This window comes from Pinus tabuliformis, chromosome 3_2, assembly GCF_031772625.1.
Source record: "Pinus tabuliformis cultivar Carrire ecotype Pingquan chromosome 3_2, CPIR1, whole genome shotgun sequence".
Lineage (NCBI taxonomy): Eukaryota > Viridiplantae > Streptophyta > Pinopsida > Pinales > Pinaceae > Pinus > Pinus tabuliformis.
The window spans coordinates 994119568-994191656 of record NC_142302.1 but is presented as its reverse complement, the minus strand read 5'-3'; the positions used below and the strand labels follow the sequence as shown (position 1 = coordinate 994191656).

The 72089-nt window shown below is 38.6% G+C and overlaps 1 protein-coding gene across 1 annotated transcript; it reads left to right on the top strand.

Moving 5' to 3' along the window:
* Positions 1 to 32445: 32445 nt before the first annotated feature.
* On the top strand, positions 32446 to 67901 carry LOC149183957 (uncharacterized). The gene is made up of 3 exons (XM_089415158.1): positions 32446 to 32606; positions 32887 to 33039; positions 67770 to 67901. The coding sequence occupies exons 1-3, from the start codon at positions 32517 to 32519 to the stop codon at positions 67899 to 67901; spliced, it is 375 nt and encodes a 124-aa protein (XP_089271284.1). The 5' UTR covers positions 32446 to 32516.
* Positions 67902 to 72089: the final 4188 nt, after the last annotated feature.

Below are 72089 nucleotides of genomic sequence, written 5' to 3'. Positions count from 1 at the left end.
CTCACACAACATTCAATGTGATGGAGTTGTAATCCTACATCATTACATCCCGCCACACCAATGTTGTGAATCCTCCTTAGAATTGGAAGGATCACTATGAATGAGCTTGCTCACCAATGCATTGTACCATGAATACCATTATGGCAATATCTATTGAAAATGTAGCAAGAAAATCTTAGTTTTAACTTGCCTTGGTCAAACAAAAGAAAATTTGAATTTCCACATCAGCAGAATCTTGGAGATAGTTAATTGAGGTGACATGGAACTTGTCACTCATTTCACTTAGTCAATTCGAGTTGGGGAAGCTTGAGTTTAGTTCGATGTGATTGATTGCTAATTTGCAACAATCTATTTCAGTTAATTTGAGTTATTATAAGTTAAACTAGTTCCAGCTGTTGGAGAAACTAGTGGAAAGTCAAGTTGTGCAGTGTAACTTCAATCACATTCAGTGGTCATCCAGTTAATTGATCAATCATCCCAAAATAACTTTTCATGCAGAGAATTTGAGTTACCCAGTTGAGATGGAGATTCCAAGGCAATGTACTATCAATTGTAGACTAGTCCCATGTGCACAGGTTGTGCATGCAGTCAGATAATGGGCCTACAGGAATTGCGCAATCTAATTAAGGAATTTCCCCAAAAAATATGGGCTAATTCCTCAAGGAACAATGCAAGGAAATAAGAGCTTGTATGGCTTGAAAATTGGCTAAGTGTTGGCCATGTTTAGTTAGTCAGGTAGAGGGATAGACAATACACTTGCAGGTTGTGCTCAAGCTTGAGAAAGCATTGTATTTCATCTCTATTCTTTGATTGATGCAATATAGATAGTAAGCAGTTTTGAGCAGATGCTTTCCCCTAGATAAATCTTTGTGCATGTGTGATGCTTCTTCTTGCATGTTGATATTATGTGTTCTCGATCATGAATTAACTTATGCAGATCAGTAGAGTAGCTTCGAGTTTATACATTAATTTCTACATGGTATCAGAGCAAGATTCACCGTAGAGAAGATATTTTGAAGTTGTCTTTGTAGGAGGATCGGATTTGCGGGATCAATTCTTTAGAGCTAGAAGGATGAATTTCTATGGACTAAGACTCAATTATTCCCTTGAGGGAATCTCAAATTATGTTGCTTGGAAGGTCTGAATGGAGGCAGTGTTGGAAGATAATGGATTGAAGGAATTCATTGATACTGATATTCTGAAACCAACAACAACTGATATTAAGAATCTAGCAGAATGGAAGAACTTTGTAGTCAAAGCGAGGAGAATCATATTGGAGGGAGTATGAGACCATATTGTCTCAAATATTCACAAGAAAGAGACTTTGCATGAAATGTGGCAAGCATTGACAGATCTGTTCCAGAATAGCAGCGACCACAGGAAATTGACGCTCAAGGATAAACTTCGAAGTATCAAGATGTAGAAGAATGACTCAATTCAGTAGAATCTGAGCATGTTCACACAATGTCATGATGAACTTGTAGGAATTGGTGTCATAGTCCCAGATGATGATTTGGTGAGCCTAGCCCTTCTAAGCCTTCCCAAGAGTTGGCACAACTACAAAGATTTAGTGAATGGGAGGGAGAAACTACCAAATTGGGAACACTTATGGTCTGATTTGGTACAGGAGGAAATAAGGTGGTGTACAAGAGACAAGAGTTAATCCAAGGAAGAGGATGAAGAAAATCGTGCCTTGGCTGGAAAGGAAAAGAATGGAAAAGGGAAAAAATTCCAATCCAAACCAAAATCCAGTCAAGGGGGCAAGAAGAAAGACTTGTACAAAATCAAGTGTTTTTGTTGTCATGAATTCCAACATTATGCCACGAAGTGTCCACACAAGAAGGCAAGAAAGAAGATCTCAGGATGAGTGGCAGGTGAAGCTTTGGCTTCATAGTTCGAGCTTGACTTCACCCTCATTATATGCATGGAAAACACAGTGATGGGGAGTGTGTGGTACCTGGATAACAGTGCCTCGTTCCACATGACGGGGAACAAATAATTTTTTAGTGACTTGGAGGAGAAATATTTCCATATGCGCATCGAGATGGGAGGTGATGGAAGGTATAGCACAATCGGTATTGGTATAGTCACCTTTCAGAGGGAGTCAGGATCCCCTCTGAGGCTCAAGGATGTGATGTTTGTTCCGGGTCTAAAGAAGAATCTTATCTTCATTGTAGTTTTGGAAGATAATGGTTATGATGTGATATTCAGCAAAGGAAAAGCATTCTTGAGACACATAGCCACGAGACAGGTGAAGCAGATCGGGGTTTGGGTACAAAACCTATACAAAATATATGTGGAGGATTGTGCTACATTAAGAACAAGGGCAGAGAAGGTGCAGAGTCGCTATGTCAGTGAGCTATGGCATAGAAGACTTGGCCATTTGCAACATGGAGCTTTGAAGATCATGCAACAGATAACCACAAGCCTACCCAGAGGAGCGCTAGAGTAGTAGGAGACATGCAAAGGGTGTACTCTAGGGAAGTACACAAAATCCACTTTCCATGATCAAGACAGCAAGGCGCATGCAGTCCTTGAAAGGATCCAGTCTGATGTCTATGGACCTTTCTCAATGGCCTCCACTGCCAAGCACAACTATTATTTTATCTTTGTATATGATTTCTCATGGAAGTGTTGGATCTGCTTCATGTAGAATAAATACCATACATTCTCCAAGCTTTTTGAATTCAAAGCACTTGTTGAGAAAAAAACTGACAAGAAGGTGAAGGCTCTTATGAGCGATAATGGAGATGAGTACATGTCGAATGAGTTTAAAAAAAAATTGTGCAAAGGAAGGCATTCAATGGGAATTGACAGCACCCCACAACCCACAACAAAATGGGGTGGCTGACAGGAAGAACAGAAGTATTGTGGGAGAAGCAAGGGCGATGTTTCATGGCCAAGGCCTGCCACTACACTTGTGGGACAAAGCATATAACATGTAGTCTATTTGCATAATCAAAGTCCTCATCAAATTTTGGGCATGATTACATCGAAGGAGGCTTTCTCGAGGAGCAAGTCGAATGTGTCACACTTTAGTATCTTTGGAGCCTGTATCTACTTCCATCTCTTCGAAGATGCCAGGAAGAAGCTAGAGACGACAACAAAGTTGGGGATATTTGTGGGGTACACAGAAACTCCCCACAACTACTGTGTGTACTTGCCATCCCTCATAATGACAATGGTGTGAAGGGATGTAAAATTTGATGAGGAGAAAGCGTTGTGATGCTCTCTTGAGAGGGAGCTTCAAATCCCATCAGATGAGGATCTTTTAGCTCCAAAGGAGGAACCTCAAGAATATGTGGAGCAACCACAAGTTGGGTATCAGAGAGTGACTCAAGAATAACCATCTAGAGAAGGCAAGAAAAGGACTAGAGAAGCTGAGAGACTTGTGCAGGATGCAAGGGAGAATGTGGGTGCTCCCTCAAATAAACGCAGACAGAGAAGGTCACCAGATCGGTACACTGGCTACATGGATTTGATGACTGAGCTTGTAGAGAATGAGTCATCCTTTCTTGAGGAAGTAGTAGAGTAACTTGTATGGGTTGATTATATGGTCGATGAATATGATTCCATTGTCAGAAACAATGTTTGGGAAGTGGTCCCACGACCAACAGATAAATCAATGGTAGGTTCAAGATGGATTTACAAGGTAAATCATGCAACATATGGAAGTATAGAGAAGCATAAGGCTAGATTTGTGGCCAAGGGGTACTCTCAGGTTGAAGGGATTGACTATGAGGAGACCTTTTCTCCTGTAGCAAGGTACTCATCCATCAGATCAATTCTTGCTCTGGCTGCACATATGGGATGGAAGATCCACTAGATGGATGTGAAAACAGCATTCCTCAATGGAGTTATTGGGGAGGAGGTGTATATCAAGCAACCAAAAGTCTTTGAGACTTTTGATCGAGAGTCTCATGTGTGCAGATTCAAGTGAGCGATTTATGGTCTCAAGCAAGCACCCCATGCTTGGTACACCAGGATAGATAGTTATCTCACAGGTTTTGGATTCACCAAAAGTGAAGCGGATGCGAACCTCTATCATATTTTGGTAGAAGGTAAATTGTTGATTATTGCCTTATATGTTGATGACTTTATTCTAACTGGTGATGAACAGTCAATCAAATCTTGCAAGGAGGACCTTGCAAGAGAGTTTGAAATGAAGGACATGGGTCTCATGCACTATTTCCTCAGATTAGAAGTATGGCAAGGATAAGGGAAATTGTTTGTCTCTCATGGAAAGTATGCCCATGAGATACTTCGGAAATTACACATGCAGAGTTGCAAACCCATGAAGACGCCTCTAGCGACCAACTGGAGGAAGGAGGATGCCACTTCAGGTGAGGAAGTGGATGCTACTGTTTACCGACAATTGGTGGGTTCACCCATGTATCTTGTGAACACACGTCCATACATGTGCTATGCAATCAACTAGTTGAGCCAAGTTATGGTTTGACTAACAAAATTATGTTTAAGGGAAGCTAAGCATGTTCTACGATACCTTAGAGACACTACTCAGTTTGGAATATGGTACAAACAGACAAAGGGAGTGAAGCTATGTGGCTTCACAAATGTAGATTGGGAGGGGAGTCCATCAGACCAAAAGACCACATCAAGAGGAATTTTTAGTGTTGGGTCCTAAATTGTTTCTTGGTATAGTAGGAAACAAATATATGTGGCACTCAGCTCAGCAGAAGCAGAATACATGGCTGCCAGTCAAGCAACATGTGAGGAAATCTAGATGAGAAAGATTGTTGTTGGATTATTTGGTTAGATGATGGATCCAACTATGATCTACTATGATAATCAAAGTTGCATCAAGCTCTCTAAAAATCCTATTTTTCACAACGATCCAAGCATATAGATATCATGTATCACCATTTATGAGATTGTGTGCAAAGGTGGATAATGTTGTTATAGTACATTCAAACAAAGGAACAAGATGCAAACATTTTGACAAAGACTTTGTCAAGAGGAAAATTCAAGTTCCATAGAGACAGGATCAGGGTGACAGAAAATCCCTTTCTTGCTGAGAGGGAGTGTTGAAAATGCAGCAAGAAATCTCAGTTTGACTTTGCCTTGGTCAAACTAGAGAAAATTCGACTTTCCACATCAACAGAATCTTGGAGGAAGTTAACTGAGGTGACATGGCACTTATCACTCAGTTAACTCATTTAATTCAAGTTGGGGAAGCTTGAGTTCAGTTCACTATGATTGATTGCTAATTTGTAGCAACATATTTCATTTAATTTGAGTTATTGTCAACTAAACTAGTTCCAATTGTTGGAGAAACTAGTGAAAGGTCAAGTTGTGCAATGTAACTTCAATCACACTCAATGGTCATCCATTTAACTGATCAATCAACCCAAAATAATTGTTGCATGGAGAGAATTTGAGTTACCCAGTTGAGATGAAGATTCCAAGGTAGTGTCCTATTAGTTGTATACTAGTCCCATGTGTACAGGTGGCGCATGAAGTTAGAGAATGGGCCTACAGGAATTGCGCAATCCAATTGAGGATTTTCGTTTAAAAATAGGGGTTGATTCCTCAAGGAACAATGCAAGGAAATAGGAGCTTGGAGGGATTGAAAATTGGGCAAGTGTTGGCCAGGTTCTGTCAGTCAGACATAGGGATAGACTATACACTTTCAAATTGTGCTCAGGCTTGAGCAAGCATTAGATTTCATCTATATTCTTTGATTAATGCAATATAGATAGTAAGGGGTTTTGAGCAGTTACTTTCCCATAGATAAATCTCTTTGCATGTGTGATGTTTCTTCTTGCATGTTGATGTTATGTGTTCTTGATCATGAATTAACTTTTGTAGATCAGTAGAGTAGCTTCGAGTCTTGTGATTTAGTAAATTTCATGAGTAGTTTCTAATCTACACATTAATTTCTACAATATCCTATACCTGGTGCTTGATCTAGTAGCTCCCATGAACTCTTGCACATATCTCAATTTCTGAAGCACCTCCCCTTTCCTTCTCTCATTGGTGGTGGTTCGAGCTTCCTACTCTTATGCCTATTATTGTTGCTCCACCTATTGTGAAATCTTCTCCACACTTGTATCTTCTCCTATACTTGTCATTTTACTCATACTAGTGCCCTCAGACTAATATTCCTGCTCATACCTTGTAGATTTTGCGGGCTCACTCTAATCAACAACTCTCAACTCATGAGATCTCTTGAAGCCTTTCTCCTTCTAGAACTTCACGTCCTGTCTCACAGTGATATTCCTACTACCTAGGATGTATATCATATATGCCTTGGATGTTTCATTGTAAACAATGAAATATACCTTCTCTGCAATTGAATCCAACTTGGTGCATTTGTCATCTGGCACATGACAATAAGTTATACTATCAAAAATCCTGAAGTGCTCGACCTTTCGCAACGTATTTCCTGTAAATGCATCCTTGGGTATAATATTCCCTTATGCCTTGTGAGGAACACTGATTTGAATATATATTAGCATACTACATGCCTCTTCCCATAGAATCTATGCATATCTTAGTCATATAGCATCGCCCATGCTACTCCAACTATCGTCCTATTTTTCCTCTCAATGACCCCAGTCTACTGTGGGTTGTATGGAGTCATCCATTCTCTCTTGATGCCCTCCTTCACACAGAACTCCCTGAAGGTTTTCTCCACATATTCGCCTCCATTATCAGTATGAAGCACCTTTATCTTCTTTCCTATCATGTTCTCCACAAGAGCCTTAAACTCTTGGAAGTGATTAAATACTTTGTCTCAAGTCTTCAATAATTATATCCAATTATTCTTAGAGTAGTCATCGATGAAAGTAACGAAATACACATATCCTTTAAGAGTTTTTGTAGGCAACAAGCTGCATATATCAAAATGTATCAACTCGAGCACACCCTTGGCTCTACTATCATTCCTAGTAAATGTTGCTTTTGAAAATTTCCCATGCATGCATCCCCTGCACACATCATCATGTTTTGTGCTAATTTTTGGAACTGTCATGGTTTACCTGAGAAATTTGGGTGCTCAATGATGGATGTGTCCCATCCCCCTATGCCACAATTCTCATGTCTCTACTAGTAATACTACTCACTAGTGCCTTTGGAGAATCCAACTGCAACCTATATAACTTGTTGCTCCTTACTCTAATCTATTTCACTGATTTCCAACTTCGGTGTTTGATGTACACCTTTGACCCTCAAAAGTAGACATCATATCCCCTATCTTGAAGAGTTGAAACTGAAATCAAGTTCATCCCTAAACCTAGAACATGCAATAATTTTGTAGTATTTGTATTCTTTCTTGACTCCCTCTAAAAGGTAACTGTCCCTCTCCCAACTGTAGTGCACTTGGACTTATTTCCCATATGAATCTAGAAGCCCACTTCCACTTCTTTGTAACTGGAAAAGTATTCTCTAACTTATGTCATGTGACATGATGCTCCACTATCAATATACTGGACACTTGTATATGTAAAGCTACAGAGGCAAGCTATGAGAGAAAATTTATCATCTAATCTCAAAGATAACTCATCAATGTTTGTTGAAGTTGTTGTTTGTTACTTCCCCTTCTTCTTCTTCTTGTCGCACCTATTCTAGTTTGAACATTGACTAACATAGTGACCATGTTGACCACAACCAAAGCACTTGATTTTACTCAGGTCCTTTTTCCTCCCTCCTCCCTTGGATCCTTTGCTCAAGTCCTTCTTGGCCTTGCCCTTTCCTGCTAGGGCCACATTCTCATCATCTTCACGCTTATGAGTTTTACTGCTACTATTTCCACTAAACGAACACATCCCACTGTTGTGAGAACCCATTCAAGGTTCTTCTCATGAGGTCATCAATATTTAACTGGTCTTTGATGGCTCCCAACTCGTCCTTGACAAGTCGAATTCTAGTGAGGTAACTAGCAATGTCTTCATCCTTGTTCATCCAGGCATTTCTAAGCTTCTCCCTAAGAATCAACTTCCCATTCATGGTATAATTCTAGTACAAATTTAGAATGGTGTCCCACATCTTCTTCATTGTATCTAAATATGTGATATGTGGAAAAAATTGATCCTTAACTTCGTCAAGGACTATTCTTCTTGTCTTGGCATCTTCCTTCTTGTATGCAACAATTTGTGTTAGATCTGTTGGTATAGCTACATCACTAGTCACATATTCTTTAAGACCATTTTCCTCTAGCAACAAAGAAATTTTAGCTTTACAGACACCAAAGATTGAAGCTCCATCCAACCTATCCTAAACTCTCAAACATGTTGAAGCCATTTATGGAAATCCTCGAAAATAGACAAAAGCCAAATAAATGCGAAGAAGTTGGAACTGGGTTTTATAAACCCTCGATTTCTCCTTGTGTCCTACGTTGAGCTTCTTCTACGCTCAAATTTGCGCTTCATTGAACTTGCTTTGGTACCATGTGAAAATTCTATTGCAATTATTGGTTGTTAATCTTCTATTTTTGCAGATTATTTATCTTCTGGAAAAAAAATTCAAAAAAAAAACACACACACACACAAAATTTGACATCGATATTTTTGGACAAATTATCCCCGAAAAACCCTAAAGGGAAAACCAATTCTACAAATAAGGGATTTTTATTATTCTTCAACAATTGAGAATTACATAAATACTTGTCATTTACTAGCAAAGCTCCAACAAATTTGTTTTTCACTTTTGCAACCTGACTCAAACTATTGGAACCAACTTGACCCCTCTAAATCAGTTTGGGCTCTCTTTGTGACCCTAAAACGATCCAACTGGTGTGTTTCGGCAAATAAATCGACTTCTCTAGAAACTCACACCTACTGGGAAAATAACTCGACCTCTCTAGAAACTCACTCCTACTAGGAAAATAACTCAACCTCCACTGAAATTTTGTCCTTCACTAAAAATCTCAATTTCTACTATGCAAATCGAACCTTATGGAAAATTCACACTTGTCCTGGCAGTTTGGTCTACCTGAAACAATTCACACTGGCTAGAAGAAATCAACCTCTATAGATAAATAAATCTCCCTCTATCGCTGAGAATCTGGAAATCACTATGAAGAATTCTTCTCCGCTAAATTGATACCAATCTCTAATGATCCCTATTATTGGTGTCTCCCACACTATCAAGAAGCCCTTTGCTATCACTGCAAATCTATTAACCTGAATTCTTCGAATGATCTCCAATGATCCAATCCCCTCTTATAATCTCTCATTGATGAATCAACGACCACGATCTAACCCCAATCGATGAGATCATATCGAATTCTAAAAATCATTGTCTCAATTAATTCTAATTAATTAACCCATTTCCCTAAGTTAGACTTACGAATATAATTAAATCTCGCAAATCAATTTTATTAAGACAATTTCACTTGGAAACTTTTTCTAGGTATAGGACATAATTAATCCTCCTATGTTCCTTAGTCTCGTAGACACCATTTGAGACTACAATACCTGTCTGAGCTACAAAAACTAACACAGATTAGTCAACAATGCACACTTGAAAAGCAGAGTCAAGGATAATTTTGTGGCACTTCAAGATCGAGAATTGTAGAAAGACTCATTACCATTATCATAAAGGTGAATTTTCAGTAAAGCATTGGCTAGTGACAAAATGGTAAGTCGTGAGAGGCACAACAAGACAAGGGGAGAGAAATCATCAAGGGAAGTTATATCGTCAGGGGGAGTTACCCTTTGCCATTGATGTCAAAGGGGGAGAGATATCGAGAGCGAAAGATCAGGAGCATGATCACAAGGGGAATGTAAGTGTTGCCATCAATGACAAAGGGGGAGATTATTGAATGGTGTTTTCATTGATGTCAAAGTCAGTAATTAGTGATTAGCATGAAGAGTGCATCCTTTGAGGAAGCAATGAAAAAAAGAAGGAAAGTCTTGTCATGAATGATTTCACTTGAATTCTTTTAGTATATGTCAATGGATTATAATAATTGGAAGTACCAATGGACAATAAGCCATGGAAGGAAGAAAATGAAGCTTATAGCAAAGCTTAGAAACCCCAACGGTGTGATTAAGATGCCCAACACTTGTTGAGGTAAATGAATGGGAAGGACAATGAATTTTCTGGGAAGAATATCACAGTCTGGTTTTACTTATAATGACAGTTCTTATAATAGGTGGCATGCCACATAGGTTTTCATGGTTGCAAAAATATCCATGCATGAAGTTTGCAAGTATAGATTTTCCCCAATGCATGAGCAAATTCAGTCAAAGCTAGTAGAATAATAAAGGCACAAAAGACATGATCCTTCCTTAAGCAATGTCTAAAACTAATACATGCCTCCCTAAGAAAATATACAATGCAAGCAAGTCAACTAGTTAAAGAAGGAATTTTTAAAATTGACCTCAAATTTTGGGGGTATTTTAAAATTAAAATTAAATTCAAAATAGGGCAAGTAGCCCCTCCACCCCCCCTTAGACCCTTTTGAAAAACTATAAATAGGGCATTGTGAGTCCTTGTGGATATCATCTTTTCATTGTCAATTATTGTGAAATTAGCTCCAACCAGAAGTCAAGTGTTGAAGACTCCCTAGATCAAGTTTCTAAAGGCCCTGATTTGAGGCCATGTCTAATGCAATCAAATAATTTGGGCATATTTTATTTCTCTATATTTTTCTTGTTCTAGCACATGTGGTCGCTTAAGATGATCTTGGCCTAAGTGGCAATGTGTGAATGCATGACCTTTTAAGTGCACACAAGGTATTTAATTGATATGGTTAATGTAATTCGATCTGGTATGAAGTGTTAGATCTTATCATCAAATGATGTTATGGATGTGTGAACACAATATGATTAACACATTGATTAATTTGGTCACGAAGGTCGTGTTTGATATGGTCACATGATTGCTAACTTGTTTGGTCCAAAAATGTTGAGAAACCATGAATGTAGTCAACGCTTGTTTTATTTGGTCCTTATATCGATTGTCTCTAATGATGAAGTGGAAAACAATTAATGTAAATTGATTTGGTCTGTTTTGATGACTCTGTGCAATTAAATTAAATTATGCTACTGAGAATCAAGTTGAGGTTACACACAATACAATGTGGTGCGCATTAGAAATCGAATGTGAATATACCTGAGCGCATATACATCTCTGTGATATAGACGGTAGTGTTGTTGCAAAGATATGGTATATTTTAGAACCCAAATGTACTTATATATGAGTCTTGTGCAATGAAATGATATTAACAGTGTTAACTAATGTGTAAGAAATACTAGAACCAATGTGATTTGGATGTTGAGCGCACACTCTTGTAATGCAATGAAAAATCTTTAATATGAGATCCTCGACATAATGGTTGTGTGCGTGTGATGCATGTTTGATGGTGTTAGAACCAAAGTATATGCGGAAGGAACCTGTAGATCATGTGATAGTGTATTCAAATCAAGAATGATTTATTGTTGTTAACCTAGGTTGACATTGATGTCAATATAGCAGTGTGTGTGATGGCAAATTCTTTGATACATGATTGCCCATTGATGCCCATTGATCATAATGCTCACAATGATGAAAGTTTGATATATGATGATATGATGAGATGGAGGACCCAAGTGGATTGAATATATATATATACAGTCAGAATAGAAGTAGTAGATTCGTGAAGCAACAGGAGTAAGAAGCCAAAGAGGAGAAGCCATCGTGAAGCCAAAGAGTAAGATGAAGAGTTTATTGAAAGCCATCAAAGAAGCAAGTCATCAGAGCAAGAGAAGCAGGTTATTGCATATGCCCAAGGGTAAGTGTTATCGAAAGAACAAAGAGCAACAATGATAACAGAGGAGTAAAGAAGAAAACATCGAAGGAGCCATATCAGAAGAGCGGAAGAGTGAAGAGAAGTCACAGGACCAATAGTTATCGGAAGAGCGGAGGTTAGGAGTGTACGAATGTTTTGATCATGGCTGAAGGTCCGCGCTAAATCCTAACCATTGATCTCATTTTCAAACGCTTACGTCACAGTCAACAGTAGGGGTTAGGCCTGTTTTTAACCCGTGTGCTAGTTGAAGACCCGCAGGCCGTAGATTTGATGACCTCGTATATCCAATGGATATCGGGTCATAAAGTGATTAATCTCAAAACAGACCCAAACTTTTATAGATCAAGGATTTATAATCCTTATCAGCTCCGTAAGGGCGATTAAGCGTCGTGCAAGTTCCCCGGCCGATATCGTTGTGAACCATTGGATCCAGTGCGCCTTGATCAAACGGTGGAGGATCGGCGATTGGGTTTGTTGATCGGGTGGATCAACAACCGTCGGATTAATGATGAGATCAACGATGGATAATTAATTCGATAAGACTTGGGACTGAGTGGACCTGAGAAGTTTATGGACACAGGTTTATTTAATTTGGGTTCTTGTCTTGTGCATTCAAGTGGGACCAACGTTCATTTGCGAGATTAAAGGAATAACTCTGATTTTTCATGAAGTTGCGATTGCGATTAAAGGTGATGACGTGGCATGTGGGACCTCCCTGTGGGTATAGCAGCTCTTATATGGTTTCCGTGAAAAATCAAGTCTATGGATAAAAGACTCTCCGATATATATTTTTAATAAATGAGTTGGCCCCTTCACTTTTGAACGAGTTGAAACAATTCATTGGAATAGTGAGGCGTATGAGGCATCTATCACAAAGAACAAGAAAAGTTCACAACTTGTGAACTGGAAGAAACAGAGGAAGCCGAAGGTCTGGCAGACACAAAAGGTGCAGTAGAAGCCGAAGGCCGAGCGAAGAAGGAAGTTGTAGATTGACAGAACACAGTGAAGAAGACTTTGAGAGCAGTGTAATACAATCAAAACATTTCTTGACAAGATAGGGTCGAAGCCCTTGGGGTTGGTGCCTAAGAATTGGAAGGATTGGTGTCCTTGGAGTTGGTGCTCCTAAACACAAGGTTGGTGCCTTGAGAAGATAGGGTTGGTTCCCTAGAGGTTGGAGCCTCTCAAAAGATCAAGTTGGTGCTTGGCAACAGATTGGAGCCTTATATATATTGTACCTGATTTATTGTAAAGATTATATTAATAAAAGCATTTATTCCTATTATTCATTTTGTGTTCTAAATATAAATGATTTAACTGGTAAAAATAACAATTGAAAAGAAATACTGATTCACCCCCCCCCTAGTATTTCCAAAAATTGGTATCAGAGCCAGCTTCTTCATATCAGCCTAACAACTAGAAGAAGGATTCTTAGTCACAATGAGAAATCAAGAAGTGTCAAGAAGACCTCCTCTGTTCGATGGCACAAATTTTGGTTTTTGGAAAAAAAGAATGTCCTACTACTTAATGTCCCTTGGACCTGAAGTTTGGCATTCGGTTTTAAATGAGTACACAACTCCTTCCACTCTTCCAACAGATCAAGACGAAAGGAAAGCTTACATTGCAAATGCAAAAGCCTTAAATTCCATCACTAGTGGAATCACTGATTCTGAATTTACAAAAGTCATGAATTGTGACTCGGCCAAAGAAGTATGGGATAAGCTAGTTAGCTTATATGATGGGGACTCCAAAGTTAAGAAGGCAAAGCTTCAAACTCATAGAAGACAATTTGAAAGTCTAAAAATGGATGATGAAGAAGATATTGCATCATACTTTCTCTGAGTAGCTGAAGTGGTCAACTCTCTTAAAGGATTGGGAGAAAACATTGAAGAAAGCACTATTGTTCAAAAGGTCTTAAGATCTCTCCCAGACAGATTTGACTCCAAAGTAAGTGTTATAGAAGAAATGAAGGACTTAGATACTCTCAAGATGGATGAACTTCATGGAATCCTTATTGCCTATGAGACGAGGAAAGGAAGCCCAAGTTCCAAAGATGCAGCATTCAAGGCCTCAAAATAAAAAAAGGGGAAAGAATGGAATACCAGTAGTGATGACTCCAATGTTGAATCCGAATTGGCGCAATTTGTATGAAGACTAAAGAAAGTATCTAAGCTAAAAGGTAAGTACCCTCTTATTTGTTTCAAATGTGGAAGATTAGGTCATTATGCTGCAAAATATCCTCTTAAGCATGATATTGATGGTGAGGAAAATTCTAAAAGGATGATATACAAAAAAAAGGGTTCAATAAGAAGAATTTCTTCTCTAAGCAAGATGAGTCTGATGAAGGTGAATTTGTAGTCATAAAAAAGAAATCAACTAATCATTTCCCTCATCGCAAAGGAGGTAATGATGAATCAGATGAAGAAAATGACCATGCTGGAAGCCAAGAAGTATTATTCATGGCATTCACAAATGATGATGATTTAGGTCTAGAAGGAAATGTAGATGAATTGTTAATGAGTGCCATTGAAGAAAATGAGAAATTACGAAATAAAATCATTTCTCTCAAGGTAGAAAACAAGGAAGCAAAAAGAAGGGAAGACCTCTTGAAAAATAAGCTAAAAGAAAAAGAAGAAATTTGTGAAGAACGTGAAGCCGAAATTGAAAGCTCTCAAATACTTGATATTATCCTAAATGATCAAAAACCTCAACATGGCAAATCTGGGATAGGTTTTAAAGGAGAATCATCAAGTACTAATAATAATGCAAAAAGTTATGCCAACATACTTTCCAACAACCCAAAAGAAGAAAGATTATTTCATCAAAGGCCCATCTCAAATCCAAAGAATGAAGAGAGAGTAACTCCAAGGAAGAATTTTGATTCAAATCATGGCTATTACAATAGGTACAAAACTATCTTTTTTGGGCATTGTTTTTATTGTAAAAATTTTGGTCATCAAGCTAAACATTGCATGGCCCGTAAGAATGAAACACCAAAATTGAAGGATCAAACAAACAAACCATATGATCTCAAAGGGAAAGGACAAATCAAGACCTACAACTCTTTTGATCCCTTGGCCAAATTTGATCCAATTTTCTCATTATGTAATGATTATGGACATAATGAACAAAATTGCCCCCTCAAAAGAAGAGAAGCAAAAAATGAGAATCCCAACACGGATAAATGTGGCCTAGCTCTATGTGCTCACAGTGATGAAAATCATTGGTTTGTGGATAGTGGGTGCTCCAGACATATGACAGGGGACAAAAGGAAGTTTGTCTCATTGAACAAAAAGGAAGGAAATGTATCCTTTGGAAGTGGATCTGCCAAAATTGCTGGAAAAGGAACTATACCCTTATTAATGGAAAAGGAAAGGCTCAAAATGCTTTGCTAGTAAATGGGCTCAAACACAATCTCTTGAGTGTTAGCCAAATATGTGATCAAGGACATAATGTTGTATTTAGCACTAAAGATTGTGAAATAAGGAACTCTTCCTCAGGGGAACTTGTGGCGAAAGGAGTTAGAACATCAGATAATGTCTACATTCTGAACAAAATTCAAGAAGATAAATGTTACCTAAGTCAAACAGATGAAAGTTGGCTGTGGCACAAGCGACTTGGACATACAAGTTTCGATAACTTGATCAATATCAGCAAGATTAATGCAGTACGAGACATCCCAAAGTTATTCAAGCCAAATCAAGGAGTATGTGGTCCATGTCAACATGAAAAGCAAAATAGAACCAGCCACAAGAACAAGGAGTTTTCTACATCAAAACCTTTGGACATCATTCATGCTGATGTATGTGGACCAACTAGAACTCCGACACTTCAAGGAGAAAGGTACTTTGCTTTATTTCTTGATGATATACTAGAATGATGTGGGTATATTTCATAAAAAATAAATCCGAAGCATTTGAGTGTTTTAAGAATCTTAAAGCTCTTGTAGAAAATGAAAAGGATTCTAAGATTAAATGTCTTAGAACGGATAGAGGGGGAGAATTCACATCAAAATAATTTGATGAATTCTGTAAAGTACATGGAATCGAAAGAGAACTCTCTGCTGCCAGAACACCCAAGCAGAATGGGGTAGTTGAAAGAAGAAGCCGAATAGTTCAAGAAATGGAAAGAACAATGTTAATAGCAGCTGACTTGCAGCCAAAATTCTGGAGAGAAGCAGTCGGGACAGTTGTTTATACCTTGAATCAAACTCAACTAAGACCAAATAATGAGAAGACTCCTTATGAATTATGGAAAGGAAGACATGCTTCAGTAAAATACTTCAAGATTTTTGGAAGCAAGTGCTTCATAAAAATCAATGATGACTCACTAGGAAAATTTGATTCTCGGGTTGACGAAGGAATATTCCTTGGATATTCTACAAGGAGCAAAGCCTACAAGTGCTACAATAATCAACTACGGAAAATAGTGGAAAGCATTGATGTGAAGATTGATGAAGACCTTCCAGAAAAATAAATTGAAGATCATGAAGTTGACCCTCTCATTGAAGAAGAACCTAAAAAAGAGGAAAAAGATCAAGAAAAACACAAGGAAAAAGAACCATCTCAAACCCCTTCAAAGATGAAGTTTCTCCAAAAACGTCACCTAAAAGAGCAGATTATTGGCAATATAGATGAAGGGATGCAAACCCGAAGAAGGATGACAAGTACACCAAAGAAAAATGATGTTGCTCTCCTATCTATGATAGAACCATAAACATTTACTCAAGCAAGTAAGGATCCTCATTGGGTAAAAGCCATGGAAGAAGAAATGTCTCAAATCGAGAAGAATGAGACATGGGAGTTGGTACCTTGTCCAAAGGATAAAAATATAATTGGAACCAAGTGGGTGTTCAAAAACAAAATGAATGAAGATGGACAAATCATCAGAAATAAGGCAAGGCTTGTTTGTAAAGGTTATTCACAAATTGAAGGAATCGACTTTGAAGAAACCTTTGCACCAGTAGCTTGTGTGGAAGCTATAAGGATGTTCTTGGCATTTTTATTGCTCAAAAGGATTTAAAATCTATCAAATGGACGTAAAATCAGCATTTCTGAATGGGGAATTCAAGGAAGAAGTCTACATGGAGCAACCAGAAGGGTTTAATGTAGCAGAAGGAAAAGACTTTGTTTGTAAGTTGAAAAAAGCATTATATGGGTTCAAACAAGCTCCTAGAGCTTGGTACGCAAGATTGGATCACTATCTACAACAACAAGGCTTCAAGAAGGGGGTGGCAGGAAGTAATCTCTACATAAAGATGGATGACGATAACTTACTAGTCACTCTTGTTTATGTTGATGATCTGATTTTTGCTAGTAATAATGATGAGATGAGCCATGAGTTTGCTCAAAATATGTCAAAAGAGTTCGAAATGGCGATGATAGGAGAGTTATCTTACTTCCTTGGACTACAAATATCTCAAACCACGGCATGCATGTTCATATCTCAAGAAAAATATCTTAAAGACATGCTTAAAATATATGGAATGGAAGACTATGCACCCATGAGCACACCTATGACCACAAATTGCAAATTAAGCAAAGATGATGACTCTCCTCCGGTAGATGTAACTCATTACAGGTCAATAATTGGAGCCCTCCTATACTTAACTGCTACGAGACCTGACATTATGCAAGCAGTAGGAATGGTGGGAATATTTCAATCAACTCCTAAACAATCCCATTTGTTGGCTGTAAAAAGAATTCTCAGATACTTGAAAGGAACTCCTGATTTTGGTCTTTAGTACCCTAAGAGCTCAACTCTTACTGTGACTGCATACACCGATGTTGATTGGGCCGGAAGTGTTGATGATCGAAAAAGTACTAGTGGAAATGCATTCTTCCTGGGAGATTGTCTAGTATCTTGGCTCAACAAAAAACAAACATCCATATCACTATCTACAGCTAAAGCCGAGTATATAGCTGTTGCAGATTGTTGTACTCAAATATTATGGATGAAGGAAGCTCTGAAATATGTCAACATAGGTACCAATCAACCAATCACCATCTATTGTGATAACACAAGTGTTATCAGCCTCAGCAAAAATCCAGCGATGCACTCAAAAACCAAACATATACCAATCAAGTATCATTTCCTTCATGAATAAGTAGCTGAACAAAACATCAACTTGGAATATATCAATAGTAAGGAGCAAATAGCTGATATTTTCACAAAACCTCTTCCTCGAGAAGCATTTGAACATCTTCGCCAAAAGATGGGGGTTATTTCTCTAGCATCACATTAAGCTGATTCATAAAGATGTTGCATGACAGGGGGAGCAGTTCGACAGGGGGAGTCCTTGTGTACTCCTTTTCCATTGATGTCAAAGGGGGGGAGAAGAAGAATATTGCCATCAATGACAAAGGGGGAGATTGTTAATCTAGGTTGTCATTGATGTCAATATAACAGTGTTTGTGATGGCAAATTCTTTGATACATGATTTCCCATTGATGCCCATTGATCATAATGCTTACAATGATGAAAGTTTGATATATGATGATATGATGAGATGGAGGACCCAAGTGGATTGAATATATATATACAAACATAATAGAAGTAGTAGATCCGTGAAGCAACAGGAGTAAGAAGCCAAAGAGGAGAAGCCATCGTGAAGCCAAAGAGTAAGATGAAGAGTTTATCGAAAGCCATCAAAGAAGCAAGTCATCGAAGCAAGAGAAACAGGTTATCGCATATGCCCAAGGGTAAGTGTTATCGAAAGAACAAAGAGAAACAACGATAACAGAGGAGTAAAGAAGAAAACATCAGAGGAGCCATATCGGAAGAGTAGAAGAGTGAAGAGAAGTCACAGGAGCAATAGCTATCGGAAGAGCGGAGGTTAGGAGTGTACGGATGCTTTGATAATGGTTGAAGGCCGGCGCTAAATCCTAGTCGTCAATCTCATTTTCAAACACTTACGTCACAGTCAACGGTGGGGGTTAGGCCTATTTTTAACCCATGTGCTAGTTGAAGACCCACAGGCCGTAGATTTGATGACCTCGTATATCCAATGGATATCGGGTCATAAAGTGATCGGACGTTAATCTCAAAACGGACCCAAACTTTTATAGATCAAGGATTTATAATCCTTATCGGCTTCGTAAGGGCGGTTAAGCGTCGCGCAAGTTCCCCGACCGATATCGTTGTGAACCATTGGATCCAACGCGCCTTGATCAAACGGTGGAGGATCAGCGATTGGGTTTGTTGATCGGGTGGATCAACAACTGTCAGATTAATGATGAGATCAATGGTGGAGAATTAATTCGATAAGACTTGGGACTAAGTGGACCTGAGAAGTTTATGGACACAGGTTTATTTTATTTAGGGTCTGGTCTTGTGCATTCAGGTGGGACCGACGTTCGTTTGTGGGATTAAAGGAATAACTTCGATTTTTCATGAAGTTGCGATTGCGATTAAAGGTGATGATGTGGCATGTGGGACCTCCCTGTGGGTATAGCAGCTCTTATATGGTTTCCGTGAAAAATCAAGTCTATGGATAAAAGACTCTCCGATATATATTTTTAATAAATGAGTCGGCCCCTTCACCTTTGAACGAGTCGTTTCGATTCATTGGCAAAACTCATATATATATATATATATATATATATATATATAGATATATAGATATACAAGTTGAAACGATTCATTGGAATAGTGAGGTGTATGAGGCATCTATCACAAAGAACAAGAAAAGTTCACAACTTGTGAACTGGAGGAAATAGAGGAAGCCGAAGGTCTGGCAGACGCAAAAGGTGTAGTAGAAGCCAAAGGCCGAGCAAAGAAGGAAGTTGTAGATTGACAAAACACAATGAAGAAGACTTTGAGAGTAGTGTAATACAATCAAAACATTTCTTGACAAGATAGGGTCAAAGCCCTTGGGGTTGGTGCCTTAGAATTGGAAGGATTGGTGTCCTTGGAGTTGGTGCTCCTAAACACAAGGTTGGTGCCTTGAGAAGATAGGGTTGGTTCCCTAGAGGTTGGAGCCTCTCAAAAGATCAAGTTGGTGCTTGGCAACAGATTGGAGCCTTATATAGATTGTACCTGATTTATTGTAATGATTATATTAATAAAAGTATTTATTCCTATTGTTCATTTTGTGTTCTAAATATAAATGATTTAACTGGTAAAAATAACAATTGAAAAGAAATACTGATTCACCCCCCCCCCCCTCAGTATTTCCAACAATTGTATGGCTTTGTGTTAACCTATGTGTATGAAGTGGTAAATGCAAAGCAACTAGAGCTAAATATATACACGTGCAAATGAATGGCATGAACTCCTATGCAAAGATAGATCAAGCTAACAAAGAGAACGGAAGTGTGATCTGAGAATTGTTAACCTGCAAGCTTATGGAAGCATTATTACAATGACCAAGCACTGATGGACATTGTATTCATACTAATAATGTGTGTTGGTCTACATAATGTTAAAGTTGTTCTGGGTGTGTGTTGTAGGTTGAGATCAAAGGCAAAATTACAACATATTTTCATTGGTGTTGATTATTATATTGTTGAGTACACAAAGTGTTTTGCTTATATGCCATATTGCTGGCAATTGTGTTAGATGACAAAGGATAAAAAAAAAAATTGTTGCTATTGTAGGGTTTGCTCGATGTGGCCTGTCTTCAATTTGTCATCTATGTAGAGCTCTTCTAGTTTTACTTCCAGGTAGATCACCATGGCCATGGATTCTTTGTCATAAACCCTTAAGGGTTTCCAGGGTTTAGGATTTCATTTTTATGGAATTTCCTCAACTTTGTACTTTCAATAGTTGCTTGCTTTTAAGAGATTCAAATTTTCGTCATGCTCTTCAATATTGCATTCAAACCCTAGAACTTATGGCCATAAGTAGCAAAAAAAAACATAAGTGTTGTCTAAGGTTTGTCAATCAGATCAGGTGTTGTATATCACAAATAATACAAGTGTTAGATTTGAAGGCATTGAAGGTGGAAACAATATTATAACAGTGTACCAATAAGTGCTTATTAGACAGAAGCAGAGGCAGTGCAATGATAGTGTGTGCTATTGAAAACAGCGATACCAAGACTATTAACAACAGTGGTTTGACATTGATAAGAGCAGTGGTTATGAAGTGTAGTGATCAAGTGTAGTGACTGAGCAGGGTGACTAGTGTGATCTATCATGTTCATTTATCTTTCAAACTAAGGGTGGTGCAAGGTGGAGATTGAAGTCTCCTTCAGGTTGGTGCTTGAAAACACTTTGGGTTGGCAGGGTGGTGTTAGGGCAGGTTGGTGCCTATGCAACAAGTTGGTTCTTGCAGGGTATTGGTGCATCCTTTCAGTTGGAACTAATAAAACCAGGGGGTTTGTGCTTCCTTCCTGTCAGTTCTTGTAAGTCAGGGAGTTGGACCTTCCTTCAGGTTGGGGCCTGTAAATCAGGGGGTTGGTGCCTCCTTCCAGTTGGTGTTGTAGAATCTTGGAAGTTGGTGCTTCTTGTTGATGTAATCTTGAAGACATATATTAAAAGTGTTGCATGGTTTTCTCCTGTTTGGGTTTCCATGTAAAAATAATCTCTTTTGTACAATGTGTGATGTTGTGCATTGTTGAAAGGTATTATTAATTTTTAATGTTTACATGATAATATTGAAATGGTAAAAAAGTGTCCCATACTAATTCACCACCCCCTCTCAGTATTGGTGAATATTCCAAAATCTTCTTCAAATGAGACTCCCATTTCTTCAAGTGGGAAACTCCCACCAATGATAGGTGTGGGAGGAGCGACATGTAGATTAGGCAGCACAACTTTCATTTCCTTTTATGCTAGCACATTCATTCTAGCTTCATATGTTTCCTTTTCTACTAATTCTTTGGCAATCCATATAAACATTGAGAACACTGAGATTATTGCCAGACAAAACCGTTATTTAAAAAGACGTTTTAGAGAAGCTTTGGAGATCATAAAAAACTGTAACAATCTAAACATAAATAATGGCCCTGAAATCAACAACTGTTGGATTCCCCTCCTTAAGAATTCAAAAAATAAAATAAATCCTACCCCATTTCCTTCCTTACCTTTTCCTAGTAATATCCTTCCCCTTTCCTTTCTTCTTTCCCTCCCTCTAACGCATAAGTGTGGGAGGAGCGACATGTAGATTAGGTAGCACAACTTTCATTTCCTTTTATGCTAGCTCATTCATTCTAGCTTCATATGTTTCCTTTTCTACTAATTCTTTGGCAATCCATATAAACATTGAGATTATTGCCAGAAAAAACCGTTATTTAAAAAGACATTTTGGAGAAGCTTTGGAGATCATAAAAAACTGTAACAATCTAAACATAAACAATGACCCTGAAATCAACAATTGTTGGATTCCCCTCCTTAAGAATTCAAAAAATAAAATAAATCCTACCCCATTTCCTTCCTTACCTTTTCCTTAGTAATATCCTTCCCCTTTCCTTTCTTCTTTCCCTCCCTCTAATGCATAATTCTGAATTAACATTTCAAAAAAATTATTAATATAATATTAATAATAAAATTAATTAAATAAAATTAATATGAACTAGGAATAATAAAATAACTATTTTAATGGAATTTCAGTAATAAGGTCAATTAATATTTATTATATATTATTACTTTAGTATAATATAATGGTTATTATAATATTATACTTTTATAATAATACAATAACCTTTAATTTCTTCTTAATTAAAGGTTCTCATAAAAATGATTCTAATATAGAAATTTTTAAATATATCATCACATTATTAATATTAGTCCAATACATTATTAATAATTTATTATTAGGGTTTTATTGAAGACGATATTTATTTTATTTGATTTTTCATATATATATATATATATTATTGTTTTTGTTGAGACAAGTTAATTACCTATCATTTAATTGTCAATTCAGAGGTTTCCTAAAACTTGTGAAGCGTGTGTGTACTGTATATGCTAGAAATTATCTTTCAATTTAGATCAGTCTAACTACGAAACCAAATAATGACAAACCAATTCACCTATTCTAATTCAGCAATCAATTCAAAAGAAATTATTGTACAATTATAGTACATCACGCGGAATTGAAATCTTAATCTACCACTCTTGCAGGAATTGAAATCTTAATCTACCACTCTTGTAGGAATTGAAATCTTAATCTACCACACTTGCAGGAATTGAAAAGCACACCACTCTTTCAGAAATTAAAATGCATGAAATGAGATTTACTCTAAGGGATCATGTGTGCATTATCAAGTCAGGATCCTATGAAATGAATAATCAAAACCACATGATATGGAATGAAAGTAAAAACAATCATTCTTAACCTCTCACACAAGAAAAAATATGAAAGCAAATAAAAACAATCACTCTTAACCTCTCACACAGGAAAAGATATGAAAGCAATAAATCTTAATATATGAAAATTAATAAATCTTAATATATGAAAAACAATAAATCTCACACATTGTAGGTGGCCAATCCAAAAGTATGAGAGATGGCAAGTTGAGAGGCTCCCAATGCAAGCATTACCAGAAAGAGGTGAACATCACTCATGAGCATGGTGCTAAATCTAAATTCCATTCATGAGTAATCTTAACTTGGACACCCGAGTATCTCCAACTTTACACATGCCTTTGAAAGGAGAAGGCTCTCCTATTTATACAAGAACATAAGAAGCTACCTCATTAATGGAGGTCCATTATTCTCTCCCTAGATCCCTAGAAAATCTCATAGAGTTACAACTCAAATAGGTAATGATGAGACACATATAGAGTTACAACTCAAATAGGTAATGATGAGACACATATCCTCTTTGACCTTTATCCAAATCTTCTTCCATATCTTGAAGGGAATTCGAATTTGAGCATTGGAGGCCACATAAGGGTGCCTTGGAAGCTTCCAAATGACCTACACATGTCATGAAACTCAAGCCACTTTTAAGTATTAGCAAGTATATGTCATTTTTCTAAGTTTTAACCATAAATTCACTTAAAATACTAGAAATCATTAGCTTTTGGAAAACACAAAGGTAACCCCATGTAATCATGAAAATGGAGGCTAATGAAAGATTATATGGCTATGGAGTTGTGACATGTGAGTGAAATGGTGGCGATAAAGGTGAAAGTGGATGATATTTTGAAGACATTTTGGAGAATCTACAGTTCTCTCGACACTTATTTTTCAAGGATTTATATCTTGATGATGGATCCACTTATGGATCTAAAACATAACATTCCTACCAAATGACTGTGGTAAATCTAAGCTTCCAGACTGAAAATCCTTTCTTCTTCAAGTGTCCTAGCCATTTCTTCTTCTTGTTTCTTCTTCATTTCCTCTTCTCGCTTTCTCTTCAATTCCTCTTCTCTCTTATTCCTTGTTGCGTCTTGCATTTGTTTTCTTCTTGCTTCTCGCTTCTACTTTTTGTCTTATTCTTTCCTCTTGGTTGCCTCTTCTTCTTGCCTTTTCTTGTTCTCTTCCTCGTTTTTTTCACTCCTCGTTCAACTTTTGGTTTCTTTAGACTTTCCTTCTTTGCAACTTCTTGCTCTTGCTTCCTTTTCAGTGTATTTTTCTTCTCTACTGTATCCATACTTTGAGGATATTTTTCCTCTGAAGGTTCTAGGTTATTAGTAGGCTAAGAGGGGCTTATTCCTTGGGCTACCTCAACTGCTTTGGTGGAATTAAAGTTTTTTTTTTTTCACTTTGCCTTCATTTGCCTAAATGCTTGGGGTATATGACTAGCCATACTTGATTGACTTGCAATGTCATGTGGCGATACCTCTTGAGTCATACCTATGAAAACTAAGTACGCCAAACTTGAAACGTTCCAAGCCTTTGGATTTTCTGTGTGCCTCTTTGAAAATTTTGACACAATAGGCTCCTATGCATAAAGGGAAGGTAGGACATGTGGATTTCTTCGCTTATATCAATGTGTTGGTCAACAATGTTGTAAGCTAATATGTTGCCTCCTACAACACTATCTTGTCTATGACAAACATAGGCAAATAATGAGGACCTTTATAAGCTCCAAATACTCTTATGTATGTTGAGTCTTTAAGGGTAAATCAATCAACAACATCTTGTAGTGACATCCTTGCTCTCTCTAACATGTAAGGTGGTTATGTGTCAAAGAGTTACTGATATACAAATGAGATAAAGTGCTCAATAATCCTATTATATGTTCCTTTGTATCTAGTATCCCACAAGGACTTGTAGTATAAATGCATAGGTGGAATGTCATGAGTGAATTTACACTTCCATCCTAATGCCCAAAACTCACATCTTGTGCATACGAGTATATGGCATCCAACAAGTAAGATGCCATGTAAAATTCTAGTTATTCCCTTTCAACTGTATCCTTGGCTCTTTTCACATTAGTCTTGTTGGAAGATGCTAGAATGTCTACCCAAATGAAAACAATCACATCCTTGTCACATGTGTATATCACAGGCACCTAGTTATCTTCGAAAATTTTTGCATCTTGTCTCCCATCTATCCTACAACACATGGCTACCAACATTTGATACACTTTTCTCAGCATCTTGGTTTTGTAAACCCCATCTGCTCGATGTCTAAACTTGCCAGGCCCCTACCATCAAGTTTTTAGGATGTCCTTGGTTGTCATAGGAAAGTTGCAATACCATTTTGGACTAAGGGTTAAATGATGCTTCAACATCTTATAATACTCAAAGCCATCAGTTGGTGTCTATGTTTCTATTGGTGCACCATGAACGTTCTTGACTATCATATCATCCTCATTGATGCGTTAAAGAATCCACTCGATTGTCTTGGCACATGGAAGAATGGCCAAATGTGTTGCTAACTCATGAAACCGTGACCTTTTGACATTGATAAAAACTTCTTGATCCTCTTCATCTTTAGACACTTGTTATTTGGCAAATGCTTGATATATGCCTATCCATGTCATTGATACCGATTTATTCACTTAGTAGGTAGTATCAATGTAGGTAGGTACTATGATAATGAAACTCTCAACAACTCCTTCAATGTTGCTTTCATCCATCCTCTTGTTGGGTCTTCTCTTGGTGGGTGAAGCCATTTCTCTTATGGATGAGAAGAGACTGAAACACTCAAGGTCAACAATACTTGATATTTTGAATATATTCACAATAACAATGTTAGGTCAATCAAGAAAATTCATTGTTATTTAGCAGATATTGTAGATTGCATTAACACAATGTGATAAGCTTAAACACAAACTACAAATTCAAGATGGGATAAGGGTTAGTTAACGCGAGAGAAAGGCTTATCACATTTCAACAAGATAGATTACGTTAATATTTAACACAATTACAATTTAGAGAGTCAATATGCAATAAGGTGAGGGAAAAGTTCTATTAGCGGTGGGAAGGCTAAGTCGTGATAAAAATTGACTTGGTTGTGCCTTGATTGCTAAGTCAAGGGGGGAGGCTTGCTGTTGAAATTTTTGCCACTGTGAAAGGGTGAAGTGTGAGTTTTGTAGCATCAGACATGTGTTCTAGTCTCAACTTTAGTCAGAGAGGCTAAGAAACACAAGAGCTCCAAAACCCATAAAAAGTTTTAGGAGAAAACACCTAGAGATGGCTCAATTAAGTTAATTGATCAATAATTAAATATTTATTAACTCTAACTTAGGAAAAGTGATTAATTAACAATAATTAATTGAGAAAGGTGAGAATTCTCTAGAAAATCACATGGATCAACTCAAAGATGATCTTAGCCATTGATGAAGATCTAATCATGGTCATTGGTTCACCAACGAGAGATTATAAGAGGAGGTCGATGGGGTTGAGGAGGACACACCATAATAGCGAGTTTCCTTGGCAGATCGAGCTACCTAGTTGCAGAGTTCGAGTAGGGAGAGAAGTTTGAGCCATAAAGAAGTAGAGGTGAGAGGGAGATTAATAGTAGGATCCTTGAGGAATTTTCCATTGCTGGAATAGTCAGATGAGGGAGGTCGAAGTTATCCACAGGAGGTTGTACAAAGCCTCAAGAGGCAATTTGATTCAACCAGAGAGGAAATCGATTCAGTTGTTGGATCTCGAGATTTTCACTTGGAGGCCAAGCGAATCATTTGCAGAGGCAACAGTACGAAAGATGCCATCATTAGAGGCAGATTCTGGATAGTGTGAGTTGGCCTGCGTAGAGGCAATGCAGAGGCATGTGCAAGGGTTTGCCGGAGCCAGTTCTTAGGTTCGTTTTGTTGCAAGATTGCTCATGGAGGAAGGGAAAATTCCCTCAATATTTTTTCTAGTATTTCTTTAAGAGAGGATTTCCAGTTTGGCATCCATTTTACTATACTCGGATTTGTTGCTAAATAATTAATAATAAAACCCTCATCTGTTACGCTAGTTTTCCCACATTGGGTTTTTCCGGGGACATTTGTCCAAAAATAACTGTGTCAATTTTATGTTGTGTGTGCTCTATATTTTCTTTGTTCCAACATTTTATTTTCCGCAACGTATTTATGGTGAAAATTGCAGTTGCGATTTTATTCGTTATTTGTTGTAGCAAATAAACTGCACTCAATTTTAAGAAATTAGAAGAATAATTTCCAGATGTTGCAAAAGACTTGTAAAATTTCACATGGTATAAGAGAAAGTTTGAAGACAGATCAATGGCTTAGTGATGAGGAGAAATTTTGCAGCTTCTGAGGGAGTCTTTGAGAAATTTTTATGGGTCTGCGCGGAGGTCCAGCCAGGCAATGTGAATTATTGGGAGAGTTTGATTTTTAGTTGCAGGTGGCATAAAATTTTGAATAACCCATAAGCAGTTCCAACAGGCAGAGGTGTTTCCACGAAGCAATTCCAGTGAGTAGAACAAAGAATTCGTTGAGAACATTTGTGCATAGTGATTTTGTAGATTGGAGTTGCAGGTCAGCGTAGGGTGGAAAAGAAAAGCACACACTAAGGGATTTTTCTCAGAGGATTTCCAAATTCGGTTTTTTGGGAGGAAATCCATGATTTCCAGTTGCATGTCACTATATCAACTAGCAGAACTGTGCATTTCAGGAGGGAGTGCAAGTAGCAGAACAAGAAGCCAAGCAGGAAGGAGGAGATTCTTGTTTATTTCCCAGTCGTAAGTTTTGCAGAAATGGCTCAATGGGACTTCGAGATTAGGATAGGCTAGATGGAGCATCCAACTACTGTATCAGGAAAGCCAGAATGTCTTTCCTTATAAATAAGCATGGTCTAAAGACATACACAGAGAGAGTTGTAGCTGTACCTATAGACCTGTAGTAGTTAGAGAATTACAAAAAGGAGATGGCCAAAGCAAAGTGGTTGATCCTAGATTGAATTCGAGATCATATAGTCTCACACTTAGTGTCCAAGAATACAACCAAAGAAATGTGGGATGTTATTGCTATGCTTTTCCATAATCCTTCCAAGAATTGGAAGATGTTCTTAAAGGAGAAATTAGGCTTACCAAGATGAATAAGGGTGAAGGAGTCATTCCCTATCTCACTAGGATTCAAAATGTCTGTGACAAGCTTTCCACAGTTGGTGAAGCACCTCAAGAGAGTGAGCTAGAGTGTACAACTCTTAATGGTTTCACTCCAGAGTGGGCGAATTTCGTCCAAGGCATCATTGGACGAGATAACCTATTAGGTTGGGATCGACTATGGTCAGATTTTACGCAGGGGGAGATGAGGCTTTCTCTAGTTGAGAGAAACATCAGTGGAAGCAACAATAAAGGACTGAAAGGTGTAAAGGAGGAGGAAAATGTAGCCCTACATCAAAGGGGAAGGAAAAGAAAGGTCCTAGTCAGGGACAAGGCTCACAGGGAGGAGAAAAGAAGAAAAATGATCTGTTGAAGATCAAGTGCTTCAGGTGTGGTGAATTTGGTCACTACAGTACCCATTGTCTGAAGAGGAAGAAGGATAAGAAAGAGAAGTACGAGCAATTAACAACTTCAACAAAAATCAACAATTTGTCTTCTAGATTGGAGGACGAATTTGCACGGTATGCAACCATACCTTTGGGAGAGAAGTGGGGTGACATTGAACTTTAGCCACCAGAGTTGCAGAGTTTTCGGGCAAGGTCCAATGAGGATAGCATCAAATAGGTGTTTCCTCCTAGATCATTGCCCTTGCTACAGTGGCCCACAATACCCAGTAATAGTTGGATTAGTGTTAGGTGGCGTAGTCAGTTCTTGAGGGACATTTTCAGTATTAGTTGCAGTCAAATGTTGAGGGGCACAAAGTAGTTACATCGCCGACAATTACTCAATGGACAGTGCAGGGGCTAGTAGCAATTAGAGACTCAGGGGATAGTTGCATAACACAAACATAGTTGATCCGAAGTCCTTTAGTTCTCAGTTGCAACAACAACAACAACAACAACAACATGAGATCAGTTGTAGCGCAATGTAGAGTTGGCAACATTACATGTTGTACATTGCATTGTTAACAACAACACAAATGCAAGATTGGTTCAGCTCATAATCGCATATGAATTAGAGTTGTGCTGTAGTTGGTGGGCAGTGGAAAATTGTCACAATTGTGAGACATCAACAGTGTGTATGGGAGGATGTTAAGAGACAGAGTGAGAGAACACCTTCCTCACTAAGAGGGAGTGTTAGTTTTGTAGCATCAAACATGTGTTCTAGTCTCGACTTTGGTCAGAGAGGCTAAGAAACACAAGAGCTCCAAAACCCATAAAAAGTTTCAGGAGAAAACACCTAGAGATGCCTCAGTTAAGTTAATTGATCAATAATTAAATATTTCCTAAGTCTAACTTAGGAAAAGTGATTAATTAAAAAAATTGATTGAGAAAAGTGATAATTCTCTAGAAACTCACAGTATTGACTTAGAGATTCTCTTAGCCATTGGTGAGGATCTAATCATGGTTGTTGGTTCACCAATGAGAGATTATAAGAGGAGGTTGACGGGGTAGAGGAGGACACACCAGCGTCGTGAGTTTCCTTGGCAGATCAAGCTACCTAGTTACAAAGTTCGAGCAGAAGGGAGAGAAGTTTGAGCCAGAAGGAAGCAGAGGCGAGAGGGAGATCAGTAGCATGATTTCGAAGGAATTTTCCATTGCGAGAAGAGTCAGCTGAGGGAGGTCAAAGTTATTCACAAGAGGCTACGCAGGGGATTGCGCAGAGCCTCAAGAGGTAATTGAATTCAACCAGAGAGGAAATCGATAGTTGTTGGAGGTCGAGATTTTCACGTGGAAGCCAAGTGGATCATTTCCAGAGGCAACAACAGGCAATACGTCAGCATCAGAGGTAGATTCCAGGCAATGTGAGTTGTCCTGTGTAGAGGCAGTGCAAAGGCCTATGCAAGGGTTTTTCGTAGCCATTTTTGAGGCTCATTTCGTTGCATGATTTCTTGTGGAGGGACGAAAAATTCCCTCAATAATTTTTCCAGTATTTCTCTCAAAGAGAATTGCTAGTTTGGCATCCATTTTATTGTACTCAGATTTGATGCTTAAGAATTAATAATAAAACCCTCATCTGCTGCACTAGTTTTCTCACATTGGGTTTTTCCAGGGACTTCTGTCAAAAAATAACCATGTCAATTTTTATGGTGTGCATGCTCTATATTTTCTCAGTTCCAACATTTTATTTTCCATAACGTATTTATGGTCAAAATTGCAGTTGTGATTTTATTCGTTATTTGTCGTAGCAAATAAATTGCACTTAATCTTAAGCAGTTAGAAGAACAATATTCAGTTGCTGCAATAAACTTGTAAAATTTCACTTGAAGAGGGTTTGTAGCGCTAAGTGTACAAGTTACATGGACACACAATTGCCAAAAATTGACTAAGTATGGGGAAAGGGAAAGATCAGGCCATAGGAAAGAGTATGGGTATAAAGGGGTTCTAAAGTATATATAAAGTTAGGCAAGGTGGAATACAAAGGGCCAGGAAGGTGAAATGTTAAAGGGTAATCAGAAGGAAAAATGATACAATCGCAAATAGATTGTGTAAGGAGCGATAACTCACTTGGTTCCAAGCGCTATTGTCAACGATGTAGGCTGTAGAGGCAGGTCGTAACAAACATGAGCTCCTTGTGCTATGTTATTGCGTGCTCAAATTAAAAGGGCAATGCAAAATGATATGGGAGGGGTAGGGGGGCTTTATATATTTTCTGCCACACATACAAGGTTTCAGGGCATTTAATGTGCTTTCGTTAGATCAAGTAAGGTGGTGTAAAGGGACCCTGGTAGTTGCATTCTCGCATGGAAAAGTGTGATAGTGTAGGTTAACTTGCGATGTTGCATTATTATGACATATTTGAGACGTACTTCTGCAATGTGACTAGTTCCAAAAATCCGCGACAAGGACTTTTGGCAAAATTTAATAAGTAGAAGAGGACTTAGAGGGATCATGAGGACAAGTAATCTTAGAGGAAGCATTAAAACTTATTTCTTGGAGGTTCAATATAGGGGACTCCAAATTTTAGAGAATGTCAAAAATTTGGGGCTATTGTACGTGCTACAACATAATGGAAATAAAATGGAAAACAAAAATGTTAATTTCTCAGTTAAGAACTAGTTCACATCAACTTAGATGTTAAATTGAAATATGGATGATACCTAAAGAGGAGTGGGGAGACAAAAGGTGTAGTTATTGTACTTAAGAAGTGGTAGAGACAGAATGACATTACATCATGGAATATTCAACTTACAAGGACATATGGATCATTTATATTGAGACGCTAAAAATGAACAACTTAAGTAATTTGTTTGAAGAAGAGAAGTTTTCGTGATCAAATAACCTAGTAGAAGATCCAAGATGCAAAAAGAAAAGAAGATTTTGGGTGCGGTGTTTTGGACCCATGGGTCCCATACAATGCTTAGCCTTGTGGACATGATTAAAATATTCTATTCTATTCTAATTACAACACACTTTTCGACAAGTTTTCTATTGCATGTTATTTGATGTAGATATTCTGGCCATTATTGCACTTATTCGATTTAGATATTCTGGTAGTTATTTTGGAAGCTAGCTCTTAGGATAATTAGTTTGTAGAAAAATTGAAAGTATTTATTGTGAAGCTTCACAAAAAAAAATTTAAATACACCAATCAAATAATGAAACAATTTATACCATAAATTAACTTTAACCTCATAAACCTACAATTTATACCCTAAACTATCTTTCACCTTTTAAACCTTAAAATATGGAGTGGAGCAGTTTCGACCGTGAAATCAAGATACCAGAGCCGTAGTTACTAGAACTTTCTGATCACTCCCTCCTCCACTTCTACTCCCGACAAGTGTAAACATCCTAAACCTTAAAATAACACCCAAATAAATAACGGAAGCACGCTGCGAAAGACGATTGAAAGATTGCTCCGAGCGTACACAGGTCACTGTTAAATTTACAGGGCGTGCTCAGGGAAGTCGAAGGCCTTTGTGCGAATTTCGTCATAATATTCAGTTAAAGCAGCTCGAAGCACAGTTCAAACCCTACCATTTTATTGATTTTTTATCATCTTTAAATACTTGTAAGAGGAGATCAAACATCGCCTTATCTATTTGCTGGCCAACTTAAACTTTCTGTCAAATGATTGGGCAATTTTGTTTTTCCTGAAACAAAATTTAGATGTTTTTGAATTTCTTCGGTGACCGCGACAACGGCTGCTTGAATTACAGTTAGGAATCGTAATAATTTCGATGCATATGTGATTGATGATGTCCAAGGCTTTGGCACTTAAAGATCGAGTCTTGGATAACTTTTCTTTAAAGAAATTTCGATTTTGAATGCCTTCTAACGTTGTCCGTCTGTTGATATTTTCTTTCAAATTTTTTTAACTAGCGCTTTCCATGTATATTTATCTTGAGAAATCTTCTGTCTGTTTACATGTCCTTGGCTGAGGCATTTTTCTTGGCTGTCGAAGGCCGATTCTTTATAATTCACCCAAATATTTTGCAATCCAATCGATCGGTGAAGGTTGACGCTTTATAATTCTTACATCGCTGAAGTTAAACTGCCATTTGTTTTCCTTGACAGGCTTTTTGAGAGCTTTTATCTGTTTTCGTTATAGTTGTTGGTTTCGTGGCTGTATGAGTAAATTTGAGCGTAATATTTGCTATCTACCGTATGCTTTAAATATTAGGTCGGTACAACATATGTTCTTGTAGAGTGCTATGCCTACGCAGGCCAAAATGTGAGGGTTCCGTTTGATTTCGTAAAGAGGTGTGGCTCTAACATAAGGCTGGGGGGATTTCAGGTAATTTTTTCAGAAATCATGTTCAAAAAGTCTAACGAGGTTAGAGCTCTGCAAAGGCTCTCTGGTGCCGATCGCAAGAAGCTGAGACGTAATGTCTGTCAAAGGTTCTCTTCAGCGTCCGATGCAGACATTGACGATATCCTCCCACCTAAGGTAGGGAGTACAGATTACCTTTCTTTCTTGAATCCTTTACTTCTTTAATTAATTTTATCTTGAGTGTGCGTGAGTAAATTTAGCAGTTCCAATTTCCCTTTGTTACTGGACTGTCTTTGTTGTTGCCCTGATCATCCTGTATCCATAATGGCTTGAACACTGCAACTACAGGAGTAACTGAAACTAATAGCAAAATATATCATATCTGTAAAGCTCAATTGACAGAAAAGATATAAATTAGAAGGATAACCCCCTCATATACATCAAACTATTAAAAACCCTAACTTAAAGGTTAAGTCACTAGTAAAAGTGTTATGGCCTTTTACAAGTATTGAAATGTGGCACTGTAAAGGTTTAGGAGTAGAATCATGTTAGAAAATCACCATCTTACAACAAAATAGCTTGTTGGATTAGAGTCAGATATGTTGTAATGTTGACCATTACTTTGGATCTCAAAGTTCAGAAATTAACAATCTAACAATAGGATCAAATCACACTGCAAGAGACCCGCGACCAATATGATCCAGTACTAGAATCCCAATAGGTAATTGAACTGATGATCCTGATTCGTGCAATTATCGATTGCAGAAAGATTTTGAGCCAAATTGCAGGTGCAACATGAGCGTAATGATGATAAGCGTGAAATACTTTATGTGGGATAGTTGTTGCGTTGACAAAATTTTGTGACTTGAACATTTCTGACCTTAAAACCAAAGCATCCTAGAATAGATTTAGGGATCACTAATTGATTAACTGCTCAGTGTATCTAGAATTAAACAACTAAATTAATTTCTTCATTTAATTGCCAACTTTAATGATTTCTATGTGTAATTTAGCTTCAACTCAGTGTCAAGGTTGCCTCATTGATTGGGAAATAGCCTAATGTCACCAACCTAAGATCAATGACATAATCTCTCAACATAATTATAGATGGACCTAAAGTGTCCCCAACCCAAGAACAATGGCAATCAATCAACATAATTATTGATGGACATAAAGTAAATGCTTGTTAATTTCAAACTGATGTTCCTGACTCCCCAGTTATCTATTGCAGAAAGAATTGAGACAAATTACAGGTGCAGCATGAATTTTATGATGATAAATCAGAAATACTCAAGTGGGATGATTGTTGTGTTGATGAAATCTTGTTTTTCTAAATAACTTGAACCCAGTTTATGATCATAAAACCAAAGCAAGTTAAGGTTGCTCTCAAGACTGCCTTGTTGATCAGGGAAATATCCTAATGTCACCAACCTAAGATCAATGACATAGTCAATTAACCTAATATTTATAGTAATAAAACAAATGCTCGTTAATTGCAAACCTTGATTCAGTCGCACTGCACATTTTTAATGTTTATGCTTAGTTGCAAAGGAGTGAAACCAAAGTTAATCCAATGACAAATATATAAAATGGTTGATGCTATTTTAAGGGTTTGTAATTATATAGTGTTGAAGAATGTAACTATTGTCGGTCTTCATAATTGTATTTGTCAAAAGAAAGAAAAATTAACTTTAATTGTAAAAGAAAATTGACTTATTAAAGCACGAGTTTCATGCTTGGGTCATTGGTAAATAGGTCAAAGCACCCATTGTGTGCTCTACGATTATTGTTGAGTCAAAGTCAAAATCATTATGTAAAAGACCCTTCTTGGGCTCTTTGTGTCAAGAAAGACAAATATTTTTATGTCTTGTCTCTCCTCCATCAAGTCAACCTTGCCTCCTATCAAGTCGGCCCTTTTCAACTGTCTAGTCGACCTCATGAAAGGACATGTCCACCTTGTAGAGACTATATTATAAAGGAGCATTCAATCAATTGATTACCCATCCATTCGATTCTGTAGAAGGAAGAAGAGAAAATGGAGTACGAAACAAAGAGAAGTCTATCATATTAGTAAAAGAAAAGATGCAAAGCAAAGGACCGAGAGTTGCAAAAGTAAGGAGACCAAAAAAGTTGCAGAAGTACAAAAAGGAGACCGAAGATTGCAGAAGCAAATAAGGAAACTGAAATCCTAGCTGACGTGATGTAATTTTGGAAGTTTGATTTATTTTCATGGGAGGTTGACTTGATCGATGGAGGAAAAGTCTGTGTCATGGTAAAAAAGGTCTTGGTTTGTCTCAACTTGATTTGATTCTACTAAAGAAAGAGTTTGACTTGGTTTTCCCCTTCACAGGGGTTTTGCCCTAGCTTGAAGCCCATCTTTGTTGTCCTATTTGTGATCTTCTTGTTTGGCATTTATCTTGATGATGAATATAACATAATATTGAAGAAGAATTAATATAATCACAAGAACTTGTCAAAGTATAAGAGAAATCAAATAAATTGAGCCTAACTAAACCGCCCTAGATTTCTCAACATGGTTTTAGAGCTTGGTATATTGGCATGAGGGCGACTGGAAGATCAAGCAAAGTGGTACAAGACTTCAGGACATTAAGAAGAAGTTAGATCTCTGGGCATATTTGTAAGCCCTTATCACAGTGTCTAAGGCCGAAGTTCTGTGCATGAAGAGCGAAGGATTTTGGAGAGCATTAAAGCTCTGTTCACAAGGACCAAGAAGCTAGATCAATACCCTATAGAAGGCTGGGCATCTTGAAGAAGAAATCGAAGTTCTGGGCATAATCTATAAGATCTGAAATCACTGTTAAAGGGGTCTGAACTCTCTGTGCCACCTCAGAGATGCGAAGTCTTAGTATCCTATGCACTTTTGTGGATGACTAAATTTATCTCAGGATATCTTGTGAAGCTTTGATAGCCAACGAAAGGATAACTTTTTGATAAACCAAGACAAAATGTGTTTTATGCATTGTAGGCCTAACATGTAGGCCCATCCTGAAGCTACAAGAAGAAGCCTAGACTTCCTCAAAGTTTTGAACATAAGTGTATTTTGAAGGCTTGAATTGTAACCCACAAAAGGAGCCGAAGACCTGTTAATTTCAAGGCCGAGTCATTTTGATTGGTCTATCACCTATACACAGTCACCATATTTAGAGTAAATTAACAGTCTTGTACGCAATTCTAAGACTTATATATATATATATATATAATTCAAGCTTGAACAACAAGATAAGAAATCAACCCATGAAGTCTCCACAGTGATTGACAAGAGCACACTTATAAACTGAGAATCATAACTTTTGTGAAGATATATCAAGCCTATATGATCAGTGGTTGGTAAAGCCTTATTCAAAGGGTCAACTTCAGAATTTAAAGTTTGTTGAAGTGAACCTAGTCTACAAAATGAAAGCAACAGTGAAAGCCAAAGAACTGTAGTTGTCTATCTATCATACAAAATTTTGGAAGACCTATTCTAAGGGACAAAAGAAGGCTACAAAAATTATCAATGCCTCAAAAGGAAGCAATCTACAACAATATGGAGAACTAACTATCTTACACCAACTTGTCCCTTGACCTCGACATCCTTAAAAGTGATCACGACATCTTGAAGAAATTCTTGCAGCAGATCTTGGAAGACAAAGGTAAGTAATCTTGAGGTATGTATAATTGCTCTTTTAAGGTCTAACTTAAATTAGGTTAGGATAGATTTCTTCTCAAGGTTTATAACCTTCTTATTGATGGAAGTTATTGCCATTCAAGCTTTTGTAAAACCTTGTTGATTTTTTAAGAAACCCTAAAAAGAAATCCTAACCCTATTTTATTCTCTCAAAAAAACCCTAGCTCTTGATCTTTAGGGTTTGGAGGTAGTCCTAGGAGAAATTGAAAACCCTAGTAAGTATAAAATTGAACTTTGGGGTTTGGAGTTTGTAATCCTACACTTGTACTTGTATACTTTTGGTGGTATTTGTCAATAAAATGTTGTAGGTATATTCTAGAAGGGCTAAGCTTGCAAATATAAAGATTGCGACTAGAATTAGAGGAAGTCTTCAAAGAAATACTACTAGGTTTGTAAAAGAACCAACTCAAGGTATGTTCAAGACCACATGATTTGTAACTAGTCCTCTTCATTTAAAAAGGTATGATCATTTTTAAATTTGCTCTGTACTACTAACTTTCTCATGTCTAGGTCTTTGAATCATCAAGAATCTTGTTTAGGGTTATTAATCTTTAGATTAAATCAACCTTTTTCATACTCTCTATCTCTTGTTTACTTTGGTAAAACCCTAACCTTAGTGTTCGCTCCAAAACCCTAGCCTTTTGGTGCTTAGGGTATGTTAATGTTAATGATGAAACCCTAGTCTTAGCGTTTAGAACTCATGATGAAATCCTATTCTCTTGATGTTTAGGGTTTTGGCAATGTTATGGTAAGACCCTAGCCTTTTAGGGTTTGTTGTTAATGTCCACGTAATATGACGAAACCCTATATCTTTAAGGTTTATGACAAAACCCTTGTAAGAATTAATGAAAGATCCTAGGTGAATATGCTTCTGTTTGAAATCCCTAGTAAACATGTTAGAGTAGACTAGTGTGCCTAACACAGGGTGATTCGTATGGGGTCATCTCTTGGCATGGAATTAGCCAAATGCCCAGTAATATTGGCAACCATCTCATCCATCAGCATATGCAACTTCCACTTCCAAGGGATGAAGTTGGAATCTCCCTCTAGTTGGTCACACTCTCCAAGACTAGTAAAGTTTGCCATTCCTGCTGCCCCTTGAATCACAATTTTAAGTAAAAACAGATCAACCAAAATAAAAAACTTATCTGGGGTTCAAATCAACCATCTTAGGGATTAAAAAACACATTACAATTCCTTGATCTTCCTCGGCATCACACCTGTTGACCGCTTACAAGTGCTGGTGTCTTACAAGAATTGGTTTGCTCTAGTCACTGGAGCTTTTCGGGCATCACATACATTCTCTACTCTCAGTACCCTCTCAGAAGTAGTTGAATTCTCCTTTCACTGGATTGAAAAATTCAACAACGCAGTTTTGATACTGTGTTAGAATTTTCATCTCATGATAGCAGATCTGCATTCATAGAATTTAAATCCCATAAACACTTTGTGTGCACTTGGCTGTAGGTGTATTTCTCTTGTAATTTACTTTGAATAGAGTTGCACAGTGCCCGAGGGTACAAAACAAATACTCCAAATTATAAGCATCGAACATATTATATACTCATAATTGAATCAACCCACAAATGTATATTTATATCAGTCAAATAATGAAAACACACAGTCCTTCATTCAGCTTGATAACAAGAGTTACAGTACACAGAAGTTATTAGGAACCTGGTGTTAACTCAGCAATGCAGACTCTAGCATATCAGCCCCTTTTGGTGAAGGATATCAGTCCCACTTGAAGAATGCTAGCTCAGAAATTGAGCCCAGAGTAGCAACTTGGACTTTGCTCCCACAGTCAACCAAAAATCTCCAACAAAGATGCACCACGACCCACCAAACTAGAACAGATTCATGTAATCAAGAGATGTATGGACAATGAACTTGGCCCACCAGAATATGGATAGACTCGACGTTAAGAGACTAGGAGGACTTGACCCCCATTTTGTGGCTGAACTCATATTCCTTGCAACAGTGACTCCACCTCAGTGATGTGGCTGTAACTCAACTTTTATTGGCAAGAGGAACTCGACCCTCCAGGACATAACTCATCCCCTCTTAGTTTGAAAACATTTGGCCTCCATAAATGTGTTGATTTGACCAACAACCACCGTTAATCTTGCCCTCTTTTGGCCACAAAATTCAAGCCCCCTTCTACTAGCAAAACTCGACCCTCTTCAACCATATTCGCTCCCCTTATTTTATGGAAGACTTGGACTTGTATGAAGATGACAGAAAACCCTAGGTCACAGAATAAAATCAACTGATAACACTATAAAAACTTACTTCGCCACTGCCATTGTGTGTCCCTTTGTCAACAATGAAGCTCAAGGATGAAATCTAAGCGATTTCTCTCCAATCTAGCTAGGGGGTATAGTCTCTGTTGACCACTACGTGTCAACGACCCATAACAATACACCCTCTTTTTTCGCAAAAGGGATAATGCCTGATCGACGTGTGTGTGCTGTCCAACTATCATCATCAACCTGATTTCCAAGATGTTATGTAAACCCATTCTGCATGTGTATAATGTAAATAATCTCAGCAGACCCGTGTCATGTATGTAACGACCTGGGTAAACCTACCTTTCTAGTGACGATCTCCATTCTAGGAGGTTTTTCGTCTCACCGATTCATTTTCGAATAATCGGTAGAGTTTTTCCCTCCAATCTTACCCCAAAGCTGGAATGGATTTTGTCGCTAGGATCTTAGGCAAGTCCTAGTGTTCTAGATGGAGTCTATGTAAAAGTGATTTGGGAATAATCCTAACTATTTGGTTAGATTATTTTATTACAAATTGCTTGGTCTGCTGGATTATACTTGTGTCGCAGAACTGGGTAGTTTGTGAGGGTCTATTACAAATGGGTTTTCCCCCTTGTGATGTAAAAAATATGTAAATCATGATGTAAAATGTCTAGTGCATGGTCCCTCATAATTAGAAAACCATGGCTAAACATTTGAGGGTTGGAAAAATAATTTATCCCCTCATAGGTTAATTAATTAAATTTTCTGGCCCAAAATTAATTAAAATCCTAAGCCAGAAATTTAATTAATTCTAAGTCCCAAGTAAATTAAATTCTCCAAACGGCCCTAAAAAATTAAATTTTAAGAGTTCCCGGGACTAAGGTAAATTAATTATTTTGATAAATTTTAAACTTTTGATCCTTGAGGGTTAAGTCAAAGTCAAATTTTTTGGGAAATTAACTCAAAAATTCTATTTTTGAGTTAATTAAAATGCATTTAAATGAAAAATTTGATTTTCCTCAAAAATAAAATATTTCGACGGATGAGATTAAAAGAAATTTTGATCTTCATCAACGGTCGAGATTACTTTGACAAGGATCACTCGAACTAGCCGTTGGAGGATTTATCTTTAAATAGGAGGTCATTTGTCAGTTGATTTATTCGATCTCTGAGTCGTGTGCTTAACAAGAAGCTCTGGTGTAATATTTTTTCTGGATAATAAAGAAAGACTTTGGGGTTAAATTCTGCTGGTGTTACTCTTCATGGGAATGCTGTAAGATGTTTTATTTCATGCATAATTTTTTCTAAAGCCATTGATGATAACTTCTAAAGAGTGATCTGAGCACAGGTATCTTGTTTAGTTTGCTGGGGTTTGAATAATAATTTTAATTTTGAACGTAATAGCAAGTATCTCTATTTGTCTAAATTTAATTATTATTTTTTCGCTCTATTTTTAATGGCTGGATCGAGTTTTGCAAGAAAATCTTGAGATAGATTATCGGGCATTAGGGGATAGTCTTCAGTTGGACCAACCAACTCCCGATCTGTATTCTCTGAAGAGCCCAACTAAATAAGCTCCAGGGTTATCATAAGATTTTTGTTTTGTGATGCATGAGGGTTTCGAGCTAGCACCTCCTTTAATTTTTGTTTGTTTGTTTTTCCTTGTTCTTTTTTCTTTTGTTAAATTTCTGTGCAACATAATGATAGATCTGGCCTATTAGAGCCTTCGGTTTGTAATTATTGTAATTATCTAACTAGGTTTTAGGGGTTTTTAATTTCATTACTGTATATATCGTTTGGGTGTTTTCCTTTCGTCGTGCAACGACAGATCTGAAGAAGAATTTTTATTTGAAGCCAGATCCAGGCTCTGGAGGGCAAGATCTAGACTCAATATCATTTTGCAGGGGCATTATTAATTTTTTTTTGATTGTTCGAGGGTTTTAAAAATTTAGATCTAGGGATTTCATGAGTTTTTCCTGAAAGGAAATTTGAAGTAGAAGTATATCATTTTATTCAAAAAATTTCTGGGAATTTTTTTAAGGTTTTTGGGATACCATTTTTTGCTGCGTTTTTTTCCCTTTTTTGGAAAATCTCAATTTTTTTTCCTTTCTCCCTCTTCCAAGTGGGTTTTTTCTCTACTTGCGTTTTGGGGTTTCTCCTCATCTGTACATTTTTCCTCCATCATTCCTCCCTCCTTTATGTTTTCTGCTGCACTGTTGCAATTCATTTCCCTCACTATCCATTTTCGTGGCCCCTCCTCGCTGCTCATAGCTCCTTCAGCCTGCAGATCGTGCTCTCCCTTCATGCAAAAAATCGCATTCCTTGCTCCCTTCCTGTCTGCCGCCCTCTCTCATTGCTAGCTCCCTCATCGCTGCTCGAGCTTCCTTATCCCTCTGCGCAGCTCCATTTCTCCTTCCACTGCGTGTTGTCTGCAAACCCACGTGCTGCCATTCTCCTCGGCCGGTTTTTTCCTTCGATTTGCAAACATTGTCGTTGCTCCTTCTGCCCTCGAGCTCTCCATTCCTTGCCGCCATTAAACCTGCAATCCCTCGCTGTCTCCTTTGCCCTCGAATTCCATACGTTGCCGCCGCTCTTCCTCTTCGACCTGCACAAAACAAAACAATTCGATTTCATACCATTACTTTGTTTTGTTTTCTTATTTTTTTGATTTAATTTAGGTTAGGTTTCATAACATAACAATTCGATTTTGTTTTAGTTTTTTTCATTTTATCTTTTTTATTTTTGTTTTTTTGTTTTATTTTTGTTTAAATTTAAAAAAGGGAAAACTTAAAGCATTTTGATTTTTTTTTTGGTTCGTACTTTATGAATTTGATTTTCTTCTTTTTTAATTTTTGCCTTTCCCTTTGGTTTTGAAATTTTTTGACATTTTGATTTTGTTTAAAATATTTTTTTTATTTATTATTTATTATTTTTTATTTTTTATGTGACTTTGAAATCTCTAAAGGAATTAAATCAAAAGAAGACTTTGTGCTTTCACATTAAAATTTTTAAATTTTTATGTGGCCTTTGGCCCATTAAAAATTTAACTTATTAAAGCCTTTTGATTTTTTTATCTTTTGTCACATTAAAAAGCTAATTGATCATTTTCCACATTAAATTTGCTTCATAAGCTTAACACTTTAAAAATTTGTCTAAGGAATAATTGAATCTTTAATCTAAAGTTCTTTCTTGGTGTCTTTTTGTGTTAGGGGTGAAATCTAAAAGAAGATTTTGTGGTATTAATTTTTCTATAGTCAAACACATTTAATATTTTTAAAATCATCTCTAAAGATTGATTATAGGAGAACAACAATTTTTTCTAGATCTGGGTCATTAAAGAAAAATCATTTAAATTCTAGGATTGTGAATTGCTTAGCATTTGAATTTCATGGTTCTTCATGGTATTTAAATTTTTCGAAATTTAATTGCTAGAATATTTTTGCATGCTAAGGTTTTGATCTAATTGTTCATGATCATCACTTCTATTACATTTACAAATTTATGTGAATAACTTATTTTCAGTAGGTTCATGGTTAATTGAGCATCTAAGGCACTGGTCTAAAAATCATTTCTATCTTGTGGTTGTGTCTTATTCATCTCAGTTGATATCTATCAATAACTCAGTTAATCATAACTTATCTCATTTTATTAAGTTATTCAGCCTTGAGTCTCCCAGAGCCTGTGTTCCACAGGTTTTCCTCATTCATTTACCCCTAGAGACTACCCCCCTTGACTTGTCTAGGAGAGAGTCTAAACGGATTGAGTAAGGATTAGAGTGTCTTGCTAGGGGTGAGCTGTGTGCTGCTTGCATGATCTTTTATTTGAGTTGAGATTTTGGCACTAGGTAAATCCGATCTTTGTTGTAAATAATGTCATTAATGACATGGTATCGGTCATCTTGGACTAGCCCATCGAGGATCTCGAGAGAAAATTTGTTTTTGGAGTATTCCACCAACAAGAGGGATTTCCACTCTCGTAATCTCCATTAGAGAGATGGTGGATGGCATTTTGGAAAGGGCGTTTGCTACCACATTGTTCTTGCCGTTCACATACTCAATCTCAAAATCGTATGCTTGCAGTTTGTTGATCCTCTTCTGCTGTTTCTCACTGAATTCCTTCTGCTCCATGAAGAACCGTAAGCTATTATGATCAACCTTTACCTTAAACTTGTTCCCCACTAGGTACTGTCTAAACTTGGCCATTGCATGCATAATGGCCAACATCTCTTTATCATATATGGAATAATGTCGCTCATAATCCTTGAGTTTGTGGCTCTCAAATGCAATGGGGTGGTGATTCTGCATTAACACTGTTCCTATCCTTGTCCCTAAAGCATCACATTTGAGCACAAATGATTGAGTGAAATTTGGTAGGGCTAGCACAGGGCATGAACTCATTACCCGCTTCATTCTCTCGAAAGTTGCCTGTGCTTCATCAGACCAACTAAAAGCCCCCTTCTTTGTGAGGTTTGTAAGAGGTGCTGTCAGCTGTGAGAACCCCTTAACAAACTTCTTGTAATATGTGCAAAGGCTCTGAAAGCTCTTTAGTTCAGTCACATTCTTTGGGGTAGGCCACTCAATGATTGCCCCGAGCTTCTCGTGGTGCACTTGGACCTCGTTTTCTCTGATCACATGTCCAAAATAGAGCATCTTAGTCATACCAAGCTTGCACTTGGGGCTCTTTTGCAAATAACTCCTGCTCCTTCAAAATACCCAACACTTCGTCCAAATGCCTGAGGTGATCCTCCCAAGTTTTGTTGTAGACAACAATGTCGTCAAAGAAAACCAACAAATATTTCCGCAACTATTTGTTGAACACATGGTTCATGTGAGATTGAAATGTCGCGGGGGTATTGGTTAGCCCACATGGCATAATCAAAAACTCATAGTGCCCATAGTGGCACCTGAAATCAGTCTTAAGGATATGCTGCTTCTGAACTCGGAGCTGATGGTAGCCAGAGAAAAGATCTATCTTTGAAAAATACTTTGCTCCACTTAGTTCATCCACTAGCTTATCAATCCTTGGAATAGGGTATCAGTTTTTGATTGTTCTTTTATTAAGTGCCCAGTAATCAATGCACATCCTCAAGGTGTCATCCTTCTTCTTAGCCATCACCACCGAAGAAGCAAAGGGGCTAGAACTAGGATGAATGTGGCCCAATCTCAACAACTCTTTGATAGCCTTCTCAATTTCATCCTTATAAACCTTGGGATGACGAGAAGGACTGGTTATAACAACTTGCACCCCCTCTTCCAACACTATCACATGCTTAAATCCTCTATTTGGAGGTCTACCTAAAGGAATCTCTGCAAAAACTCTTTGATGTTTGCGGAGTAATTTCATCTAGATATTGTCTAGGCTGCTTTGGCTGTCTTTGGTAAGAAATGTAGCACTCTACTACCCATTCTCTGTCTCCATGCTGCAACACTGCCTCCATATGTCCTGGCTCTCCTAAACCTAGTCCTTAACTAGAGGAGCTCGACTATCCCCAAATACCATATCCACAAATGCAAATGCTGGACTTTTGTATCCATACACGATCTTGAAGGGTGTCATTCCAATTGACATGTGGTAAGTGGTGTTATAATAGTTTAAGCACTTTACCCATGCTTTTTGTTGGCTAGATACGTAGTTTTCGAGATAGCCCTCCAAACATTTGTTAACTATCTTGGTTTGTCCATAAGCATGTGGGTGGAAACTAGTACTAGGTGTTAGTTCTATCCCAACTAGTTTGAACAACTACTATTAGAATCCTCTTATGAACATACTGTCCTGCCACTCACAATGATCGTTGGCAACCCATGCAACTTGAATACCTCCCTGAAGAACAACTCTGCCACTTTTACTGCTGAACATTTGGAAGATATGGTGAAGAAGTGTGCTGTTGATACCTAATCCTTGTGATTGGGTGAATTTATGTAAATAAATAAATTAGAAATATGAACAGTCATCGGGAGATGAATTGAATAGTCTCTCCCTCATGTATATAATAAAGACCTACCTGATGGAATAATACAGTCAAATCATTTTTGCCTTATGGAGTTACTGCTTGGCCTGACATGGTATCAGAGCCAGCTCCCAAAATAGTTGTAACTCCCACTGCCCAGTGCTCTCTGTCCCCTGCCAACTGCTCTCTGTCCCCTCACAGTTGTTTGCTATATGCTGTATGCTGCTGCCAAAATTCTTTTGAACCATACGCTGCTTGTTATAAACGTTGGTAGCCTGCGCCTGACATTCACCTGAACGATGCAAATGTTCCTCTGCCATATTCTCTGCTGAAACGTTCCCAGCCATATCAGCATTTGGACAGACCCTGTATTGAATGTGTTGTTACGCTGCTCTCTGGTGTGGCTATTCTCTGGTGTCAAAGCGCTGCATATTGCGCTGCTCCTCCATCCTCAAATCCGGTATAGCATGACATCCTGCGAGTACACCCCGTCCTGGTTTGCTCACATGTCCTTAGCCAGCTTGATGCCTTCCACTGTAATTACATTTCCAGCATAATCCACTGTCTCTACCAGCGGCCGAGCACGTCAATCACGTTGTTGTCAAATATAAAGGAGATGAGCATATGAATAAGGCAAGAAATGTTTGAACCACCGGGAATTTGTTGCAGAACTGTGTAAAGACCAACAATGATGTTAAAGCATGGCTACTCAGCGTGGTGTTAAAGTGTGGCTTCTCAGCGTGGAGTGGTTTTTGTGCCGGCTTCAATACAAAACGTTCATTCTCTGTGTAAGGACAATTGCTGTTCAACTTGCCTTTTACCAACATATACAAAATTTCGTTTACAAAAGAGCTGCAGTATTGACAAAATCTTTAGTATTCGCTTTAGCGTCCACACGCTGTTTCTCTGTGGTTATAGCGCTGTTTATGGGATTCATTCATGTCATTTCGAGCTACGGTTGCTGATGGTTATTGTTTGGCTGCGATATTCTTTTTTCTGTTTCATACATAGTGGATAAACCCCATATTCGTTGGGCATTCCTTATTGTATAATTTCTGACATGGTATTCTCCTTTTGTCTTAAAGTCCAACATAGCTTTGCCTTGCTGTACTTAATCTCTTCACATAAATGGCCGCTCATCAATTGGCAACGTGATTTTCATGGTAACGCTTGGTGATCTGAGATCAGTCTCAGTGTTGTACTTCTCAATTCCTATAGCTGGGAGATGAGCATACTTGTTAGGTTTTTAGTTCTAAGAGGCTGGTATTGTGGTATATTAAAGTTGCTGTCTTTGTATGCGTTGAAGTTCTTGGCATTATATTAACAATAGTCTTATTGAACGCTGAAGTGTTTGACATAAAACATTGGTAACATTGGTATTGAACGCTGAAATTTTTTGGCCATACGTTGAAGTTTTTTTGGCCAAGCGTGGTATACAAGTTGACTTTGCTGTCCCATCATATCAGATGTATATTGTTTCCCATTAAGAGTAAAATTTTGCAGCAGAAAGTTTTTTTGTTACAGAATGCATTCAATCATATCCATGGTGGGAATAGTTCTCACTGGCAAGGAGAACTATCCTGAATGGTCCCGGATGATAAAACACACCCTCATTTTCAATGAGTTGTGGAAAGGAGTGTGTGTCGGAGACGGAGACAATGAACCAGTACAGCCTACCTCAGACAAAGAGCTCGTCATTTGGGAAAACAAGAACAACAAAGCTTATGCATTAATCGCAACATCTGTAAATGAAGAGGTGAGTCACCATATTTCGTCATATTCCACTGCCTTTGAAGCCTTACAAACGCTGAAAGAAATCTATGACTCACATTCTGCACTTGAAGTTGTTCAACTCATGATTAAACTCTTCACTCTTGAACTGCAAAATAATGATCTTCTTGCTCTTGCATCTGAAGTAAAGTCTATAATGCATGATATCAAATCCACTAAGGTTGAATTGGATATTCCTCTTATCGCTTTTCTCAAGGCACTTTATCCTACTTACTCCAATTATCTTGAGTCATTGCAACCAAATGGAAATCTCAAAGATATAACCTTTGACTCTCTTGTGAAAAAGTTTGCTAAAAGAGAGAAAGCTTTTGGAAAGAAGACAACCCCTGAATCTTCTGAAGAGACTGTGTGCCTTGCTCATAAAGAAAAGCATCCTGCTCAAGATTCTACAAGAGGAAGAGGTGGACGAAGAGGAAGAGGAAGATATTTCAGAGGCAGGGGGGCAGACATTCTCAAGGAGAAAAGGCAGATTTGCACTGTATTCGCTGCAAAAGAAATGGATCACATGATGCCTCTACATGCAAGCTACCATGGGACAAAATTGAGCAGAAAAGAAACCAACAGAAAGGTAAAACTGATGATACAGACAAAGGTAAAGCACCTGAATCCGCTCACTATGTTGTGGCACAATGTAACATTGGAGTAAATGAAGATTTATTTAATGCTTCACTTGCTTCTTGGAAAAATGATTGGTTGCTTGATTCAGGAGCAACCTGCCACATGACTCATAGAAAAGATTTTTTTGAAGATTTCACTGACAATGTTGATGGAGCAGTATACTTTGCAGATCAATCAAAAATCAAGCCATCAGGGCTTGGCACAATCAGGCTTAAACTGCCTGGTCTTCTAGACTTTCTTCTGCATCATGTTCTATATCTCCCACAGATCAAAAGAAACTTGCTATCCTTGGTCCACATCTGCTAGCAAGGTCACTCCATTTATATGTTTGATGGCAAGCTTGAGGTAAGAAAAGCATCTGACCACTCACTTGTCATGAGGGGAATAGAAGAAGAAAGGCTTATCAAGCTGCAAGGAACCTCTGCTCATGCACAACATTTCTCATACAATTCTCATCATGAAGAAGGTACACTTCCATCAAGTTTATTATGGAATGCTAGATTTGGACATTTGAACTATGACAGTCTCCGCATGTTGAAGAAAAATGGTGTTGCTGGTTTGCCTACAATTCCTAGGAAACTTAAGCAATGTGATGCTTGCATTTTAGGAAAGCATAGCAAACAGTGTTTTCATGATTCACATTCAAGATTACATAGAAAACTTGAACTCATTCATTCAGATTTATTTGGTCCAATGCCTGTTCCTTCTGCAAATGGAAATAAATATATCATGACATTTATTGATGACTACACCAAAATGTGTTGGGTTTATTTATTGAAGAACAAATCTGATGCTTTTCAAACATTCAAGAATTTTCATAAATGGATTGAAAATGATGCACAATCTCATATTGGGTCTATTCACACTGATAATGGAAAAGAATACACATCAAATGAATTTGAAAACTATCTTCGCCAACATGGGATCAAACATTAAACAACTATGCCTTATAATCCCCAACAGAATGGTGTAGTTGAAAGAATGAATAGGACAATCTTAAATATGGTACGATCTATGCTCTTCTTCAAGAATGTAAAGATAATGTTTTGGGCTGATGCTGTTCTATGTGCTGCATATATAAAGAATAGATGTCCATCTAATGCTATTAGAAACAAGACTCCTTATACCACATGTTCCTTTGGTAAAGAATCTCAGGGTCTTTGGTTCCACCTGTTATGCCTTGATACCAAAGGTACATAGAAACAAACTTGGTGCTAGAAGTCGTAAGTGTATCTTTATGGGATATTCAAACACCTCCAAAGCATACCGCCTCTATGATGAAGTAAATAAGAAGTTTGTTGTATCTAGAGATGTAATTTTTCTTGAATCATCCAAAACTGACAATGTTGTTGAGTGGCAACTTGATCGCTTGGATAGATTCGCAAAAGCAAAATCATTTCAAGAATTTGATAATCAGATTCCACATCTTGAAGGGGGATTCCTATACTAGATCAACATGTGGAATCTTCTTCTGAAGAACACTCTCCCCCGCATGAAACTCCAACAACGGATGATGCTTTAAGTGATGTAATTGATAGAATTGGGAGACTCAATCTTGATTCAGTCCCAACTCAATTAGCGGAGCAGCCTGGACCATCTAAAAAAGGTCTCCCAAAGTGGGTGACAAAGACACTTGAAAGTGTTCATCCTGATGAAGTTGGAAAGACAGGAACCAGAAATTCAAACCGGCAAAATGGCGGCGATGTAGATGACTCTAATTCACCTGTTGATATGGATGTTTCTTATGATTGTGAATTGAACTTGTCTACAGATTTTGAACCAACTTCTTTCAAAGAAGCTGCTTCTCATGATGAATGGAAAGAAGCGATGCTTCTCATGATGAATAGAAAGAAGCGATGCAAAAGGAGTATGATGCCCTCATAAAGAACGACACTTGGAAGCTGGTTGATCCTCCATTAGGAACCAAACCAATTCGCTGCAAGTGGGTCTACAAGAACAAGTATAAAGCTGATGGCTCACTTGACAAGCACAAAGCTAGGCTTGTGGCAAAAGGTTTTGCACAGAAGGAAGGGGTCGATTATGAGGAGACTTTTGCCCCCACAGCGAAATGGGCTACCATCCGGATACTCTTTGCACTAGCAGCTCAGAACGGTTGGAAAGTCCATCAAATGGATGTAAAAACTGCTTTCTTGAATGGAGATCTAAAAGAGAATGTTTTTATGTCCCAGCCTGAAAGGTTTTCTGTGAAAGGACATGAACATAAAGTATGCAAACTAGTGAAGTCCTTGTATGGCCTCAAACAAGCACCGCGAGCCTGGTATGAAAAACTAACTGAGCATCTTCTGAAACTCAATTTCAAACATTTTGATCTTGATGATGCAACTTTATTTGTCAAGAAAGTTGGCAAAACAGTTGTATATCTTGTGGTATATGTAGATGATCTTTTGATGACAGGGAACAATGAAAGCTACATTGCATCCATAAAGAAGGAATTTGGGAAAAGTTTTGAAATGACTGATTTGGGCTATGTTCATTACTATCTTGGCATTGAAGTAACCCAACATCCAAAGTCCATATTTCTTTCTCAAAAGAAATACATTGGAAATCTGTTGAACAGGTTTGGCATGACAGAGTGCAATCCTCTTACTACTCCAATGGAACAAAACTTAAAGCTCACATCTATTGAAGGAAAAGAATTTGAGGATGCAACAAAGTATAGACAATTTGTAGGAAGTCTCAACTACCTAACTACCACCAGACCAGACATTTCGTTTGTTGTTGGAATCCTCTCCAGGTTTATGCAAAAGCCTTGTGAGGGACATTGGTCTGCTGCAAAAAGAGTTCTAAGGTACTTGAAGGGAACTCAAGACTTTGGAATCAAGTATACAGAGGTGGACGACTTCAGCGTGATTGGATACTCTGATTCAGACTTCGATGGAGTCAAAAAAACCGGGGTATCAACTTCAGGATATGCTATGAGTCTTGGATCAGGAGCTGTCTCCTGGAGATCACGCAAACAATCAGTTCCAGTAGATTCCACAACAGAAGCAAAATACGTGGCAGCAGTTGAAGCAACAAAAGAAATTGTGTGGCTCAGGAAAATTCTTGAAGATTTGTAGGTAAAACAAGTACAATCAACTCCACTCATGATTGACAATACCTCTGCAATAAAGTTGGCCAAAAACCCAAAGTTCCATGATCGAACGAAGCACATCAATACTAAATATCATCTGATTCGACATCATGTTGAGGCCAAAACAATCCATCTCCGTCATTGTTCCACAAATGAGCAAATTGCAGACATCTTCACCAAAGCGCTTGGAAGAGAAAAGCTTGAACGATTCAGAATGATGCTTGGACTCACCAACATCCCTTCAGATTAAGGGGGGGAATGTTGACACCTAATCCTTGTGATTGGGTGAATTTATGTAAATAAATAAATTAGAAATATGAACAGTCATCGGGAGATGAACTGAACAGTCTCTCCCTCATGTATATAATAAAGACCTACCTGATGGAATAATATAGTCGAATCATTTTTGCCTTATGGAGTTACTGCCTGGCCTGACATGTGCAAACTTGGTGAGCCTATCCACCACCACATAAAGACAATTCTTCCCTTGCACCTGGGGCAATCTCGTGATGAAATACATGGAAATGCTTTCCCGTTTTTGCTTCAGGATGGGAAGTGGTTGAAGCAACCTTGTTGGATGACTATGCTTTGATTTGTTTTGTTGGCGGTCATTGCATTCTCTCACAAACCTCAAAACATCTGTCTTGAGGCCTTTCCATGTGAACCTCCCCTTGATATGCTCATAGGTTTTCAAGTATCCTTGGTGACATGCTAGAGATGCATTGTGTGTTGCCTACATGATCTTTTCTTTGAGTTGAGATTCCGACACCAAGTAAATCCGATCTTTGCAGTAAGTAATGTCATCAATGACACGGTAGTAGTCTTCGTGGACTAGCCCATCAAGGATCTCACGAGCAAATTTGTTTTTGGAGAATTCCACTAGGAGGGATTTCCAGTCTTCCATATTCTCTATGAGAGGGTGGATGGCATTTTGGAAAGGGCATCTGCTACCACATTGTTCTTGTCCTTCACATACTCAATCTCAAAATCGTATGCCTATAGTTTGCTGATCCACTTATGCTGCCTTGTGCTCAATTCCTTTTGCTCCATGAGGAATTTTAAGTTGTTATGATCAGTATTAACTTTAAACTTGTGCTGGCTAGGCTCGTGAACGATTGTGGACTGTCTGGCGACCCGCAACTATCGAGTTTCACTGTGCATGCCTATGTGGAGAGACTACATTGTGGACTAGCGTGAAGCTGGAATGCAACACAGAGCTCGCCCTTTAAGTTTGAAGTTGACCAATCCAATATTGGCAGGGAGGCATCACACATGGACATTACAATTCTGCAACATCAATTCAGAGAGATGCTTCATCATTGTAGGAATTGATGGTCCGTACATATCAGCATCCAAGAGACCAATTTTCAGTCTACATTTGACAACAAGAGTAACTGCTAAGCTCACTGCAGTGGTAGATTTCCCAACTCCACCTTTTCCAGAGGCAACAACTATTATGTCTTTGACCCCGTAAATGGCAACCCTATGAAACAATGGCCTTCCTTTCCTGGGAATTGCTGCTTATTCCTCTGTCCCTGCTCCAAAGGCGAAGTCTCTTGTGAGGGACAGTGCTCCATGGTAACTTCATTTTCAGTATTTTAGACGTGTGCTTAATACAGTGCTCGATAGACTTATACGAGGCTGACTGTCCACTTTTCAGTCACTGAATGGTGGATGTGTACACTGTTATTGTGGTAAGTTGTTATGAAGGCGTAAGATTGCTAGAGATCGATCTCATTGAAAAAGCAATGAATCACTGTGAGGAGATTAGGCAACGTGGAGATTTGCAGCACCTGCGTTGAGATCCCTGTGGAGGTAACCCAACAACATGTAGTCACCGCCGATCTCATTGAAAAAGCAGTGAATGATTGCGAGGAGATTAACCAACGTGGAGATTTGCAGCACCTGTGTGGAGATCCTTGTGGAGATAACTCAACAACATGTAGTCACCGTGGAGAACCCTGTGGAGATTAGCCAGCATGGAAAACCTATATGGACTGTGCACCCAAAAATTTCCAAAAAGACCATACGTATGATGACTTATGGAGAGTTAGATTCTGCCTTGAGTACTTGCGTTGAAGAATTTGCAGTGCGTTAAAAAACGCTGCCTGAGAAAGAATACCACCGTGAAGCCTCTTTGACTGATTTGTCGTCGAGTACCGGGCGTTCAAAGTGATACTGCATAATCAAATGAGTTATCGTGAAGTAAATACATCAAAGTCGTGAAGTCATGAAATTAGTGAGTGGTATAAAATCACGAGTGTTAAAATATTACTTTATTACTCATAAAATCATGAGTTTTAAAATCATGAGTGGAAGATAAGTGCACGACATTTCATTGTGAAGGTGGATTAGTCTTAAGTTTAGAAGTGGATTATTTGTTAGTGGTGAAAAGGTTTATGCAAATAGAATTATTATAATAGTTCTTGTGAGGAGAGAGAATAAGTGGAATAGGAAAGAGAATTAGTGTATAAGGTGAAAAATAAGTGGAATGTGGTCATAAAACGTTGAAAATTGAAATGTCTTGAGAGTTTGATGTCAGAGACAAAGTTGAAGTCATTTTTTAGTGGAATGTTGAGAGTTAAAGTCACTTGTAATGTAAGTGAGTAAAGAGTTTAAGTCAATCAAGTCAAAGTCAAGGTCAAGCTAGAGTCATTGATTGTAATTGGGTGCATGATCGGTGGAGCCCGACACCCTAAAGTAATCATTAAGTAAAATTGATAGGGGTTGAGTTCTTAACAGTCAAATAAGAAGTCATATGCTCATTACATCTCATTGTAAAATCATTAACCTGGGTGAATTTTCGGTGGTAGCTGATACCCTAAACTTGTCAAATCAAGTGAACAAAGCAAAGAAAAGCACAACTCTAAGATCAAGCGAGCGTGGAATTCAAGAAAGCAAGTTTAAGCAAACAAGTTCAAGCGAGCGAGTTTGAAAAATCAAGCAAGTGTTAAAATTAATGAGCGTGAGTTCAAATGAAGCAAAACATTCCATTAGAGGTTCTTAACAATTTGATACTATCCTCTGCTGAGGACACAGTGAAAATCAACAAAGCGATTCTTGCTGATATCAAAAAGCATCTACATTATGCACATGAGACCATTGAATTTCTCCAACTTGAATCACAACTACAACGTGATGAGATGCAACAGAAGGGTCGTGTTTCAAAGCCTTTCAACAATACAAATTCAAATGCAGAAGATGATGATTCCAAGCCAGTCAACCATACAACTTCAAGTGTAGAAGTTGTCCATGATCAAGTTCAACTTTCTTATTCCAAGCCAATCATCAAACTGTGGGAGGAAATCCAATGTAACAAAAATCAACGTGGTTTAGGATATGACAAAGATGACAACAACTTGCATATCCCAAATTATTCAAAACCAATCAAGTTTATTAGTGGAGGATTTCTTGATCAAGTAACATCAGAAAGCAATGAGAAAGTTGAAGAAAAGCCCAAATGCCAACATTGTCAAAGAACCGGTCATATGGAAGATCATTGTTTTGATCTCCATCCTTGTCACCATTGTGGCAAGAAAAATCACTCATCAGAAAGATGTTGCAAACAAAACCAACCAGCTAGATTGAAGATCAATTATGCATGGATTGATCCTTGGGAGTGGTCATCTATAGTCAAACGATTGTATATGTTTTATCGCAGAATTCATTCTCAGATATTGCAGCCAATAGTCAAATGAAGATGGTACTCTCATGTGTTTGGAAGGGAGAGTACAAGAGTGAAACTCTCATACATATGAAACTCATAGTTAGCCCACATGGCATAATCAAAAACTCATAGTGCCCATAATGGCACCTGAAATCAGCCTTCAGGATATGTTGCTCCTGAACTCGGAGTTGATGGTAGCCAGAGCAAAGATCTATCTTTGAAAAATACTTTGCTCCACTTAGTTCATCCACCGGCTTATCAATCCTTGGAATGGGGTATCAGTTTTTGATTGTTCTTTTATTAAGTGCCCAGTAATGAATGCACATCCTCAAGATGTTGTCCTTCTTCTTAGCCATCACCACTGAAGAAGCAAAGGGGCTAGAACTAGGATGACTGTGGCCCAATCTTAGCAGTTCTTTGATAGCCTTCTCAATTTCATTCTTATAAATATTGGGATGACGATAAGCACTAGTTATAACAACTTGCACCCCCTCTTCCAATACTATCACATGCTCAAATCCTCTATCTAGAGGTCTACCTAGAGGAATGTCTGCAAAAACTTTTTGATGTTTGCGGAGTGATTTCATCTAGATACTGTCTAGGTTGCTTTGGCTGTCTTTGGTCAGAAATTTAGCACTCTACTGCCCATTCTTTGTCTCCATGCTGCAACACTGCCTCCATATCTCCTGGCTCTCCTGAACCTAGTCCTTAGCTAGAGGAGCTCGACTATCCCCAAATACCATATCCACAAATGCTGGACTTTTGTATCGATATAGGGTCTTGAAGGGTGTCATTCCAATTGACATGTGGTATGTGGTGTTATAATATTTTAAGCACTTTACCCATGCTTTCTGTTGCCCAGATACATAGTTTTTGAGATAGCCCTCCAACCATTTGTTAACTATCTTGGTTTGTCCATCAGCCTGTGGGTGGTAACTAGTACTAGGTGTTAGTTCTGTCCCAACTAGTCTGAACAACTACTCGCAGAATCCTCGCATGAACATACTGTCCTGCTGCTCACAATGATCGTTGGCAGCCCATGCAACTTGAATACCTCCCTGAAGAACAACTCGACCACTTTTACTGTTGAATATTTGGAAGATATGGTGAAGAAGTGTGCAAACTTAGTGAGCCTGCCCACCACCACATAAATAAAATACTTCCCCTGCACCTGGGGCAATCTTGTGATGAAATACATGGAAATGCTTTCCCGTTTTTGCTTCAGGATGGGAAGTGGTTGAAGCAACCTTGTTGGATGACTATGCTTTGCTTTGTTTTGTTGGCGGTCATTGCATTCTCTTACAAACCTCAACACATCTGTCTTGAGGCCTTTCCATTTGAACCTCTCCTTGATATGCTTATAGGGTTTCAAGTATCCTTGGTGACCTGCTAGAGATGCATTGTGTGTTGCCTACATGATCTTTTCTTTGAGTTGAGATTCCGACACCAAGTAAATCCGATCTTTGCAGTAAGTAATGTCATCAACGACACGGTACCAATCTTCGTGGACTAGCCCATCAAGGATCTCGCAAGCGAATTTGTTTTTGGAGAATTCCACTAGGAGGGATTTCTAGTCTTCCATATTATCTATGAGAGGGTGGATGGCATTTTGGAAACGACGTCTGCTACCACATTGTTCTTGTCCTTAACATACTCAATCTCAAAATCGTATGCCTATAGTTTGCTGATCCACATACGCTGCCTTGTGCTCAATTCCTTTTGCTCCATGAGGAATTGTAAGTTGTTATGATAAGTATTAACTTTAAACTTGTTCCTCACTAGGTACTGTCTAAACTTGGCTAGTGCATGCATAATGGCAGACACATTTTTTATCATATATAGAATAATGCCGCTCATAATCCTTGAGTTTGTGGCTTGCAAAGGCAATGGGGTGGTGATTTTGCATTAACACGGTCCTATCCCTGTCCCCAAAGCGTCACACTCAAGCACAAATGACTGAGTGAAATCTAGTAGTGCTAACACATGGCATGAACTCATTATTATTGGAAATTGTAACTAGGTTTAGTCTTCATAATGACCTATTTTGCAATCATGACATTGTATACTTTGTATAAAGAAAGAAAAAGAAGGAAGAAAAATATTTATATATAAAGCATGGGTTTCATGCTCAAATCTAGATCAAAGCATGTTCTTCGTGCTTTTAGGTCTTTCTAGGACAAAGAAGAAATAATGTCATTTGTCATAGTCCCATTTGGACTCATTGTAATAAGGAAAGATATTTATTTTATCAATAAAAAGCCATTTTTGTATCCAAAGGCCAAGTCGGCCCTAGTGTAGATCAAGTCAGCCTAAAGGAGGGTGATTTGACCCTTAAGAAAGGCTATATAAAGGAGGAATTCGGCTCACTTGGAGGACATCTCATCTCAAGTTAGATCTACAACAGCGAAGAAGAGAAAGAGTAGTTGGGAGGATGAAGAAGAGGAGCAGAAGTCAAAATCTTTGGAAGATTATATTTTCTTGCCCACACGTGTGAAGTTGCTAGGGGTTGTGAAGTTGCAGGAGGCTGAAATTGCAGGGCCGAAATTTGGGGAAGTAGTTGTAGAGCCAAAATTATGGGACGAAGTTGTAGTAGGTCGAAGATTGGAAGTTGCCTTGAAGAAGACTTTGTTGACGGGATGACTTGGTACTTGGGAGGATTTTGGGCTTTGGTCTTTGGGTCTTGGAATCCTCTTTGTAAGCAGATTTTGAAAGAAGAGAAGCATTTTTCTGGGTTTTCCCTTGTTAATTTGGTAACTCAGTGACAAATTCCAATCATGGGACTAGATTCCTCTTTCTGAGAGGGACCAATTTTGACCCTTGAAGCACTTGATTTGGACAAGAGAAAGTGTATTTTTGAAGTGAAGCCCACAATGTCCAAATTGTCAAGGTCGGCTTAAAGACAAATCAACCTTCTTCCAACACATATAAATACAAATCAAGGAGCCTAATTTTAGACATCATCATTGTTGGAATTTCTAAGTCTAACTGCTAGAAATCCTTCATGTACTTTCTGATTTATTTCTGCCTACTTGTTCTGTTTAATTAACAAGTTATTTACCATGTAAATACTGAAAATAAATACAAGTACATGCTCAACACATTACAGATCATCAACTGAAGGAAAAACAAACACACAAGTGACACTGTTGTTTTTGGACTAATGTCCTCGGAAAAACCCAATGCGAGAAAACTGGTGCAACTATCTGAGGGTTTTATTATTAAGCAGTTTCAGAATACAATCTGGGTGCCAAACCGGCTCACCCAACAGAGAATGATCTCGACAGTAGTACCTCTCAGTTGGAGACAGATATTCCGGCTAAAACCCCGGATGAACAATCCCACAGCTCTCAGCTCCAATCTGCCCCACGAAATCCCCAGCGTTTGCCTTTAGGGACTGCGTTAGCCTCTCTAGCTCAGCGTCACCCCAACTCGCCTTGCGTCAGCCTTTGGAGGCACTGCGTTAGCCTCTAGAGCCTTTGTGTCACCCACACTGGCTCTCTCTGGCACTGCGCAGCTCCTGGCTGCCTCTGCGTGGGCCCTGACTGGCTCTACATGGCCTTTAGCTGGCTCTGCGTCCCTCTCTCCAAGCTTCTGCGTTGATGCTCCCGGTACCCTCTTTGCCTCTCTGCTTCTGTATTCATTGCCCCTCAGCTGCAACTCTGATCACTCCTTCGATTTCCTCAGCAAGCCCTGCCCTAGAAAATCGAATTCTTGATCAACTCGGTGTGTTCTCCAAGTGACCCTCAAGCCTTCTCTTATACTTTTCTTGTTGACAATTCAACGGCCGAGATTAAGTCCCTAATCAACGACTAATATTAGATTTGGCTTGATCCATGACTTTTGGACCATTCTAACTTAGTTTTATATTAATTCACATTAATATTTTATTTTCCCTAAGTTTAGACTTAGGGACTTCATTAAAAATATTAATTATTTTAATATCTCCCAAACTGTTTAGATTCTGCCCAAACCCTTTCTGGGTATTGGAGATCTCATGTGCTTTAGCCTCTCCACCAATTTTCGTGGCTAGAGCACATCCGATGCTACCCCAAATCAACACTCCCTCTTAGCGAGGACTGTGCTCTAGTAATACTCCTCACTGAGCATCACCCTGATCATCCGGCATCGATCCCTGTGTTGATGCTAGGCCTGCTGCCCAACATCCTCTGCACTGTTGCATCATGTACTGCTACCCATGGCCCTGCCACTGCCACTACTGCATCTGCACTGCAACCCCTCTCATCATGCTGCATCGTGCTGCCCATAGCACTACCACTGCTAACTGCTGCACTGCAACTCAGTTACTGAGAAGTAAGTAACTGATCTCCCAACTCTGACATCTCCGTCAGGCTAGAAACACTCTTGATGTTGAAGCTCCCTCTGTCACTGACAAGTGCTCCCTCTCTGACCTCTGCGTTGCTGCAACAACTTTGTGCATCTCGCACTGCTGCCTCACGCTGTCTTGGGACTCCTGCACTGTAGCTCCCTTTGTCGCTCCATCCGCATCCGTCTCTACTGACATCCGCCAGTCCTGCTACTCCTCTTTGGGGCTCTCGTAGCAAGGTATAATCCAAGAGGTTGGGTACCTTGAGGATCCTGCCCCTCATCGCTTGTAGTCCGTCTGACTATAGCTTGATGTCCCCCCACTTCCTCTCAAGTGGCGCATGAGCACTCATGGCACAGTCATCATCTGTTTCCACTTCTTTCTCCGCCCTTGCTGGTGCAGCCTTGGTCTCAGAAGCCTCTCCCTTGCTCTTCTTCCTCGGACACTGGCTCGCATAGTGACCCAATTCCCCACAGTGGAAGTAACTGAGCTTGGAGAGGTCCTTCTTCTTTCGTTTCTCTTGCTTTCCCTTAGATGCTAGGGCAACATCCTCCTCTTCCTCCTTGATTCCGACCCCCTTGCCACTGCTTCCCGCCTTGGTAAGCTTTCTGATCTCTTGGCGAAGAGTCACCCACAATTCCTCCCAATCTGGAAGGGTCGACCTGTCTAGTATGCTTTGGACAAACACCTCCCAGTCTTCTGAGACTGTGTTCAGGGCTGTCCTCACCATCAATTCTTGATCCGGCATGGCCGCTGTGGAAGTCAGCGGATCCCGGATCTCCTTCAATCGACCGAGGAAGGTGTCGATCTGTTCTCCCTTCTGCATCTGGTATGACTGTAGCTAATTTTCTAGTAGCATCTTCCTCTGCACGGAAGTATGCTGATACAATTTCGTCAAGGCCTCCCACATCTCCTTTTCAGCAATATGTGGTACTACATGGTCCTTGACCCCGTTAAGGATGATGCTCTTGGCCCTCGCCATTGCTTCCTCATACTTATTGTTCTCAACTGGGTCAACTAGGATCGCTATCGTTTTCAAGGCGAAGTGCTTGAGATGATTCCTGTCTAGAACGGACAAGATTCTAGCCTTCCAGACTACGAAGTTTGAGGCTTCGTCCAGTCTGTCCTGGTCTCTTACCCCGTTCACTGCCATTTCGCTGCTCCTCTACTTCCCTTCTGGAAGTTCTTGGTGTGACTCCCTCTGAGCCTTGATTTCCCTCCTGGAAACCCCTCTGCCAATGTCGAGATGCCCCCACTTCGATCGTTAGTGCAGCTGCACCATTGATTCGGATTTCTTGGTTAGAAATCCTCGGTAGCAACTCCCTCCTCCTTGGTCTTGCCCTGTTAGGTATTGTTCTGACCACAGTACCCCACCAGCTTCACTCCGCAACTTACCCACAACCTCCTATGCCTCAGCAAACTGAAGGTTAGAGCTTCTAGGCTCTGCACAATCCCGACACCAACAAAATCCGCACCTCCTGGCCACGGGCGTCAATCCTTCCTGATTGAGAAAGATGACTGGGCATTGCGTAGGTCAGGTCTGCTCCCTTCTGCCACTGCGCTGATCCTCCTCCCAGCTCAAACTTGATGACGTAGGCACTACGTCACCCCTTCCTTGCTGCTTCTCCGCTAGGAACAACTTTTGTCACTCGGGACAACTGTTTCTGCTGCTGCTGCTCTGCTCGACTGATGCCCTCAGTTCTCCTGTGATCTGCAACCACCCTCTGATACCATGTTGGAATTTCTAAGTCTAACTGTGAGAAATCCTTCATGTACTTTCTGATTTATTTCTTCTTACTTGTTCTGTTTAATTAACGAGTACATGCTCAACACATTACAGATCATCAACTGAAGAAAAAACAAGCACACAAGTGACACCGTTGTTTTTGGACTAATGTCCCCGGAAAAACCCAATGCGGGAAAATCGGTGCAGCTATCTGAGGGTTTTATTATTAAGCAGTTTCAGAATACAATCTGGGTGCCAAACCGGCTCACCCAATAGAGAATGATCTCGGTAGTAGTACCTCTCAGTCGGAGACAAATATTCCGGCTAAAACCCCAGATGAACAATCCCACAACTCTCAGCTCCAATCTGCCCCACGAAATCCCCAATGTCTGCCTCTAGGGACTGCGTCAGCCTCTTTGGCCCAGCATCACCCCAACTCGCCCTGCGTTAGCCTCTGGAGGCACTGCGTCAGCCTCTAGAGCCTCTGCGTCACCCACACTGGCTCTCTCTGGCACTGCGCAGCTCCTGGCTGCCTTTGCGTGGGCCCTGACTGGCTCTGCGTGGCCTCTAGCTGGCTCTGCGTCCCTCTCTCCCAGCTTCTGCGTTGATGTTGCCGGTACCCTCTATGCCTCTCTGCTTCTGTATTCACTGCCGCTCAGCTGCGACTCTGATCACTCCTTCGATTTCCTCAGCAAGCCCTGCCCCAGAAAGTTGAATTCTTGATCAACTCGGTGTGTTCTCCAAGTGACCCTCAAGCCTCCTCTTATACTTTTCTTGTTGACAATTCAACGGCCGAGATTAAGTCCCTAATCGACGGCTAATATTAGATCTGGCTTGATCCATGACTTTTGGACCATTCTAACTCAGTTTTATATTAATTCACATTAATATTTTATTTTCCCTAAGTTTAGACTTTTAGGGACTTCATTAAAAATATTAATTATTTTAATATCTCCCATACTGTTTAGATTCTGCCCAAACCCTTTCTGGGTATTGGAGATCTCATGTGCTTAAGCCTCTCCAACAATTTTCGTGGCTAGAGCGCATTCGATGCTACCCCAAAGCAACAATCATCACATCTTCTCATCATCTCTTCTTGGGTTCGATACATCTGAAATTGCAGGTCATATCTTCACATGTGCAAGTTAGCGGAAGGAGAAATTACAATTGGTTGAAATCTGAAACTTTTCTACACTTTGACCAAGCGTTGACCAGTGTTGACTTTGACTTTCTAGGCTATTTGAGTTCAGTCTTTTGGGAGGATTTTTGTTTGGATAGACCGAATTTTTGGGCACACAAACTGAGGCAATTGGAGCACTTTGACTGCGTTGACTTCAGACCTACAACTAGGGTTTTTGTTAGCCTCACACTCTCATAAAACAATCAATAAGTCCAAAATAAGAAATTATTAAACTTGGAATAATTTCTACTTGTCTATTCTAGAATGAGACTGTTCCTCAAACTTCGGAGTTTGTTTAGGTCTAGTTGGTTGAGAGATTCTCTCCAACTAGTTAGGCTCCTAGATTGGTGTGTGGTTGAGATGTTCTCTCAACCAAAGTGATTGTGTGTCCAAGATAGACAAACTATCTCGAGACATAATCTTGATGTATTTATATTTTATCATTCTCATTATTTGTATACATAGTATGCATTGAGGCTCATAAGCCTTTTCCGCCATGTCTTTGTCTCTCTTGAATTTAGGTTTTTATTTTCTTTAATATCCTTTAATTGGTATCAGAGCCATGGCTTGAAGCTGTGCGTTATTGAGGAGACAGTGACCTCCGCTGATGTGTAAAGTCCGTGAGGAATCTGAGACCTCTGCAAGATTTGCGTGGAGTGGAGTGAAGGAAGGGCCAAGAATGGCCAAAACTCGGATCAAGGCCGATCAATGTAAAATCAGGTTTTGAGAGAGAAGTGAAAGAGGGTACATGTTGGTGGTTGAATAAATTACAGAGCACGAGCTAGGAATTCAAAGGTATACTGCAGAAGTTATCTCTGTCATAGAAGGTTGATTTCACTCTGAAGAAATCGATACCAGATTCCCTAATTTCTTATCATTGAGTTGGTGCCATTAACGGTGGATGAGAGTGATGACTAGCGCATTCATTCGAAGTCGAAAGATTAAGCGAGGAAAAATTGTGTTGTTTACAATCATGGTCCTCGGCGCAACCATCGAATCCTACTGCATTTGTTGTTGTTGGTACAAATGTTTCAATCTTTGTGTCTCCTTTATTAGCAATTCATGTTGAACATCTTTGATTAACTTATCTTGAGCAAGTCCAATTATACGCTGCTTGAGAACCTGATTCTCTAAAGTCAAAATAAGGCGTCGTTGATTCAAGAAAGCCACCTCTTCTGACACTTCTGACACTTTAGCGTGTAAAGCACTGAGATTTCTTTCAAGTTCAGAAATGTACTAAAGTTTCCAAACACGAGAACGTTGAGCAAAGTGCTGCTTTGTTTGCTTTTGATCCACATCAGGATCATCTTGTTTGAAATGTGAGGTGTCCTTCCCTTCTAAACCTGAACTTGTGGCATCATGTCCATCACATTCTTGTTGTTCTTCTCGTTTAACCACGGAGGTTGTTGCACTTTCAGAATCTTGCGGAAGCGATGATGCTCCCAGATTTGCTATTTTACGACTCTCCCTTGCATTGTTTGAACTAGTGTTGCAGGAATCGTCCCCTGCCACAAGGATCCAAAGGCAGATCCGCGTCCTGTACGGATCCACCACCGATCCTTCAGCGGAACCCCGGATCAGAAAATCGGATTCGCGGTTCCTCCTTTTTTTGACGATTCCTGCAAAATTAGATTCGTGTGGGCCCAATCCTCAGCTCCTATTTCCCGATCCGCGGATCCAGAAAGGATCGGGTGCGGATCTGTGGAGGTTCGGGCGTGTATCCATCGCGGATTTGAGAGAAGGTGGATGGTTCCGCGAGGCTTTTTTTGTTTTTGGAAATTTCGAACTGTTTTGTGAGGAACTACACTTTCCAAATACTCTGAAGGTGCTCCTTGATGCTCCCTAGACGCTTCCTAGATGCTCCCTAATGGTAATGTTAAATTCTTAAAGTAAAAGTGACATTCTCCTTTATCTTTCATTTCCATCCTTCTACTTAAATTTTTAACATTACCATGAAATGACTCAGGATGTTTGAGAGTGGTTCCAACCTCATCTGACTTCATATGGAGAAAATAGAATTTCATATCCCATTCAAAATTCAGTAGACTTAATAGTTTTCAGGATCAATGGGATTGTGGTGTTTCATTGGATTATATCATGTATGAGGGCATGTGATTGGCATTTAATCAAGAGCAACAAGCCCTATATGTACCCTAGTGTTGGTGTTATTGATTGTTGAACTCCTTTGTCATGGCCTTAGCAATTATGTACCCTTCACTCAAGTCAAAATCATTGATCAGGCATGTTAAGCTTTCTCTACCATATTATAAGGCTTGGATTAAGCTGTTTGATCAAAATTAGGCAATGTTGACTAAAATCCCTATAGAATTGAAGTAGAGGCAAAGGCTAGACAAGAGATGCTGGAATAATTAATCATTGATGTACAATGGATGCCATATCTATCTTGAGTTATGTAAAAATATGCATGTTTTCATGTCTTCTACAACTAATTTGGTATTTTGGATGTTTTTTTAAATATAAATGCAAATATATATATATATATATATATATATATATATATAATAGACGCTTTCGAGATGCTTCGCTTCCTAGATTTTTGGAAAATGACGCTTCTGTGTCCCCGCTTCCAAAAAACGCCCCCGTTTCGTCCCCGCTTCGTGCAACATTGGTCCTAGCCCTCCAAAGGGCCACATTGGCACTTGTAGGGTGAATGTTGAGTGCCATGGACCTCCACCATAGCCAAGATTACTTCATGGATCCCTAACAACATTTGTTGATTGCTCATATTCCACCTATATGGGATGAGGGTGATGCACCTGGTTCACCATGCCCAATCGGCTCCACAGATGCGCCATACACTTGGCAGATGTTCCAAGATCTAGAGGATTGTTCCCCGCTGCAGAGGCAGGGCTTATGTCATCATTCTAGCCCTTATAGATGGTCTATAGGCACTTCCGATCCATTTGGAGACTCATGAGGATGATCTTGCGCCCCCACACCCACTTGGGAGCTCGACATGTTCTTGCTTGGAGAACAAAGGGCGTACCCCTTGCCCACTATGTTGAGAGTCTATTTCTACATCATGGCACTATTTGGACTTCATTAGGCCTCCTTAGAGGCCCAACGACTCACTTTGTTGATCGTTTGACACTCTTGAGAGGCGTATTCATGCATTATTGAGCTATTTGGTGGGCTTGTCACCAAATGTTATTGTTATTTTGCACATTATTATATTCTAGGGGCTAAATTAGGCCTAATTAGCTAAATCAAATTCATTAGGAAGGGTATAAATACAAGTGTGATGAATCATTTGGATCATCATCACTTGGTTTGGATCATTCTCTCTTGGGAGATTTTCGCTATTCTTTGGAGGATGAAATTGGATGGATGGATGATTTTTGATGTTTGGATCTCTTCATTTTTGTGTTGGAGTTTCTATATTGGCATATGATGATGATTGGATATACTTGTTCTCACATGTAAGCTCTCTTTTAATGCTAATTTGTCTTTTTCTTATGTCACATGCATGTTGCTTGGGATTTTCGCTATACTAGGCTGAAATTCGCTGCTTTTCTTGTGTGAAATGGTGGAAATTTGTCTTTTTATAGTGTTGTATCAGGTCATGGGCCATGTTTGAATAAGTGAATGTTCCTAGATATATTTCGTTGAAATTTTGTCTTGGTAAGTCATCACATATTGCATATTGAAGTATAAAGACCTTGAAGCAATTGTCCATGCCCTAATTGCCATGCAAAATTGTTTTATAGGCCTCCTTGACTAAGTGAATCCATTCCAATCATTGAAATATCCTTGACTTCATTTCCCCCAAAGGATTAGGCACTGGTCCTCCATAGGTGATCATCAAAAACATATTCTTTATCACCTCTCCCTCTTTCTTCTAGTTCTAGCCTCCATAGGGGACCTAGGGCATCACATTTCTCACAAGTTACCCATAAAAAAAAATTGATCTCCTAGCCTCTATTGCGTTGTTTTGTTTCCCAGGAGCCCTCCAAATTTGAAGCTATTCTGAAGGTGGGATCTTGAGATATTTCAAGCCCTAGCTCTGAGATTGATCCTTACCCTTTGTTGCCCCTGGCTAGTGTCGTCATTGGGATTATTGCATGAAATTCAAAGAAAATTTCTCCTTTAATCCCTTTCTCCCCCTCAATTAGGTCAAACACACCCTTGGTTGATCAATTCCATCCCCTTGACTTAATTTTGGGTTCACTTGGTCCCATGTGGTCCCACAACCTTTGAAGATAATTCCACAAAGACCACTTGGAATCCAAGTTTCCACAAGGATTTTAGGGTCTAGGAATCTCCTTGACAAGTCATATACTCAAACCCTAGCCCTTGGAATTCTCCTAAGCCCTTCCTAGAGAGCCTTTCATCTTGCCTTCCAAGCAAACAAGCCATATATTTGAGCCTCTCTTGTGAATAGGCTTCTAGTATCACCTTTCATCCTATCATTGATCCATTCATCTTTGTGATCCTTATTATATTGGGTCTCCTCCCACTGGTGAAAACCTGTAAAGAGCAGGGAGCCTTAGGTGAGGTGACAGTGGGGTATAGTTCCTTTGTTGCCCTATAGGACCCCTGCTAGTTTGAGCGGTAATAGGTTTCATACATCGACCCCTCTTCCTCTCTCTCACTGTCCACAAATGCATTTTTCTCGAAGGGGTGCGTATTCCTCTTGGGGTGGCCCCCACTTCCCACTAAGAAATCGATTTGCCTTCTTTTTCCTAAGTTGGAGCCTTCTCAAGTCAAAAATGCCAAGTGGGTTCCTCCTAACCCACTTTTCCCAAGTCTATAATTGCAAAACTTCAAAATTGACAAATTGGTAATTACTTAGTAAAATTGCTAAGTAGGAACATCACAAGTAGCCATAGACAAGTGTATTTTCGCTTGTATGTGGTTATTATGGAAGGAGGGTGAAATTTTGGAGTAGTTTCTTCATACACAATTGTTTTCACTCAACAAAGGAGCGCTATATTTGGAGACTACCCTATTCTTATTTTCCTTTCTATTTTCTATCTTACCTATTCTTATTCTCTATATTGTAGAAAGCATGGAGGATGAAGAGCTAGTTATTCGTTTGTGTTGTTAAGTAGTAGAGCTTGTGATCTCTTCTCTTTTCTTCATTGCTTATTCTTTCTTGAGAGAGTGAGTTTGAGAGCTAGCAGACAATACCGATGACAGTGGAGTTTGCTTTGCTAGATTATGATTGTACCTATCCCATCTAATGGAGTTGGTTTGTATCTTGGAGTACTTGTCAAGGATTTATTCATCCTACAAACCTTGGTAATAAAGACGTTGAGTATTTTTCAGCAACTATCACTTGCGTTGTGATTATTATAAAGAATTATCAAGATATATGTTATTTAGTATAGACTTTTTTATCTATGTTACGGCTGCATAGTAACTCTTAATGTGATTTTGGGTATACACAGCACATTATTTTCAAACAATGAAATGATAGCTAGCAAGAGTAATTAGTTTTCTAAATTGTTTTAATTTCAAAATCTATGTTAACATTATTAAAAATTCACATGTTTATGATTTTGGGGCAGCATGAATAATTTGTTTCCTAAATAATTTAAAAAACTACATTATCAAGGTCATAATTTATGTGTTTACAACTTTGGGGGAGATGTTTAATACCATATAAACTTTCGAAAAAAAGCAAAGTGGGCCCTTCTTCCATTGGTATTATCTTTTTAATTTTAAGATAACTAAAAATGATGTTCTTAATTTTAAATATGCTTTTTAAAATTATAAAAATATTGTACTTTTTGTATATGGTGTTTCCCCGCCACATCTGGATCCTGGCTTTTCAAAAATGTGGTGGATCTGGATCAGTTTCATAGCAACATAGATTTAAAAGCATTTGTTGGAGAATAAACACATGGAACTATTTTTGAAGCCTATCATTTGAGTTCTGTTTCTTAAGTTTTTTTTTGTTTTCAGATCTGAGGTTCTTTGCATCTCCTCTTTTCCTGAAAACAAATTAATCTCTCTGTGAATTCCAATTCCAATTTAGAAAATGTTCACAGACAAATTTACATAATTGATCTTTAGTGACAGATTTCTTCGGTTAAGCCAGTTCAGCTTCAGGGACACTTATTAGCCTTACTATGCAATATTAGTTGTTAATATGACATTGAACTGATGAAGAAGTAAAATTAAACTAATTTTGGTAATCTGCTATCCATGGAAGGTCTATGGTGGATAACATACGAGTCTTTCTTTAAATTATGTTATTGGAAATATTTGCAAATGGCTATTAGTAGAATCTATCACATGAAAAACAAAATAGAAATTACTTCAATTGTTGTGTCTGGAAAATGCCTTCTCCAAGGCCTTTCTTTAAAATGTTAGGGTTCTCCTTACTATATATTACTTTGTGGCATGCCTTGTTGAGTTCTATTTAGCATTGTTTGCAAACTGAGTACATGAATTAGCTAGTGGTCTGAAAGAGGCATGGCAAAAAAATCCAGAACTGTTCACTAATGGATAATAAAATATCTTATAGTTTCCTCATTTTTGGAATTCCTACAATTTTTTTTCTTCTATGCTCATCTATTTAGTATTTCAATTATGTTTTATTTTGCTTATGGAAATTAGTAACTTATTGCGTACTTATTTCTTGGGTTGCATTGTAGAAAGAAATAACAGTAGCAAAACTTACAAATAGGGCACATGTATATGCTGTGGAAGGAGGGCCTCCAATGCTTTTTGATGTTGATGGACGAGGAAATGAGATATTCCCAACAGGTGCTGAATGCTTTCACTAATTTTTACACCATAATGTGGTTTGGTTGCACTCTTCCTACAATTGTTTGTACCATGTTGTTGTTTTCACCATTTGAAATTGACCATTCTTGTCTCCATTCTTGTCTTACCATATGTTTGTCAATATCATTCCTTATTATTTGCATTGTGCTCACTTTCTATCTCCTAGAAAATTGTTGCTTTTGTGAACATAAATTAATAGTTCTATCATGTAAGCAATTATATTTGTATGTACATGTTTGAAATGGAAACCTTACTTCAAACTTGAAAGAGTAGGAATTTACGGTATACACATATTACATTCATAGACACATAGGTGGAGAGGGAAAATAATGAACAAGCTTTTTTTGTGAATGCTACCATTCATTTTTCTCACACCATAAGTCACCTTAGTTGACATATTTATAGCACCTCAAATTGGTCACAACCTCCAATATTAATGCCACATGTAAGTGACATAAGTTTTCCTTCTAATAACACTATGGAGTGTTACCAATTTAACACCCACACTATGAACAAAAAATACTCTCTAAAATAAACAAACAAAGAAAGAATTGATGAGGAATGCCAAAGGTAAATTTTTTTCACTAACAGGATGGTAACAAAGACTTGACTACTAGATGCTCGTTTCCTCTCATAGATCTTGAACTGCCATGAGTGATCCATTACGTTGTTCTCACCCTTGTAAATTTAGAAGTTTGCCAATGCCACCTATTTATCTTTGATATCCATCCATGCCGAACAAAACTTCCATTGATCCCCTTGTTTGGAGACTCAACCAAGTAGAGAACCATTCAAGATTGGAAATCACCCGTCATTGGTGCTATCCTCTTAAATTCTTTGTTTTATTGTGACAAAACCTTTTGTTTCAAACAAAGGAAAGTTCAATAGAGCTAGAGACCCAAAAAACAAACTACTTGAGAGAGAAATCATCTCCAGGGTTAAAATCTGTATTATATTTTTATATAAATGGATCAGAATATCTAATTTCTTACTCATTAAACTCTTTTACAGGTTTATGACTGCTTACTGTTAGTTTTCAGATCTCGACACTTGGCATTTAATTCCTAGCATAAAACTTACTGAATAAACACATCGGTAGGTTCCTAACAAAATATTCAGTAGAAGCAAATTTAAATAATGATCTCAATCACAATGATACACACAAATTTATCCCCAACAAGTTTTTCATTAACAAATCCAAACATACGTGGGCTCCTGTCGTGGGATAATGACCTAGCTGAGAAATATAGATGCAATAACCTGGATCTGATCCAACAAATCTGCCCTATATTGATGCCCGATCTCTCCTGCAGATCTAGATCTCCAACGTCTTTGCACTCCCTCGGACCCAACACACAACTAATTGAAATGGTTCTCAATCTCGTGTTGCTGTTATGTGTCTTCTCCTTCTCCCTAGCCTTGCTTTTATAACTTTACGTTGAGCTAAAACCCCAATCCTAACCTTAATGTCAAAGTGATTAACGACCGAGATTAGATCTTGCCTCACTTGAGATCAATGGCTAAGATTAAAACTTACTCATAAAGGTAAATTACTTTACTTTTCCATATTTTCTATTAGCTCAATAAGCCAAGATATTAATATGTGCATTTTTTCTAAGTTAAACTTAGGTTAAATTACATCAGCAACTTGCTCAACCTAGAGCAAGAGCAAGCGTTCTAAGGACAATGTGGGTGACTTCTGCACCCCTAGACACAAGGCTCGTGCAAAAGTACCCACTCGAGCTACAAAAATCAATAGTTACCCCTCATTATATGAGGGTCATTCATTGTATCCCACTTGTGCTTAGCAAACATTTCTTGATGGCATAGGTGATTCAATTTTTAGATACAATTGAGGGTTTTTATATGGACACAAACATTTCCCATAGCATTATTGTTATGGTATTACTAGTGTTGCAGGAACTATCCCCCCCAAGGATCCAAAGGTAGATCTGCGTCCCGTATGGATCCACCACCGATTCTTCGACGGAACCGCGGATCGGAAAATTAGATCCGTGGTTCCTCTTTTTTTTGGCGATTCCTGCAAAATTGGATTTGTGGGGGCCCGATCCACGGCTCCTATTGCCCGATCCACGGTTCCTATTTCTCGATCCGCGGATCCGGAAAGGATCGGGTGCGGATCTGTGGAGGTTTGGGCGTGTATCCATCGCGGATCGCGAGTCGATTCGAGAGAAGGTGGACGGTTTCGCAGGGTTTTTTTTGTTTTTTGTTTTTTGGAAATTTCGCACTGTTCTGTGAGGAACTACACTTTCCGAATACTCACAAGGTGCTCCTTGATGCTCCCTAGATGCTTCCTAGATGCTCCCTAATGGTAATGTTAAATTCTTAAAGTAAAAGTGACATTCTCCTTTATCTTTCATTTCCATCCTTTTACTTAAATTTTTAACATTACCATGAAATGACAAGATGTTTGAGAGTGGTTCCAACCTCATCTGACTTCATATGGAGAAAATAGAATTTCATATCCCATTCAAAATTCAGCAGACTTAACAGTTTTCAGGATCAATGGGATTGTGGCGTTTCATTGGATTATATCATGTATGAGGGCATGTGATTGGCATTTAATCAAGAGCAACAAGCCCTATATGTACCCCAATGTTGATCAGGGAAGTTAAGCTTTCTCTACCATATTATAAAGCTTGGATTAAGCTGTTTGATCAAAATTAGGAAATATTGACTAAGATCCCTATAGAATTGAATTAGAGGCAAAGGCTAGACAAGAGATGCTGGAATAATTAATCATTGATGTACAATGGATGCCATATATATCTTGAGTTATGTAAAAATATGCATGTTTTCATGTCTTCTACAACTAATTTGGTATTTTGGATGTTTTTTTAATATATATATATATATATATATAGTAGACACTTCCGAGATACTTCATTTCCTAGATTTTTGGAAAATGATGCTTCCGCGTCCCCGCTTCCACAAAAGGTCCCCGTTTCATCCCCGCTTCATGCAACATTGGGTTTCACTGACCACTATTTCAGTTGTGTGTGTGTGTGTGTGACGCCTAGAGGAAAGTGGTTATGTAGAGTTATATATTTCTACCCCCAGTAACTAGCACGGTTTTATTTGTCGATTGATTCTGAGAACTGGGGTTATTATAATGTCATTGATGTTTTGGTGATTGTGAAAATTCCTAATCCGGAATCCCTACTACAACGACTGATGATAAATCTCTTAATTGTTAGATTTACATGAACAAGTTATTTGCAGTTTCCTACGACAAATATTGAAATACATACACTGCAACCTTCACTTAATTAATTTATATGTGGAAACAAGAGACTGAGCAAGAAAGAAAATACAACACAATAACACCGTTATTTTTGGACAAATGTCCCCGGAAAAACCCAATGCGGGAAAACCGGTGCAACAGATCTGAGGGTTTATTATTATTAAGCAATAGCAAATTCTGAATACATCTTTGAATACCTCAAGGGTTATTCAGTTACAGAGAGAAATACTGGCAAAAAGATTTGTGAGATTACCTCACACAATCATTGATAAAAATCCCGGCTAATCCGGACATTGGATGAGTTGCCACTAGCAGGCCCTACGTTGTCTCTGCGTAGTCCTTACGCAGTCCCTACGTCAACCCCTCTAGGCATTGCGTCACCCAGCCAACTGATCGATTTGTTGCCCAGAGTCTCTGCTCTCAGCCTCCCGGTCTCACAACCCGACTTCCGACTTTTGAAACTGACTCTACCTAGCAAAATTTCAGACTCTCTCTCATCCTCTGCGTGAGAGCTGCTGGATCACTCTCTGCCTCTCTCTATTGATGATTTTCCGGCTGAGAAAATCTCTCTTTCTTTTCGGATGCTATCCTTACCCCTCAACTGCAAGAAATATCCTCGATCAAAATTTCCTCTTGAGAACTTCTTACTTCAGAAATTCGATCTCTTGAATAACCCTCAAGCTCCCTTAAATAATCTTCTTATTGACATTCAACGACCCAGATTAAAAGCTAATCAATGGCTAAGATCATTTTAGCTTGATCATTGTCTTCTTCTAGAAGTTACACCCACAATTAGATTAATACCCATTAATATTTTTAATTTCCTAAGTTTAGACTTAGGGTCCCATTAAAAAATATTAATTATTTTAATAAAATTGTCTCTGGGTGGAATTTCCCAAAACGCTTTTTGGGTTCTTTGGAA

Bases quoted from the DNA above. Each gene is read 5' to 3' on its own strand.
- LOC149183957 (XM_089415158.1), top strand. From the start codon at position 32,517: ATGTCCTTGGCTGAGGCATTTTTCTTGGCTGTCGAAGGCCGATTCTTT. The intron at 32,607-32,886 runs GTTGACGCTTTA...GGGGGATTTCAG, and splicing joins AATCCAATCGATCGGTGAAG to GTAATTTTTTCAGAAATCAT. The intron at 33,040-67,769 runs GTAGGGAGTACA...GTTGCATTGTAG, and splicing joins ACGATATCCTCCCACCTAAG to AAAGAAATAACAGTAGCAAA.